The sequence below is a fragment of the Onychomys torridus genome, chromosome 12 (assembly GCF_903995425.1).
Source record: "Onychomys torridus chromosome 12, mOncTor1.1, whole genome shotgun sequence".
NCBI classification, from domain to species: domain Eukaryota; kingdom Metazoa; phylum Chordata; class Mammalia; order Rodentia; family Cricetidae; genus Onychomys; species Onychomys torridus.
The window spans coordinates 37,606,890-37,670,717 of record NC_050454.1 but is presented as its reverse complement, the minus strand read 5'-3'; the positions used below and the strand labels follow the sequence as shown (position 1 = coordinate 37,670,717).

Here is a 63,828-nt window from a genome sequence, read left to right as displayed (position 1 = left end):
TTTCCTCCTGATCCTTATCTTAGAATTCAATAACCACCCAAATGTATTAGATTTTAGTTTGTCAAGGATAACAATGAAATATTTAAATCCAGAAACAACATGTATTTTTACTGTTATAATCATTTTGTTCCCATAGAAATTGCTACAATTCTTTGTCTTTAATGGGGCCTAAAAGAATATTTTTTTAAGAACAGAGTACAACAGTTACTTAAATAGCATTGCTTTAAGACCACACTGTAATTACCGTTCCCTTGATTTTATTTGTTGTCTATACTGAACTTCATACACTGTCATTCCCATAACAAAGAAAGGCTTTCTGTTGTTGTGTCACTAATGGCTTATACATAAATGAATAAAATAAATTGCTGTATATAATTTAAATATATAACACCATAATATTTACAAATTATGTTATTTTGAAAAATAATTTTAGCACTATACAATATTGCTTTTGTCAACATATACTGGCAAATCAAACAGATATATTCATGTTATAAATGCATACAATGCAAATCTATTTTAAAATATTATATCAGAACACACTATGTGAAAACTCATTTTTCCCTCCCTAGTACCAAACATAATTGTTGGGAGCTGTGCAGCCTAATCTCAGATCAGCATATGACTACTTGTCCAATAGGTTTCCTCAGGGCAAGGCACCAGTGGAAACACTCTAACTTGGCAATGACCAGTAGTCCACAGTACAGCATAGGAATTTGCAAAACTCAAGCAGTTTGCAGGCTATTTTCTCTCTCATTATATTGGTGATTCTTTGGGTGGTTTTTAGTTTTACTTTGTCACACATGCAACAGCTGTAATTTTTCCTGGAAGCTCTGTTCCTTTTCAAATATTTTCCCCTAAGATTCAGCAGGGAGTTAATGCTTCCTAAATCTCTTAGCTGGAATTACTAACTACAACTCCTGACTCTGGGAACTTTTCTGGCTCAATGAAAGTAGTTAGGTACATATGAGAAATAACACTTGGAACATTCACCATGTCTCACATTTCTGGAGAGGAGAACAAGGCATGTATATAGAGATTAGAAAGAAAGCCTCAGGAATACAGGTGTAGTGCCAACTGTTGAGAGTAAGTTCTCTGGACAATAAGCATAGAATCAGTGCTAGGGTTTGGTATGCTCCAAGAGGAAAAAATACAGTGCAAAATGTGGGATGGATAGATCCATCTTTACCATACATAGGAGTTTATATTGGTGGGAGAAGAATGGTACAATGAGATGAGAAAAGAGGGCCTTATCAAGGTCTGTCTTTTACAGACATACTGAAACATTGGACCCTCTTTAGAAAAGGGAATTGTATAAAAATATATCTTGCAGACATGAACGAATTGTCTGGGTTTGAATATTGTCCTTAAAGCATTGTGCTTATGTCTATTACTTTTTAACTTTTAACCACAGTAGCTGCCAGCTGACATAAGTGCTGTGAGAGCAGGATGTGTCTGGCTCGATATTTAGTTAAGCCTACAAAAATGCTGAACTCTATTCTAGAATAAGGTTATGCAGGGCGTTGGAAGGTGTATTTGGAGAAGCATAAAGGGGAACAACGGAGGCTTTCATAATAATCACGATGTAATCTTTAAATTGTGGTGTTTTTCTTAAAGTCAAAAGTAGAAGCCAATAATAAACCCTGGTAAGAAAAACTCTGTTTAAGCAATAGATATAAATGGCCTGAGCTATTTGGGGCCACTTGTGTGCAATCCACTTGGTAGTCAGAAGTTTTCCTTGCACTGATCCCCTTCCCCACCTCAGGACCTGAACCTATGCTGAGGCTGGACCACTGCACAAAGTTATTCAACTAATATGAAATACTTTTACTACCCATCCCAGAATTGTTTTTCAGAGTTGCAGATAGCTTACCTGAGCTCGGAATGGGCAGAGTAACTACTTACTTCTTAATTCTGTCTTTTCAGTTTATCTTCAATTCAGAGACAAACTAAACCTAAGTGGATAAAGTGTAAAAATGAATGCTGCAGTATTTTAGATTTGCTTCTCCAAATTTAGAAATGAATCTGAAACCCATCTACATACTATAAGCTCACTACCCATCATGCTATATAACCAAATAGAGTCACCTGATGCTTACAGAGGCCTTAAAGCATTGGGGAATAATTTATGAGAATCTAGGACATACTCTCTCCACTCATAGGTCAGCGACAATTCTAAAGGGAGTTCCTTGGCATTGGCATTAGGTATTTCTGCAGAGACTCTAGTTGGAGAGGCTGGTTCCCAAAACACCATTAAACCAAACACCATAATTAAAGGTAAGAGAAATGAGATTTTGAGGTTAAATCTAATAGACAATAAAATTTGCCTTAACACCATCTTTACTGTTCACATATTTGGTTGCTTGTGCCTCATTGATCTTACTTACATGGAATTGATGTCGGGCAGAGCAACAATATGGATCACTTGGTAACAAACTTGAAAAGAAATGTGGATTTCTGGGTAAGACAACAAAACCTTGTGCAATCACCTGGCATCACATTATTTACTTTCACAACCTACAGTGAACATGACTGTATCCTATAGATCATTTTTGTAAGCACTTCTGACATTGTTTTCTTTGGTATCATTTATGTGTTGAGGAATAGAATTTTAAGTAAAGTCGGTGTGTGCAAGACTGTGTTCATGTTTTCAATTTCATGATAAATTTACATCTATGAAAGTATTACCATGATTATAAGCTAACACATTAGTGAACCTCCTACTCTACTCCTGCCTCAGATATAGATGTTATTTGTGCATAAGAAATGGTTTTCACTCTTTATTATTCTCCATACCACTAACCTTAGTCTACGTACGCATTACCTTGGTTTCCTGAGAGTTTCATGGACTGGAAATTTAACATCAATTATGACTTTATTTCTCATCATTCAATATTAAGTATCCACCTCTAGGGATATAGCCACCATTTCCCTTTCTGGTATTAGATTTCAAATGAGAACATTTAATCTTAAATGCCCTCTTAAATGTCTTTATATATCTAAATAATTTTAATCATCATATGAAGTCTGATTTCTACTTCTAATATATTATCATTTTCCTTCTTTTTTTCTTTTTTTTTTTTTGGTTTTGTTAAACAAGGTTTCTCTGTTTAACAGTCATGGATGTTCTGAAACTCACTTTTGTAAACCAGGCTGACAGCGAACTCACAGGGATCTACCTGTCTCAGCCTCCTTACTGCTGGGATTAAAGGTGTGCACCACTACCACCTAGTTTATTACCTGCTTTCTAACCTCAAACTGAATGAACTCTTTATGATATAAATATTCTTAATCAGATTTTATTTGTTTATTCATCCAGTTATTCTTCCTGGAAAAGTCTCATTTCATCTTAATTTCCTTCTTGCTTTAAAATAACAAGCCTCTTATAATTTCAGATACTCTAGGTACTTCATGACTGCTATTTAAATTCTTTTCCTTTTTTTAAATTTATTGTATTTGTGTTTTAATTTTACACATCAGCCATGGGTTCCCCTGTCCTCCCCCTCCCGCCCCAGCACGCACCTTCCCCCCAGCCCCTCCCCTCCATTCCATTCTTCTCCAGGGCCAAGACTTCCCTGGGGATTCATTTAAACCTGGTGAATTCAGTACAGGCAGGTCCTGTCCCCTCCTTCCAGGCTAAGCAAAGTGTCCCTGTGTAAGCCCAAGGTTCCAAACAGCCAGCTCACGCACTAAGGACAGGTCCTGGTCCCACTGCCTGGGTGCCTCCCAAACAGTTCAAGCTATTCAGTTGTCTCACTTATCAAGAGGGCCTGATCCAGCTGGGGGCTCCACAGCCTTTGGTTCATAATTCATGTGCTTCCATTTGTTTGGCTATTTGTCCCTGTGCTTTTCCAATCTTGGTCTCAAGTCTCAACAATTCATGCTCTTACAGTCCCTCCTCTTTCTTGACAATTGGAATCCTGGAGCGCCCCCTGGGGCCTGGCCAAGGATCTCTGCATCCACTTCCATCAGATATTGGATGAAAGTTCCAGTATAACCAATAGAATATCTGGCCATCTGATCTCCAAGCTAGGTCAAATCAGGGTTTCTCTGGACCATTGCCATCAGTCTAGAAAGGATGTATCATTGTGGATTTCTGGGGACCTCTCCAGCACTCTGCCTATTCCTGTTCTCATGTGGTCTTCATTTATCATGGTCTGTTATTCCTCGTTCTCCCTTTCTGTTATTGATCCAGCTGGGATCTCCTGCTCCCCTAAACTTTCTTTCCCTCAAACCTTTCCCTTCATTACTCCCACTGCCGTCCAGGTTGTTCATGTAGATCTCATCCATTTCTCTGTCATTGGGTGATCCCTGGTGTCTTTCTTAGGGTCCCATTTTCTAGGTACCCTCCCTGGAGTTGTGAGTAGCAGTCTAGTCATCTTTGTTTTACATCTAGTATCCTCCTATGAGTGAGTACATACCATGATTATCCTTCTGAGTCTGGGTTACCTCACTCAGGATGATTTTTTCTAGATCCATCCATTTGCCTGCAAACCTCATGATGTCATTGTTTTTCTCTGCTGAGTAGTACTCCATTGTAAATATGTACCATATTTTCTTTATCAATTCTTCAGTTGAAGGGCATCTAGGTTGTTTCCAGGTTCTGACTATTACAAACAATGCTGATATGAACATAGCTGAGCAAGTTCCCTTGTGGTATGATTGAGCATTCCTTGGGTATATGCCTAAGAGTGCTACAGCTGGGTTTTGAGGGAGATGGATTCCCAATTTTCTAACGAATCACCATATTGGTTTCCAAAGTGGCTGTACAAGCTTGCATTCCCACCAGCAGTGGAGGAGAAGATACTGTATTTACATTAAATTCTGTTGTGGGAATATTAATGCCATTGAGCCAATAAATAACACTCAAAGATTGACCTTGGACTATAAACTGCTAAGAACAATTTTAAGGCAGCTAGCTGAAATGGTCCACCATATTTCACCACTCCAGCCAGAACTTCTGGTAAGTTTTACCCATTACTCAGAGACTAGCTACAAATGTTACATCTAGTCCTCATGAGACTTAGCCATTGTTTTAGTCCTTTACAGGATACCATAGAGATATTCTCCCACCCAAGACAGCAGGAAGTAATCCTAAGAAACTGACAAGTCCCTCTCCCAACAAGTTTTTGGTGAATGGTTTTATGGGTGTGTAAGTGTGTGTAAGAGCATATACATGTAGAAGTTATGAGGACACATGCCTTAATCCTTTCAAACAAGTCTTGTCCTAAGTCTGTCCAGCAATCCCCAGTGGTCCTCACCTCCACTGTTCTAGGGTTACAGGTAGTGTGGCCAAATTGCAGTTTTTCACTTGGTTAATAGAGATGTAATGCAGGACCTTGATGAAGCCTTCTGATGGCACTTTCCATTAATCTTATATTTCATTGAGAATTTTTTATTGTATTTTTTCATTTTACAATTTAATTTAATTTTACATATCAGCCACAGATTCCCCTGTCCTCCCTCCTCCCGCCCCCCACTCTCTCCCCAGGATACCCCCATTCTCATCTTCTTCAGGGCAAGGACTCCCCTGGGAATTCAGCTCAACCTGGTAGATTCAGTCCAGGCAGGTCCAGTCTCCTTCTCCCAGGCTGAGTGAAATTTCCCTGCATAAGCCCTAGGATCCAAACAGCCAGCTCATGCAATAAGGACAGGGCCAGATCCCACTGCCTGGGTGCCTCCCAAACAGTTCAAGCTATTCAACTGTCTCACTTATCTAGAGGGCCTGATCCAGTTGGGGGGCTCCTGAGCTATTGGTTCATAGTTCATGTATTTCCTCTCTATTCTTGATCCAGGTGGTATCTCCTGCTCTCCTAAGCTCTCTTTCCCCCATCCTTGCCCTTAATTAACCCCCCCCATGTCCAGTTTACTCATGTAGATCTCATTCATTTCTCTGTCACTGGGGGAGCCATGTGTCTTTCTTAGGGTCCTGTTTTCTAGGTAGCCTCCCCGGAGTTGTGAGTAGCAGTCTAGTCATCTTTGTTTTACATCTAGTATCCTACTATGAGTGAGTACATACCATGTTTGTCCTTCTGAGTCTGGGTTACCTCACTCAGGATGATTTTTTCTAGATCCATCCATTTGCCTGCAAATCTCATGGTGTTCTTGTTTTTCTCTGCTAAGAAGTACTCCATTGTGTATATGTACCACATTTTCTTTATCCATTCTTCAGTAGAAGGACATCTAGGTTGTTTCCAGGTGCTGGGTATTACAAACAATGATGCTATGAATATAGCTGAGCATATACCCTTGAGGTATGATTGAGCATTCCTTGAGTATATGCCCAAGAGTGGTATAGCTGGGTCTTGGGGGAGATGGATTCTCAATTTTCTAAGAAAGCACCATATTGATTTCCAAAGTTACTGTACAAGCTTGCATTCCCACCAACAGGGAAGGAGAGTTCCCCTTGCTCCATATCCTCTCCAGCATAAGCTGTGTTCAGTGTTTTTGATGTTAACCATTCTGACAGGTGTAAGGTGGTATCTCAGAGTCATTTTGATTTGCATTTCCCTGATGATTAGGGATGTTGAGCAGTTTCTTAAATGTCTTTCTGCCATTTGTGCTTCCTCTGTTTAGAAGTCTCTGTTTAGCTCTATAGCCCATTTCTTAATTGGATTGTTGGGCATTTTGATGTCTAATTTCTTGAGTTCCTTATATATTCTGGATATCATCCCTCTGTCAGATGTGGGGTTTGTGAAGATCTTTTCCCATTCTGCAGAAAATGGAAAGATCTCCCATGCTCATGGATAGGCAGGATTAACATAGTAAAAATGGCAATCTTACCAAAAGCAATCTACAGATTCAATGCAATCCCCTTCAAAATACCAACACAATTCTCCACAGGCCTGGAAAGAATAATACTCAACTTCATATGGAAAAACAAAAAACCCAGGATAGCCAAAAGAATCCTGTAAAATGAAACAACCCCTGGATGCATTATAATCCCTGACCTCAAGCTCTATTATAGAGCTACAGTAATAAAAACAGCTTGGTACTGGCCAAAAAAATCGATATGTGGACCAATGGAATCAAATTGAAGACCCTGACATTAATCTGCACACTTATGAACATATAATTTTTGACAAAGAAGCCAGGACTGTACAATGGAAAAAACAAAGCATCTTCATCAAATGGTACTGCTATAATTGTATGTCAATGTGTAGAAGGCTGCAAATAGATCCATATCTGTCACCATGCACAAAACTTAAGTCCAAGTGGATCAAAGACCTCAACATAAATCCATTTACTCTGAACCTGATAGAAGAGAAAGTAGGAAGTAGTCTTGAATGCAGTCCATAGGAGATCACTTCCTAATATAACACCAGTAGGATAGACTGAGATAAACAATCAATCAATGGGACCTGTTGAAACTGAGAAGCTTTTGTAGAGCAAAGGACAAGGTCAACAAGACAAAGTGAGAGCCTACACAATGGGAAAAGATCTTCACCAACCCCACATCTCACAGAGATTTTTATTTTAAAGATTTCATGACTTTTTGGCATATTTTTCTCAAAGACTTGATGCTGCCTTGCCTTTTTGTATATCCTCTGACTGACATGATTTCTGAAGTTCGGTGCTGCTGCTTTGGCATGATTATCTTTTTAATAAGTACACTTCTTTCTCCAGAAGTTCTAACTATGACTCAGAATGGAGAAACTGGATAACAGTAAAGACTTACAACTAACCTGGGTATTCAAATATACCCAAAAAACTTCTGGAAATAGGAACTGTACACTCTGAAAGGACAAGGCCGTAGATAATGGAGCCCTTCTAAGTTAGGATTTCTATTGCTGTGAAGAGACACCATGACCAAGGCAATTCTTTTGTTGTTTTGTTGTTGTTGTTTTAAGACAGGATTTCTCTTGTAATTTTGGTACCTGTCTTGGATTTTGCTCTGTAGACCATGATGGCTCATACTCACAAAGATCCACCTGGCTCTGCCTCACAAGTTCTGGGATTAAAAGCATGTGCTACTGCCACCCAGGCCAAGGAAATTCTTATAAAGGAACACATTTCACTGGGGCTGGCTTAGAGTGTCAGAGGTTTAGTCCACTATCATTGCAGCAGCACACAGGCAGATATGGTGCTGGAGAAAGAGCTGAGAATTCTTCACCCGGATCCACATGCATCAGGAAGAGAATGCCACAGAGGATGTGTCTTCAGCTTTTCATACTTCAAAGCCCAACTTTAGTGGCACACCTCCTCCCACAAAAACTACAACTACCCCAACAAGGCCACACCTCCTAACAGTGCCACTCCCTATGGCCACGCATTCAAACATATGAATATATGGTGGTCATTCCTATTCAAACCACCACATTCCTCTCCCTGGTACTCACTGGCTTATAGCTGCAACATAATACAAACATGCATTTAGTCCAACTTCAAAAGTCCCCATAATCTATTTATAATAATCTCAGTATTGCATAAGAGTTAAAAGTTCAAAATCGCTTCCAAGACTCATGTAATCTAACTATAATGCCCTTTTAAAATCAAAATGGAAAAGCAGATCTCATAATTCCAACATAATGGCATAGGACATATATTACTCTTTCAAAAAGGAGGAAAAGGAACATAATGAGGAAATACTGGACCAAAGCAAAGCACAAACCATCTGGATGAATCCCAAACTCTGCATCTCCTTGTCTGATGTCAAAGCATTCTTCAGATCTTCAACTCCTTTCACCTTTGTTGACTACAACATACTTCTTTTCTCTTGGGCTGGTTCCACCACCTATTAGCAGCTTTCCTTAGCAGGTATCCAATGACTCTGGTGTAGTTAGAGTTTTCCTGCCTAGCCCAGTCAGGACAAATCTCTCTTACCCGCCAGTCCCACAGTCGCTCAGACCCAACCAAGAAAGCATACAGAAACTTATATTGTTTATAAACTGTATGGCCGTGGCAGGCTGCTTGTTATCTACCTTTTTTATCTTAAATTAACCCATTTCTGTTAGTCTATACTTTGCCACATGGCTTGTGGCTTACCAGTGTCTTCACATGTTGCTTTTCATGGCGGCGGTAGGCGGTGTCTCTCCAGCCTTCTACTTCCCAGAATTCTCTACTCTCTTGTCCCGCCTATACTTCCTGCCTGGCCACTGGCCAATCACAACTTTATTTACACAGAGCAATATCCACAGCACTTCCCCTTTTCTTTTTTTTTTTTTAAAGGAAGGTTTTAACTTTTACATAGTACAATTACATATAACAAAACAATCATCAAACAAGAATTACAGTTACAATATTAAAGAAGATATCCTATCTATCTTATATTTGTGAGTCTAAGGTTTTTATATCTAACTTGTCTTTTATCATAACTGAGGAAATTATAACTATCTAGTCTTCAACCACATCAAAGACCTCAGAAGGATATAACATTACCTGAGAACCGGGAGAAGGATGTAAGCATTTTTCAGGAGTCTTGCAAGAGTAGACAGAGACAGCTGGCAGCCTGGACAGTCACCTAATGTTCCTTTGTAAAGTTGGGGCATTTGTCTTCAGCTCACAGGGCTACAGTCTCTTGGTCACTTTTCTCAGTGTCCTGTAGAATGTCTGGCAGTTTCCTCTGTGAAGCAGGAACCTGAAGGACCATTTTGTCAAGCAAAGTTCAGTGGTCACCTTTTTATGGGTCTTGCATGTCCACTTAATCGAGCAGTCCAGGCAAGAACAGTTTCTTGCCCAAATGGCTTTTTTTTGCCAAGGTGAAGATAAACTCCATATGAAGTGTCTTCAATGCCCATCTTCCTCTCTGAAGTAAAACGGTGCTGCCAGGAGCAGACATGCCTCACTGTCCAGAAAGTCTAAATTTTAAAAATATTTTAAATGCCATATTCTGTAGGTCTTTGAAGTATTTGAAGATTACCTATCTATCTGAAATATCTCTATGTATATATAGAAGACTTAACTAACATGGCTATGAGTATGATTATCATAGATGACTAATTATTAATCTATTTTTAATTATCCATTACAATTTAAAATGAGCTATACAAACATAATACCTTAAACATGATTAGAAATATACACACAGTATAACAAAATTAACTTTAAGTTTGTATCAATAGACTAAAATCTATACCAATGTAAAACATTTTAAACAAGTTGTTGCTCTTTAGAAGTAAGTTCCCTAATCTACCCATTCATCCTATTATATCTATATCATATTCCCCTTTCTTCTTTAGAAAGAGATCTCATTTATAATCAACCTGCTTTAAAGAAAAATATTGGTTTTTCTCTGTCCCACACCAGAGGGCTCTTCTCATTTGGGACACAAGAATCTCTTAACCTTTTCTTTTAGCAATATGTCTGGGTTTAGAGAAGGAGTGAGCCAATTTCATCTCCAAAGCCAGCTTGATAATTTTGGGAAATTGGGCGTTGTTTCTCTTACTACTTCCTGCTGGAGGGGGGCGCTGTATCTTATGGGGATACAAAGAAAATTTTAGGATTATGGAGTAGTCCATCAGGGTAAACCTCTGAGCCAGTTGCCTTGAAACCATTCTGGATGTTGGATCATCTGGGCCATGGTGTCATCGGAGACCTTTCAGGTGGTCTTGGCTGATCAAACCTGATGTATCTTAATCTGGAACAAATCCACAGCCTCTGGCTTTCTGTGGAAACAAAAGCAGAGACTTCTTTCCAAAGCAACATATCCTTATATCCAAATTTTGAAGACAAGGTACCTTTAAAATTTACATTTTTGTTTAACTCAACAGCTTTTATGATCAAATCTTTTTCTGTAGTTAAAAGTCCCAAAGACAACATAAACCAGATTCTCTGTGTAATATCCATCTTTGTAAGACTGAAATGCCACTGTGGCTGCTGGCTCCGCCCACCTCAGCTTCCCAACATGGCAGTGGTACAGTTTACCGCCAGCTCTGTGTCTGGAGCCATGTGTACCATCAACTATCAGAAGCAGTTTTATTAAAGCAGCGCATAGCCCAGAAATCTTTTTTTTTTTTTTTTTTTAAACTAGCAAAGGCTAAATCTACCACGCAGCAGAGTAAAGTGCTGCTTGTAGACTCCTCATTCCCGCCACACTGCAGGTCAGACGCACATGCCAGGAACCCGCCATAGTAGCTCAAACCGGCAGGCTGCCGCTAACTTGAGGGAGACAACTAGGAAGCTGTTTTTAGCTCCGTCTTAGAATCTTTTTTGTCAGGTTTTAGGTGGAAACTCTTGCCCCACGTTGGGCGCCATTTGTAGTTAGAGTTTTCCTGCCTAGCCCAGTCAGGACAAATCTCTCTTACCCGCCAGTCCCACAGTCGCTCAGACCCAACCAAGAAAGCATACAGAAACTTATATTGTTTATAAACTGTATGGCCGTGGCAGGCTGCTTGTTATCTACCTTTTTTATCTTAAATTAACCCATTTCTGTTAGTCTATACTTTGCCACATGGCTTGTGGCTTACCAGTGTCTTCACATGTTGCTTTTCATGGCGGCGGTAGGCGGTGTCTCTCCAGCCTTCTACTTCCCAGAATTCTCTACTCTCTTGTCCCGCCTATACTTCCTGCCTGGCCACTGGCCAATCACAACTTTATTTACACAGAGCGATATCCACAACACTCTGGCCTCTCCAACATCTTGGGTTCTCCATGGCAACCCAGACTTCACCTTTATAGCTTCATCCATGGCCTCTCAAGGCCTCCATGAAGAGATGCCGTGACATGTGGCTGGCCTCACAGGCTGTGCTTAGTTGAGGAGGAAGTTTCCATAACTTTTACCTCTAAAGCCAGAGCCACATGGCAGAAACTGCCAAGTTCTGCTGCTTGATGGGGCTGGAACATGGCCCCCTCTCTCAAATATACCTTTACCCACTTTCCATTTTCAATGATTTCCTTCACTTCCTAAGTTTGGCCATCCTGGAATGCTCTACAAACAAGGTTGGCCTAAAACTCAAAGATCTGCCTGTCTCTACCTCCAGAGTGCTGGGATTAAAGGAGGCATGAGTTACCACATCCAGCCCTAAACTTTAATTCATTTTCACAAGTTGGAAGCTTAATTGCATGGGATATTTCCTTGAGGTCACCACTCCTTTTATTCCTCTAGCATCAGGCTTTAACCTGTTTATCTCATTAAACACACCATTTATCTCAAATCTACTTCCTGACGTACATCCTCAAATTGTACATTTGTAACTTTCCTTTCTCAGCTTGCCCATTTTCATTATAGGCCTTTGAAAAAAAATGAACATTCATGACTCCATGACAGAGTCAGTACTAGCCTGTTTTGAAATTTCTGCCAACACAATTATCCAAAACTCTTCAATTCAGCCTCAGGCAAACTTTTCAGACAAGGGCAAAAAGCAGCCACATTCTTCTCCAAAATATCATAAGAATGTTCTCTAGGCCTCAGGTTAATATTCTTATCCTCTGAAACCTCTTGAACCAGGCAGGCCCCTACTGTTAAGTCAACCTCAGCACCACTGTCTTCCATGCTCCTACAAGGATGGCCCATTAAGCCCCACTAGAGCATTCCATTGCTTTACTTATCCAAACTCCCAAAATCCACATTCCTCTAAACAAAAGTATAGTTTCTTATACTGTTTATTGTTCTCAAAGGGCTTTCTGCTCAATGCTATTGTTTCCATCCCAGCACCATCACACCTTTATTCCTCCATTCCATGGAGATGCCAGAATGTGTTGTGTGTCTCTAATGTGGCATTTTCTTTCTCTCAATCATCTTTCTTAATTACTGATTTGATATTAAAATATTTCCACATTTTATGATACTCCTCCCTCTATGGAATAAGTCATATAAATCCTTTCTCTTGAAATTCTATATAGATTTGATTTTTACTTTCTAATGAGTGGTATGGAAAGGAAATAGACAACTTCCATTAGTGAAACCAAGCATCCTTGCTTGTTATCAAACTAGCTAAGCTATGAACAACAGTAGTAAGTCATGTTGACACAAGTACCCTTAAGGGAATAAGCATACTTAAAATTCTGTGATATTCTATTCCAAAAAGATAAATCTAATGATGGAAAAAATATGAGAAAGACCCAAATAAGAATGATATAAGATGTATGGACAGAACTCTTTCTCAAGTGTCAAGATCATCTATGACAAGGACAGTCTAAAGCCCTGCCACATTGCATAGGAAATTAAGCAGAGCTGACAACTAAAAGGCAAGTTGACTTCTTAAACTGAATCATGGGTAGAAATATGACATTAATGGAAAATGCATTAAAATTCACAATGGAGTCTACAGATAGTAGTATTGTATTAATGTAAATATCTTAATAATAATAAAATATGATAACATAAAGATGCTCACTTTAGGGAGTTTGGGTGAAGTGTACGTCAAACTCTGTATTATCAGTTTGTTTCCTTCACAATCTAATGCTATTAATAACAATGTTAGCATGCATGGGGGAAAGGCTAGGAGGCTTCAGCCCTATACAAAGAAACCACAAGCAACTGTGAAGTGCTGAGAATGTGGGAAATAGTTTTACCCAGATAAGACCACAACATTTGGTTACCATTACATCATGGTTATTCCTAAAAACATACATGCAAGTAATGTTATACAGACTAAGAAGGTTGGGTTTATGTATTTAGGAATGCATATGTGTGTTGAATATGCATTTATATACCTATACAAATATGTGTACCTATGCATATAGATACATATATGCATAAAGACATGTGTGTGTGTGTAAAATAACAACTAAGGAAAAAAGAGGCCACAAATTTGAAGCTTAAAACTTCCAGTTTATGTATCTTCTAATCTAATATAAGCTGAGAAAGTGAGTAAAAAAATCTAAACATTTATATGATTTATATAATATTAATAATTTCATGATATTAATAAAAATATTCTGAAGGAAGGCAACTAACCTTATATAGTAGGTTTTCTCTTTTACTGTACTTGCTTTACACAAAGGGGAAAGAAGAGGAGGAAACATTTCTGAAAAAACATTAATGCCTAGAAAATTTAGATTTGAACATTCTGGAAAAATAACAGAATTTCTTCCATTAGCTAAATAAAATTAATTAAAGAAGAATATTGCACATTAAACCATTCGATTTGGGGATAATATTAGTTTACTGAACTTGAAATTACGGTACTAAAGAAAAATTTCATGAGCATAGTGAAAGGATAGAACAGTTCATTTTTTTTGTTATATAGTGCAGATGAATAGTTGACAAATCATTTTGGAACTGTATTTGTATGCTGTTTAATAAATACAGTCTAATGATTTGAAAATTAACACTTTACATAAGCCATATTTTCAGTTTAGTGTATTTCATATGAATAAAATTATTTTGATGTGTTAAAAATTAATGTGCTGTAGATGCTGAAGATTTTTTAAAAATATTATAAATTTTCATAACTTTCTTAACAGCATTTAAAACCTCCTTATTTCTCAGGCTGTAAATAAAAGGGTTTAACAAAGGAATTATTATTGTATAAAATACAGCCACTGGTATATCTTTATTACCATCTTCTGATGGCCCAATATACATGAGAAGGCAGATGTAGAATATTGACACAGAAAGAAAGTGGGATGCACATGTAGAAAATGCTTTTCCTCTCCCATCCTTTGATTTCATCTTGAAAATAGTGAGTAGAATGCAGAAATAAGAGACCAAGATAGTGGTAATGGTAAAGACTTGAATTGGCATTGAAAAAATATATATCATTAGTTCATTGATAAAAGGGTCTGTACAGGAGAGCCTATAGAGTGGAAGAATGTCACAGAAGAAGTGATCAATATGATTTGATTTGCAGAAATTTAATCTTAACAAACAGCCTGTCTGAATCATGGAATGCAAGTTGCTGGCTATGAAGATGGCTATACTCATCTGAATGGAGAGCTTCTTGGACATCATGGTGTGGTACTGCAGTGGGTTGCATATGGCCACATAGCGGTCATAGGCCATTGCTGCCAGAAGAAAGCAGTCTGCAGTTTCAGCAAAACAGAGAAAATAGAACTGTACCAAGCATTCACAGAGAGAAATCCTTCTGTCCAAAGAAAAGAAGTTCTCTAGCATTTTGGGAGTGATGGTGCAGGAGCAGCAGGAATCCATGAGAGCCAGGTTGCCCAGAAAGATGTACATGGGTGTGTGAAGACGGCGTTCCATGTAGATCAAGACAACCAGCCCTAGATTTCCCACCATGGTGACCAGATAGATGGCAGAGAACAGCAGGAACAGGAGGATCTTCAGGTCTGGGTGATCTGAGAATCCAAGCAGGATGAACTCTGTTGTCAAAGAGTGATTTCCCTTCATCATTACTGACCTATGCTGAGACAAAATTATAAAATAATTCAACGGCAATTACAAGCAGAATGCATCTAATTACCCAGCTCTAATTACAATATCAATGTAGAAGAACTTATCACACCATCCTCTCCTGTCTCCTGAAGATCAGAATGCCTAGCTTAGGTCATTGTGCAAAATAGTGCACAAGCAGCTGTCCTGAAATGTCTGTGGAACTCTTAGAGTAAAATCTTCTGCTGCACAAGCTAGCCTGTACCCAAGAACAGATTCGTGGTCTGTCAATTGTCATTTCCCATCTTGAAAGTTCTTTTAAGATTATTCTCCAGGCCAAATCATTCTAAATATTGTGTTATGGGATCCAAAAAAATGATGAAAAATGAATTATCTCTTGATTCAGGATGGTTTGGAATAAATGAATTTCTCCAGCTTGCATTTTCCCACATTAAGTAACATCTGGATATTTTCAAAAGAATTTCTTAATTCTTTAAGGTAGTGTAAGGATATATGGCATAATTGCATCATGTCTTTTACTTACAAATCACTTTTATACTCATTTTAACATAGTCTAGTTCCTGCTCATCTCATCTGTCAGGCTTTCAAAGGGGTTACTATTAATTATCTGAGTATCCTAACAGTTGGTCTAGTTTTAAGACTCTTAGAAGTATAGTTAACATGAGACTCTGTGGCAAAGTGTCTACTCACAGATAAATATCGCCCATTCTAAATACCCAATTCATATAACTCCATTCATTCAGAATAAACCAATATCTTCATTTTTTGTTAGATGTATTAGAGGGTTTCCACCTAGCGGATTATTTAAATCTATGAAGTCATTTGTTTCTAATCTACTGTATTTTAGATTTCAATAATCACTCTGATTTATTGTATACTGTCACAGTATGACCAGTATAACATTGCAGTGTTTCCAGTGCAGAAACAGAATAGGATTCAAAGAATGATGCAATTATCTTTTTCCATCAAAAAATAAATGTCTCTGGGCTTAGCACACTCTACATAGAACATTTTGGAGAAGATCATACTGTAGTTTTTCTGTATGCATCTTACTTATTTTATTTTTAAAGTTGCTTAATATTAATTAACTCACAAATAAAGCCATCACACAAATGGTTTAAGGACATTCAAACCCTTCCTGAGACCCAGACTCTATACATGTCATTGACCTATACACTTAAAATAATAACAGTGAAGCAATGGTGATTTACTTAGGATTTTAAACTTTCCCAACTGAATTTTTTTTTAAAAGGAACACATTGTAATTAGCATTTAAACGACCTTTCTTCTAAACTGAACTTAACATACTAATTTTGCTCCTCAATCACACAAAATATGATTAATTTTCTATCATTTTATACTAAAAGATATAATCAAATGAATAAATTAAGACATTTAAATTTCAGATCTATATCATTTTGTGATATCCCTTTGACTTAAAGGATTTTGAAAAGATATTTAAAGAACTGTGAAAGACCTATCTTTTATTCTTTTACCACAACACAACAGGGAAATCTACTGGAAATATTTAGGTGTAGTTTTCAAAAGTTATTTTTATTTAGAAGGTCTAATAGAATACAACAAGTGAAAACTCATTTTCCCTTCTCCAGTAAAAAATATAATTATTCCCCTGAATCAGAAATCTATTTTACTACACATCCTCAAATTATTTTACAGAGTCATTAATAACTTACCTGGATATTTGCTTATAATTTGTACTATGTTTGAAGTCAGATCAACTGGATAACACATTTAATGTCTCATAATATCTTGCCAGGATATGTTCAATTTAGACACATGAAAATTAAGTAGATAAACTCTAAAAACAATAAAAAACATTGAAGTGCTTTGGACATCTAGATTTCTCCATGTTTGTAAGTAAATTAAAATCCACCCTCATATTTTGAGTTTATGGACATACATTTTATATGAATGGCTTCCTATATAATGTTTCTTAGTTATAGGGTATTCAGAATAAATATATGGTCTTTAAAACATTGGGGGATAAATTTTGAACATCTAGGACACCTTCTCTCCACATGTGTCAGTGACATTAATTAGCTGGCTTCAGGGCAGGATAACGTTCTGTTGATTCTACAGGGATTTCATTGGCTTGAATTTGGGCATTTCTGTAGAGACTCCTTATTGGAGAGCCTGATTCCAAATCTCCAGTGAATCAAACAGCATTAATTGAAGATGGACTGAAGATAAATGCAGGAGCTCTTGAAGGTAAATCAAACACCTTATTACTAGAGTTAACCTATAAATGTTCATGGTTTGTTCTATGCTTGATTATAACATCCTCTCTTATTTTACCTAGTTGAGAATTGTAATGGATGCAAAATACTATCTGTATGAATCACATGAAATAACAAACAGATTTAGAGATATTGGGATGTGTGGATAAAATCTAGTTCAATCTACCAAAATCACATTTATTCTTCTCACTACCTACAATGAGTCTGACCACATCCTACAGATTATTTTCTGAAACATCTGTGACATGGTATTCTTTGGGACACTTGTGTCAGAAGATAACCAGAGTTCATTTTCAGGTAGTGAAAGAAAAGACCATGGTTCCTCTCAGTCTCTAGAGGGTAAAACTACATATCTAATTCTTTACAGACAAACCTATATTACATATTAAAAATGGAACTATATCACCTGTTGAGTGAAAGAGGCTAGACATAGAATGACAAGGACTGCTAAATCTCTTGTGGAAAATCCAAAGTTGACATCACAGAAGTGAGAACAGAATGGTAGTTCCCAGAAGCTGGTAGGATAGGAGTTTGGCATAGGTGGGGAAAGTTAGATCAATGGGTAATGAGTTACAATCAGATGAGATCAAGCAGCTCTATTGTGCTATTGCAGATTAGGGTAGGTCCATACAGATAACAAAAATGTACTCTAAGATTCAGAATGGGGAAGGGGATCTGAATTTTTTTATTATATTTGTGTTTTAATTTTACACATCAGCCATGGGTTCCCCTGTCCTCCTCCCTCCCCACCCCACTCCATCCCCTCCCCTCCATTCCCATCTCCTCCAGGGCCAAGACTCCCCTGGGGATCCTTTTTAACCTGGTGGATTCAATACAGGCAGGTCCAGTCCCCTCCTTCCAGGCTGAGCAAAGTGTCCCTGTGTAAGCCCAAGGTTCCAGACAGCCAGTTCATGCACTAAGGACAGGTCCAGGTCCCACTGCCAGGATGCCTCCCAAATAGTTCAAGCTATTTAATTGTCTCACTTATCCAGAGGGCCTGATCCAGCTGGGGGCTCCACAGCCTTTGGTTAATGATTCATATGCTTCCATTCATTTGATTATTTGTCTCTGTTCCTCTCCAATCTTGGTCTCAACAATTCACACTCTTACAGTCCCTCCTCTTTCTCGACAATTGGACTCCTGGAGCTCTACCTCGGCCTGGCTGAAGATCTCTGCATCCACTTCCATCAGTGATTGGATGAGAGTTCCAGCATGACCGTTAGGGTGTTTGGCCATCTGATCACCAGACTAGGTCAGATCAGGCTTCCTCTCGACCATTGCCAGCAGTCTACAGCGGATGTATCATTGTGGATTTCTGGGGACCTCTCCAGCACTCTGCGGATTCCTGTTCTCATGTGGTCTTCATTTATCATGGTCTGTTATTCCTCATTCTCCCTTTGTGTTCTTGATCCAGCTGGGATCTCCTGCTCACCTAAGCTTTCTTTCCCTCAAACCTTGCCCTTCATTCCTCCCACTCTCGTCTAGGTTGTTCATATAGATCTCATCCATTTCTCTGTCATTGGGTGATACCTGTGTCTTTCCTAGGGTCCTGTTTTCTAGGTACCCTCCCTGGAGTTGTGTAGCAGTTTAGTCATCTTTGTTTTACATCTAGTATCCTACTATGAGTGAGTACATACCATGTTTGTCCTTCTGGGTCTGTGTTACCTCACTCAGGATGATTTTTTCTAGATCCATCCATTTGCCTGCAAACCTCATGATGTCATTGTTTTTCTCCGCTGAGCAGTACTTCATTGTGTATATGTACCATATTTTCTTTATCCATTCTTCAGTTGAAGGGCATCTAGATTGTTTCCAGATTCTGGCAATTTGTAAACCTTGTAAATTTTTTTGAGACATGTTCTCACTATATTGCCCGGTCTAACCTCCACCATCACCTCCCTAAGCTCTTACATTGTAGATATATACCAGCAAGCCTAGTCCTCAGGCTGATATATTTACTGATTAAGAAAAAAAGGCTTTTGTCACTAATAAACTCTATGTTTTGATTAAATCCAATACCATTGCCTTCCCCACAATCTCTTTACTATCCACATACACTACCACTCTACCACTTTTCCCTCCGCAATTCATATTCATTCATTCATTTTCTATCTGTCTATCTATATCTATCTATCTATCTATCTATCTATCTATCTATCTATCTATCTATCTATCTATCTTGAACACTGAGTCCACTCACTATTGCCTATATGTGGACAAATGTTGTACCATGTGTTAGAGCATGGGTAGCTTTTACAATGGTGCATCTGTGGAGAAAACTTACCGTCCCTCCTCCATCAGCTATCAATTGCCAATACCTTCTCAGGTAAATAACCCCTCCACCATCCATGTTGGCCCCCTGGCTGGCATGATCTTCTGGAGGTCTTGAGATATGCAATCATAGTTACTATGAGGTCATGTGCAATGGTCCTGTCATGCCCAACAAATATTGTTTCATTGCAGAAGCCCATAACTCCTGGTTCTTAGAACCTTTTCACTTCTTCTTCCATGATGATCCTTGAGCCTTAGGGCTAAAGAGTGTGATATAGGTGTCCCATTAAAAATAAAGACTATTCTCTTATTCTTCTACATGTTGACCACTTGTGGATTTCGAGTGTTAATCACCATCTACTATTAAAAAAATGGACTCTGCTGAGGGTTGAGACATGCACTAATTTATAGGCATAGGTTTAACCTATAGGTTTAGACTTATTGCTGTGTATACTTAGTAGAATAATGGTATTGATTTCTTCCCCAGGGCCTATGACCTCGCCAGTTTGGGTACAGGTAACAGTATGAGGAATGAATTCTGTTTCACAGAAAGGGCTTTAAATTCCATCAGAAAGTAGTTATCCTCATAACAGTCATGCCATGATTACATGAGAGGGCAGATTTTGCCAGGTCCGTTGTTATTGTAGATTGTGGAGGTCACAGCTGGGTGAGATTATCATTTTTTTCCCTGGTAGCATAAGTAAAACCTTCCAGCAATATAAAGACAAGTCTGTAGGATTGAAGCTTCCAACTTGGTATCCACTTTATTTCTCCATCTCCAAGGACCCTAGTATATATCTTGATTATAGACACCACTATCCTGTCCTGAAAGATATCCAAGAGCAATGGCAAAAGCTTATAGTATTTAGGAGATTCTACGTGTCCTTACTGTCAAACAACTTGAAAAGAAATACACAATACATTTAATTTGATGGTGTCTGGTGTCCAAGAGGGGCTTTGGTTCCACACATGCATGACACACAACTATACAGTGTCAGAATATGCTTCAAGAATGGATTTACATGACAAGGATTCTTAGTGCCTATGAGAAAAGCCCAAGAAAACAAGACAAGAGTGTTGTGATCTCAGTTTGTTCAGAACATGGAATTGTTTTTGGAATGTGTTTTCATGATCCTTCCAGGTGTAGCATATAAAAGTAAGTTTACTTCATTACAACTCAGGTGGCTATTGTTATTTTTTTATATGCCTCTATGGAAAAACATGGTTCTTGCCATATTGTTTGCCCTTATGACTGTACACCTTGCTCATGTGACTCCCCTTAACCCTCAGAGTATCAATTGTCTGATGCTCTGAATAATGTTGGCTACTGCATGAGAGTTTAGTCTACTTTATTTATCGGCTCCATTCTCCCAGGTCCCACAGCCTCAAGAATGGTAAACAATACAGTAAATCCATTTAAGACCTTTTTACATTTGGATATATAAATATCTTCAGAAGCTTATTTATTAGTAGGTTTCCATATAGCATTTTCAAAAGTCTTTACTGTTAGTGATACACTCCTTCCTCTATCCTACTTCCTATCTTCCACCCCAACCACGCTTGTTCCGTATTTCCTCTTTCTACTTCATACAATCGAAACTCTATACCCCTTCCCTTTAAATACAATTCCCAGTCCTCCTTACTTGTTTGCTGACTTCTATGGGCACTCAAATTTAAATATATACTACCAAAGAGTAAAATCTAGAATCCACATATTGAGAGAACATATGACACATGGATTAATGGATATGGTTTGCCTCACTTGGTATGGTTATTTCTCGCTCCATCAGTTTACCTATAGTTTTCATAATTCATTTATAATTAATCAATATTCTATTGTGGTTAGGTATCTATTCTTAAGTAGATAGACATCTAGGTTGATTCAGTTTTCCTGGTTCTTGTGAATAAAGCTTCAATCTACATTAATGAGCAAGTGTCTATATAATAGGAACACTAAACACCAAGAAAAAAATAACTCAGTTAAAGATTGGTGCATAAAACTAAAAAGAAATTTCTCAAAAAACAGAAATACAATCTTGGTCTCAACAAAAAAGCACAGGGACAAATAACCAAACAAATGGAAGCACATGAATTATGAACCAAAGGCTGTGGAGCCCCCAGCTGGATCAGGCCCTCTGGATAAGTGAGACAATTAAATAGCTTGAACTATTTGGGAGGCACCCAGACAGTGGGACCAGGACCTGTCCTTAGTGCATGAGCTGGCTGTTTGGAACCTTGGGCTTACACAGGGACACTTTGCTCAGCCTGGAAGGAGGGGACTAGACCTGCCTGTACTGAATTCACCAGGTTTAAATGAATCCCCAGGGGAGTCTTGGCCCTGGAGGAGATGGGAATGGAGGGGAGGGGATGCAGGAAATGTGGGGCTGGGGGAGGGAGGGGAAAGGACAGGGAAACCCATGGCTGATGTGTAAAATTAAAACACAAATATAATAATAAAAAAATTAATACTACTTTGAGTTTCCTTTTACCCCTAGTCAAATGGCAAAGATCAAAACAACATATGGCAACTAATGCTAGCATGAATGTGGGGAAATAAACTTATTCACTGTTCTTAGGAGTGCAAACAGGTACAGCTACTAGGGAAGCCAATGTCTAGGTGCCCCGAGTGCCAGAAGTAAATCTATTATATGATCCATCTGTACCACTCCTGGTATAGTTCCAAGGGACTCTATATCTTACAAGTGATATACAACTTAAATTTTTATTTTTGATCAAATATAAATGTTAGCTTATTAAATTTTGTCATTTAGATAAATATATAAGATAATGAGATGAATATTGGATATGAAGTTGACATTTAATGTACTGTTCTGTTGATTTTGATCCATTTCAGGGACATGATTGTACTAATATATTTATATGTTGTCCTATAAAATTAATTGTATTTCACTTTCATAGGTGGGGAAGCTAAAACATGTACAAGTGAAATAACCATCTCAAATCTCACAGATAAGTCTGTTATTCTAGTTAGGATATTCCGCTATATGTAATAAATCTCTTACAACTTGCAGTATCTTGCCTGAGAAAGCTATTTGCAATCTACAATAAACAACGATTCAACCTCTTTTTAAGTTAGATGGATAACAAGCTGCCTTGCTCTCATTAGCAATAACTTTGTAAACTATACGACAACTTCTCTAACAACCACTTCAAAGTCACTAAAGCCTTGACTAATAGCTATCAGGTTACTGAGTTCTGTCCTTTCCAACCTGTGATCAGAGAGTGATAAATAAGCATGCCTAACCAATCATATTGGGTGTCTCACTTCAAGTTTGTTTATACTTCTCAAAGGCAATAGTCTCCACCTGGAGCATATCTGATCCTACCCTTGTCCCACTCTAAATCTTTAATCTCCCTGTCTATCTTTGATTTCTGCTGAATGCATCAAATTGTCATGGATTTCCTTGCTCTAGTACAACAGTAAACAAATTGTTCAGTCAGTAGGATGGCCCAATGGGCTAAGGTACTTGTTGCCAAAGCTGAAATCCCCCAAACACACAAAGCAGTAAATTATGATATTCTCTACTGCTTTATTCCAAATAAACTTTCCTTTCTACTTAAAAATATGTGAGAGCTTTTATATCAGTTTCTTGAAGAATAGGACAAGACCCTAAAAACAACTGCCCTAGAACTGTACAACCAATAGTACCTTTATTCCTGGAGGTTTTGCTGGTTGTAGTCCGTCCAGTTTTGAGACTCATTTTTCTACTAACTTAAGTGGGGTCTAATGGCCCTAATCTCCTCAGTTGCCAACATTCCTTTCATCATAGCTTCACTTCTGGGTCTTTTGTGGCTAAGTGATGCTGTTAAAACCTCCGGCCCTCTCTTTTGCTCCCAACTCTTGCTGTAAGTCTAATAGGAAGAAACCAGCTATATCCCTGTCACAGCCTGAATCGCAAGCTTTTTTCTCATTTCTTCAACTGTGGTAATTACTCTATCACCTTTAAACCAGCTTCTCACAGAATCTCAGTATTTGGACAAAATGTAGAGATGCTTGTATTAGTCACAGTTCGATGGCTATAACAACACTCGACAGAAGCAGGTTAAGGAAGGAATTGTTTTGGCTCACAGTTGGAAGGTGTGGTCTGTCATGGTAGGGAAGGCATGGTGACAGGAAAATGAGACAGCTCTTCACGTACAGGGAGTTCACAACTAAGAAGAGAGAGAGAAGAATGATGAACGTCCACTTACCTTTTCTCTTTTATCCAATCAAAGACCCAAGTCCATAGAGAGATCCACTTCTGAGTTGTTTAGATTTTTGCTTCAACATATAGATAGAATCATCTGAGAAGAGGGAGCTTTAGTTGAGAAAATGCCCCTATCACTTTGACCTGTAAGTAAGCTTGTGGGACATTTTCTTAGTTGTCTATTCTTGTGGGAGTGCCCATCCTGTTGTGGGTGGTGCCACCACTGGGCAGGTAGTCCTGGTTTAAACAAGAAAGAAAACTGTGCAAATCAGGAGATTAAATCAATAAGAAGCATTCATCCATGGCCTCTGTTGAACTCCTGTTGCCAGAATCCTGCCCTCACTTCCCACAGTGATGGATCAATATATGTAATGTTATATATAAACCCTTTTTACCACCTCCTGCTTTTGCTTATGGTGTTTTATCTTAGCAATGGCAACCTAACTAAAACAACATTGAAGATGGGTTTCCTGACCTCAATTACAAACCCTCTAGTAAAACACACCCATAGGTTTATATTAGATGACTCTAAATTCTGTTAAATATCTTAGCCTCACTGTTTGTCAATCTGACCTTCAAGCACAGAACTTGTGAATCACCACATTCCACCCCTAACCCATATAGGCTCACAATCTCTTAATGCAAAATTCAGTACTCCAACTTCAAATGTTCCCTTAGTCTTTAACAGTCCCAAGACTGTTTAAAAGTTCAAAGTTGAATACAGTCTCTTAACTGTAAACTTCTGTAAATCACACACACGCACACACACACACACACACACACACACACACACACACACACACACTAAGTTATATACTTTCAGTATACAATCGAATGGAATAAACATTTCCATTCCTGTAGTAAGGAAAGATCAGAACAAATACAGAAACACATTAGAGCAAACAGTAAATTCTTCAATTTTATGTCTTGAACCTAGAATTTATGATGGAATCATTTGAGCACCAGCCATAGGACAGACCCACCCATCCAGTTCTGCTGCCTATAGCACATGCACGTGATCTTTCTCTTTGTGTCTTGGTTAAAGGAATACCTCTTCTTCGGCCTTTTTATATAGTTTAGACTTTTAGGATACCATTAACATTGTGTATATTCAACTATACAATTAAGATGTTAAAAGTCCTGGTAGTAGGGTTTTAATTGGCTATCATGAATTATCTAATTGGGGTATTTTTCTATTGTATTTAGACTACATTAGCCTCTCTTTATATGTGTGTACGTACATTTTAAGAAGCTTTCTGTAGTAGTAGGTTTCCATATGACTTTTTCAACAGGCCATTTTTACTTATCCTTTCCTATATTCTCTTCTTCACCCTGCTCTCCTATCTCACACCCCATTTCCACCCTTTCTACTGATTTCCCTTAGACCCTTTGTCTTAGTCACTGTTCTATTTCTGTGAAGAGACACTATGACCAAGGCAATTATTAAGTGAAAATATTTAACCAGGGCCTTGACTACAATTTCAGAGGTTTTATACACTTACTATATAAAGAAACTTTAGTATCTCCATTGCAAGACTGACAAACACTTGAAGAGAAAATTCATGAAAAAAGTATGAGTATATCAAACAACAGCACAAATACATGGAACACATGGTAGGCATAATTAGTCATCAGGTATATGCAAATTAAATCTCAACAAGATCCCAGAGCTCATTTATTAAATGAATATATTTGGAAAGATTATTTCTACCAGAAGTAATGGTAAAGAACTCTTATAGTTGAAAGTTACTATTAAAGAAAATTAGGAGATAATTATGCAAAATTTAAGGGATCAGTAACATTTTTGGTTTGGTTAAGAACTACCTGCCTCCATCAGTTTGTTATTTGATTTTTCTGCAGTCTTCACAGTGACTCCCTGCTTTGTATATTCTATTTTTAACTCAATATTTCTTTATCATTTATAAAATTGTAAAAATACCAGGCAAACTATTGAGTCATCCAAAAAGTAATGCCCTTTGATTTCCCCCTTTCTGGTCAGTAGAATAAGGAAACAATGACAAAAACAAAATGAGGGCTGGATGGTGGTGGCGCACGCCTTTAGTCCCAGCACTCCGGAGGCAGAGCCAGGTGGATCTCTGTGAGTTTGAGGTCAGCCTGGTCTCTAAAGTGAGTTCCAGGAAAGGCACAAAGCTACACAGAGAAACCCTGTCTCCAAGAAACAACATCATCATCATCAACAACAACAACAACAACAACAAAATAAAACAATGCTGTTATGATGTGAGGATACATTCTATTATCCAAATATCAATTCTAAATGACAGAAAAGAAAGTTTAAGTACTTGTTCTCAATGGGCGTTTACTTATTTTTAATTTAATGTGTATGAGTGTTTTGCCTGCGTGTATTACTGTTCACCACATACATGCCTGATAGCCTCAGAGACCAAAAGAGGGCCTCAGGAACTATTGGGAGGCAATTGGGAGCCACCATGTGGATGTAGGGGACTGACCTGAGTACTCTAGAGCAGCAGGAAGTGCTCGTCACCACTAAATCATCTCTCCAGTCCCAAGAATGAGTACTCATAGACAAGTTCTCAGGTTAATTGATCAAAAGGAAAATCTGAACATGCGCCTGTTGTTTTTAGCCTTCTAGAGCCTTCCTTTGAGTTTGGAGAGTAAATAGTCTCTGACCACCCCTCTAACTCATGTGTAGTCTCAAATATGTATATGCTACCTCCTCGGCCACACATGCCTCCTCTCTGCTTCTCTCTCTACAGACAATTCACATTTCAATTTTTTGGTTTCTCCAGTGCTCATGGGTCTTTCATAACTTTTGTCTTTTGGTGATGAAAGACTTGTGGGCAACTGTTCAAAAGTGTTACTCTACTGTAAAGAACACTCCTGAGCCCACCTACAACTACTGAAGACAGGAGCTCAGGAAATTCAGAGGGTAGGCTTTCATGCTGGGGAACCATGGATGGAATCCACTGTAGCAGGAAGCTTAACGAGTCTTGTTAATAAAATCAAACCTGAGGCCAGTTATTGGGGTGAATGCTGGAAAATCAGAGAAGCAGAACAAGCCACAGCTACCTCATCTGGCCAACTTCTCAGCTGATCCTGTTTCCTCAGCCTGGAGGTGTCCTTATCTGAATGGGTCTCAGCTGAACTGCTGCTCTAAAGCCTAAATGCTTAACCAGCCAAATGCTTCTAGTTTCTGGCCTTCATGCTTTATATATCTTTCTACTTTCTGCTATCACTCCCTGGGATTAAAGGCTCACTTTCTGGGATTAAAGGCTCACTTTCTGGGATTAAAGGCGAGAGTCATCATGCCTGGCTGTTTCCAATGTGGCCTTGAACTCACAGAGATCCAGATGGATTTCTGTCTCTGTAAGGCTAGGATTAAAGGCATGAGTGCCACCATTTTCTAACCTCTGTATTTAGTGGCTGTCTGTTCTCTGACCCCACATAAATTTATTAGGGTGCACAATATTTTGGGGAACATGATACCACCACAGTCCATGTGCTAGTTTTTCTTTCTCCTTATTTACTCCCAGAATTTCTGATCAGATTTCAGCTTAGATTAAGGGAGGTTGACTTGTCTGTAGTTTGTATGATGAGAAGAACAGCTATGCTTTGGCTTGAACTTTAAGTAATTTAGAGATGTTGGCTCTCCTTAAGTCATGTTGGTTACCTCAAAAAACTATGAAACAGAAGTTTTCAGAGCAAGATATTATATCCATAAAGTTTCCCCATAATTAATTAGCATAAAACCAAATCATCCAGTCAACATATGATCTACAGAGATAGTTTTCCAAAGAATACTTACCATTCTTTTTGTTTGTTGTTTTTTGTTTGTTTTTTGAGACAGTGTTACTCTGTGAAGCTTTGCACCTTCCCTGGAACTCTCTCTGTAGCCCAGGCTGGCCTTGAACTCATGGAGATCTGCCTGCCTCTGACTCCCGAGTGCTGGGATTAAAGGCGTGTGCCACCACTGCCTGGCTAATACTTACCACTCTTAGCTAACACTATGGTGAGACTCCATCTTACTGTAGCTATAACAGTTATCACCAAGAAACCAAATGACCACCAAAGCTCATGAAGACATGGCAAAAAAGGAAAGCACTGGCTGGTGGTAATGCGCACCTGTGAAGCCACTGTAAAAATATACAGAGTTCCTCAAACAACTGAGAAAAACTGTGATTCAGCTGTACTGTGGTTGGGAGTATACACTAAGGAATTTGAATCACTGTGCCACAGAGATACTTGTACATATTTGTTTGTTGCTATACTTTTCACAATAGCCAGAAAATTATTCCAACCTATGTGTTAATCAACAAACAAATATGTGATGCTTATACACAATGAAATGTTTTTAGTCACAAAGAAAAATAAAACAGTGATAGTTGAATGAAAATGTGTAGAACTCGAAATCATTATGTCAAGTGAAATAAGACAGATCAGAAAGAAAAAATACTGTATTTATCTCTTATATACAGAACTTGACTTTAAATTTATCTATATACATATATGTGTGTATGTTTGTTTATGTGTCTTTGTAGGTCGTGAAAATAAATAGAGGTTATTACAAAGGAAGAAGAGATCTAAGGCAAGGTGGGAAGTAAGGGAAATAGAGCACATGTCACAAGAAGACTAAAGAAGAGAGGAACTAGAAGAAGGAATACCAGCTGGAAGAAAGAAAAGGAATTCTGGGGGCAGTGGGCAAGAGAATGCATATGAATAAAGTGAAATAACATCTTCATATGAGGACACCATGATGAAACATTGTAGGCAAACCTTAAAAATTTATTTAAATAAAAGTTTGCCTAACCTGTCAGAAATGTCAGGTGGGATGAAATGGGATGAAAAAATGGTTGCATACAATGCAGTTTCTATATCCAATGCTATATTTGGACATTATGAGTAGATATTCATAGTGTAAAAGTCTGAAGAGCCCAAATAGGATCATTTGGACTCCTCACGTGTCCGGTCCACAGTGCCCAGCACAGCAGCTGCGCTCTTGCCCTGGGGAATGCTTGAGCTCCCCATGGGAACTTTGGCTCTTCAATTCTCCTCCTTTTGGCAAAAGCAGAGGGTTACATCTGCTTGACTCATGTGTTAAAAGAAAAATTATATAAACATTTTCTGTTTATAGAACGAACACTCCACTATGAGCCACTGTGATAAGAACGGCTTCCTATGTTACTGCCTTCCTATAGGACTGTGTTTTTCTATGCTTTAGAAAGACCAACTTGGTCAAGATCTCTGAAACATCTTCCAGGATGTAGGTAAGAGAGAAATGATTTCTGTAATATTCATGCCTCCAAGAAGAGCTAAAAATGCTGTTAAATATATAGTAATTTTATATTTACCCTTTCAGATTATAGATCAGTGTAGAAAAAAGAGCAATAAAGGAGTGTATATTTTATTTTGTGATTAAATATTAATAAGTAAAATAGTTTAACCTGAATTCTTATGGTTTGAGATTTTTTATCAACTACTTAATCAACTATAACATTTAGTTATGATGAGATAAAATATTAAGTTGATCTTACATAGCAAACTGTTATGGCAATTCCAGTTTTTAAAAAGTGACTATTTTATTCATTTAGGAACATTTTCTAACTCCCCTATATTATCATCTTCATCTAATAATTTATTTGAAGAGTATATATACATATACAGAAAGAGAAAGAACAGTTCACATGTATCTATATACATGGAGATACATACATATATATTACATGTTTCATGAAGTTTCATACACTGATATATCTGTGTTTGTGTTTACTTTATACAAACATACACACCATATATAAATAGATGGGAAACATGTAGAGAACTTCATTCTGTGTCACTATTACCCTTTCCCATACTTAGGATTTAAATGCAAATTTATTTGAGAATTTCTAATTATTTTATTTGGCATTGCATGGACTAAAACATGAAGTTTTACCTTGAAAGGAAAAACAATGAAAATAAAATCAGAAATATTTCTAGATAAATTTAATGGTAATTAATGACATAAAAAATAAAGATGAAAATATGTAGAGAAATGTCCGGCAGAGATGAGATGCACATCGTCAACATGAAACTCGTAAAATCAATGCTTTACGCAAACAGATTCTCCAGCAAGTTGTATTTTGACTTGCAGGAAAAGGAAAATAAAAAATACTCAGGGTGGGCTAAGGAAGAACAGCAGTGAGAATCCAGATGTTCTGCTGGACCTCTGATGTCTGCCTCCCTTTCTTTCCCCCTCTCCCTCTGGCTGCTGTCTTCCCTAGTTTATGATGGGTCTCTCCTGTCCCCTTTCTCTTCCTCACCTTTGTTCTCATTTTACCCTCCAAAATATCCCTTTGCTGTCCTTCTCGATCTCTTGATACATTCCTCTTATCTCCTTGAGGAATTTGTCCTTTTACTTAAAACATGCATAAACATTCTACAGGTAAAATTTGCGATAACTTAGAAGCAGTAAACACATGGGGACTGTCTGCATTCTTCAACCACCCCCAAGTATCTTGCTTCACCTTGGGGTTCCTGCTGTCTTCTGTTCCTTTTATTCTCTGACACCCCATCTGTCACATATGAGGAACTGTTCTCAGGGAAGTTCCTAAGAGTTTCTTAATTCCAGCTCTCCAGTTCCCTTCACTTGTCCTACCACCATTTTAATTAACTATTGATGTTTTGCTTGATGTTGTCATTACTAGTGTCTGTCCCATTTTAAGCACCACAGCTCTCAGCTATAGAGTTGAACTCTTTTTTTTTTTTTTGCTGTTGTTTTATTTATTTTGATGCAGGTTCTTGCTCTGTGACCAAAGAATGAATCCCCTGCCTCAGACTCTTAAGCATTAGGGCTTACAAGAATGTGCTACCCTTTTGATCCTCATTGGTGCTAACTGCTTTTCGTGACCAAGAAAAAAAATGCATTATTAGGTGGAAATTTGGCACTGATGGAAATAAATGTAGGGGTATTTAAATATTATTAAGAAAAATCATCAATAACAGCAAGTAGCCAGATAGTCAGTAAATAGCTAGAATCAGAAGCCAGCATGCAGCTCACTGGTGCTGTAAGTGTAGCAGGTCCTAGTGAACTGTGTGTCAAAACAAGAGATGCACTGTGTGGCTGGAGTCAAGGTGGTGTTGCCTTTGATACTGAAACTACTCTTCATATCTGGGTGTCTCTCCCCCTTCCTAATCTAAACTGAATCTAGGAGGGTGAATTCACATTTAGGCCTAGTTCTGCTGTATGTTCTGTCAGAATGCAAAAGCCATTTTCAAACGCAATGGCTTCTACAGTGGTGGACAGCCTCTCTGCCTAGGTGGCAGGAAAGGGCTCAGATGCTTAGCAAAAACTGGAATCTACCTCTGTGATAACGTCTCTAACATCAGCATCTTGCATTGATTCCCTTGTCTCCATTTCCTTCTCTTGGTGTACTCTGCCACGCCAAGTCACACTTATGCTGTGGATATCGCTCTGTGTAAATAAAGTTCTGATTGGCTAGTGGTCAGGCAGGAAGTATAGGCGGGACAAGAGAGAAGAGAATTCTGGGATGTACCAGCCGCTGCCATGAAAAGCAACATGTAAAGACACTGGTAAGCCACAAGCCATGTGGCAAAGTATAGATTAATAGAAATGGGTTAATTTAAGATAGAAGAAGTAGATAACAAGTAGCCTGCCACGGCCATACAGTTTGTAAACAATGTTAGTTTCTGTGTGCTTTCTTGGTTGGGTCTGAGCGACTGTGGGACTGGCGGGTAAGAGAGATTTGTCCTGGCTCTGGGCCAGGCAGGAAAACTCCAACTACACACTTAACTCAGCGTTCGCTCCTTCCATTACTGTTATCACGATTCACCACTGCTCACTCCTCCTCAGTACTCGTCACCGGCATGCTCAGAAGATGTACTTCTCACAGCTTGGCTACCTCGTCCAGTCACCATTCTCAGTTTTAGATGGCCACGTGCACAGTCACCACATGATAACCCTGCTCATGACACAGGTGTCATGTGTCACTGTACACTCTAATTTACTCATTTTTAAAAGTTGATCTTGTCACTACTTTGTCATCCTCAAGGTCATATCACCTCACACACATCTGTATCACCTAAAGATGATTAGAATACAGACTTTAAACATCATTTTAAAATACTATGTCAGTTTCTGTGGAAATAAATCCCAAATTTCATGTAATGTTCCCAAGTAATTCAGATATATGATGTGGTTTACAAACCTCAGAACAACAACAATGGTTTTCTAACTAATATTTCCCTCTAGTTTCCCTTCCCAGGAACATATTTTCTCCACCACCACATATTTAATTTAAAAAATATTTTTAAATTTTTCTAATGCTATTCCCTATGGAAACATTTGAGTGAGTTAAAAAAGGTCAGTGTGTTCCAATTGTTTAACATCCTTGACATCCAGTGCCTGTAAGATGGACCAGAGGTTAAGAGCAGTACTGCTATTTTAGAAGACAGGAGATCAATTCATCTTGTGCAGCTTACAAGCTTATGAATGACTATAACTCCAGCTCCAAGGGATACTGCACTTCCTTCTGACCCCTTTGAGTACCTACATTCATACACACACACACACACACACACGCACACACACACACACACACACACACACACACACACACACACACATAACATAACTAAAAATATTTTATAGTCTTTAAAATTCCTTACCATAGTATTCAACTCATGCTTTTAAAAATTAAATTAATTTTGTTACATTAATCTAAATAATTTGTTTATTATATAATGGTAAATAAAACTTAAAGGGCCTTCTGATAAATGTTTGCCTTCCCTTCAAGTCCCCATCTCCAGTTTTCAATTTAAAAATTTCAGCAGATACTCTTTTACATTCACTACCTTTCATTTCAGAGCCATCCAGTGAGGAAATGGAGAAGGGGAACACAACACTCTTGACTGAGTTTGTCCTCACAGGACTCATTCACCAGCCATTGTGGAAAATCCCTCTGTTCCTGGTCTTCTTGGTGATCTATCTCATCACCATCATGGGCAATGTTGGTTTGATCACTCTCATTTGGAATGACCCTCATCTTCACATCCCCATGTACCTGTTCCTTGGAAGTTTAGCTTTGGTAGATGCATCTATATCTTCCATAGTGGTTCCAAAGATGCTGCTTAACATCTTTGCTAAGAGCAAGCTGATCTCTCTATCTGAGTGTATGCTACAATTTTTTTTGTTTAATATCAGTGCAACCACAGAATGTTTCCTCTTGGCAGCAATGGCCTATGATCGCTATGTAGCCATTTGCAAACCTTTACTTTATCCAGTAGTTATGACTAATGGTCTGTGTGTATGTCTGATTGTCTTGTCTTTTGTAGGAGGAATTATTCATGCTTTAATTCATGAAGGTTTTTTATTGAGATTAACCTTCTGTAATTCCAACATGATACATCACTTTTATTGTGACATTATATCACTGTTAAAGATTTCCTGTACTGACACATCTCTTAATTATTTAATTGTTTTTATTTTCTCTGGCTCAATTCAAGTTTTCACTATTTCAACTATCCTTGTCTCTTACACTATTATTCTATTTACAATCTTAAAAAAGAAATCTGATAAAGGCATAAAGAAAGCCTTCTCTACCTGTGGAGCCCATCTCTTATCTGTGTCTTTATACTACGGCCCTCTTCTCTTTATGTATGTGCACCCCGCATCTCCACAAGTAGATGATAAAGATATGATAGACTCTCTATTTTACACTGTCATAATCCCTGTGTTAAATCCAATTATTTACAGTTTCAGAAATAAGCAAGTCATAGATTCATTGGCAAAATTATTACAGAGAAATGTTTAGATTTCTTACAATCTGTTCTGTTTGGGTAAATAATCACAAAATAGTCAAGGTTCAATGTGACTATGTGTTCACTGTCCAAAGATTTTTGCTATTGTAATTCATCTAAAACTTTAATTAACAAAAGTATAAGTGCCTATAAAGTTCTTAAAATATATATGTGTGTGTGTGTGTGTATCCCTATATCAAGACCATAAGAGTACTTTCTAACATTGTTATTACATATGATAATAACTACAACAGAAAACAAATTAACCCAATGTTGAACTTTTTTTTCAGTGTGGCTATGTAAGTGTATTAACTTAAAAATAATATCATTTCTACAAAGCATAACTGAATGCTATTTCCTTGATACCAATACTACTGTGTAGTTTGGAGAAATATTACTTCCACCTGTTTGAAGGAAAAGGTTTTTATTTCACTGAACACGAACTTATCTACGGTATATGGCTAGCCATCAACATATCTTTATTTCACTTCTTAGAGAAGCTCGACTTAAAAATTACAAGAGAAATCATCAGAAAAGAGAGTACAATGAGATACTTATTATTTAGTGGGAACAACTGTTAAGGTGGTCCTTTGAGCTCAGATGTTTGCATGAATGAATGGAGGCTACTACTTCTGTAGTCCAGGGTGCCTTCAAAGGCCTTTTCCAGTGCTGCCTTATATTGTCTGATGGTCTTGATCTCGAGACCTTATGTAGTTCAAAAGCCAACAGTAGACTGGACAAGTTGAGAGAAACGTGCAGCAGAGAGTGTAGAATGGGGGTGGGGTGAAGAGTGTCCATTGTATTTACTTTAGGTAAAATGGAACTATTAAGCTGAAGCATCCAGTAACACACAATTACTGGAATATCTATTTGAAAGAAGGCAGCTTCAAGTGCATATTATCAATGATTAAATAATGGTTACACATTATGGTCCCATAGAACAAAGTGGATTTGGGGGTGGGGGAGATGTGAAAATGAGAACACACATAAGTGAGTGTACAGGTGTGTGTGTGTGTGTGTGTGTGTGTGTGTGTGTGTGTGTGTATTTGTAACAATTTTCCTGTTTGCCTTCACACATTCTATGTCTTCATGCATCTTGAGGTAGCCATCCATCTACAGTTCCACCTTGCCTTTCTTCTATCATCCCTGAAAGGTCATACATATTTCTATTGATGCAGCAGAGGCACTCACTCTAAAAATCACACCCCTTTTCAGGTAAAACTGTTGTGTTTTATATCCTTCAGCCTGCATATTCTCTCTTCTTTCACAAATGATGCTGCTAGGTAATTATTCATGACCCAAACTGATTAAATCAAACCCCTTTTAATATTTTAAATTAATTTCATAACTATTAGACTGTATACACATACCTTAGTAATAGTCAACAGTATTTATTTTCATGTATAGCTTATATAGATCTGGTTTATATGCTGATGTAGGCATGTTTATATTTTTCCTTTACTATGAATTTCTCACACCCATGTGATTTGAGGTCCTTTCTAGTGAAACCTCCTCTAACTCTTGTCTCTTTCTTCTTTCACAATTTTCCAAATGAAAAAAAATATATATATATATATATATATATCCAAAATGCATCTCTGAGAGACTTCTGGACTGTCTTACATATTTGCTTTCACTTAGAAGCCCTCTACAAAGTTTTCTTCATAGAGAACCCCTGCCATTATTACTCCATCTTAGTTTACTATTGAAACAGTATGTTTTTTTCAAAGTCTGACAAAACTATGACCATATGCCTACTTTCCTATGAGGCTTTCACATAACCTCAACTAGGACAGGAAATTTCACTCAATAGAAGAATTTAATATCTTAATGCTTCTTGGGCCAAACTTGACCTTATATGACACGTAGCTTTGGCTTATAGATTGCAATCTAAATTTCTACCACTCTGTGACTTTTGTTGTTTATATCACAGTAACTTACACATGCAAGAGCTTACATAAATGTTTGTGAAGATGAAGTGAATTGGTATAACAAATACACAAAATGCATTGAGCATGTCACTCACTCTTTTTAATGAAAACTCAGCCCATGGTTGGTGAAGTGACTCTGCTTGTTAAGCTTGTTGCCAAGCTTTAAGATGTGGGACTTGGATTAAATTACCCCAAAATTCACATGGAAGAAAGAGAAAATTGACTCTCATAGGTTGTCTTCTAGCCTCCACAGATGCTATGTGGCATGCACACACATACACAGACACACACACACACACACACACACACACACACACACACACACACACTACATGAACAAACAAACAAATGTAAAGAATGAGACCAAATATATTACTTTGCTTAGAATTATTGCTGCATACAAACTCAAACTGTTGTCACTGCTGTTTTTCTTGGTAGACATAGATATCATACAATTAAACTGACAGTTTCATTAGCTTGGATTATTGGTAGACTGTGACTAAATACTATAGAGAAGCAATTGCAAATATCAAAGGATCTGATCACAACATGTAAGTATTTAAAACAGACATTACTATATTGTATAATTCCAGAGATCCACATCCCAATATGTTTTAAGATCATTATGTGCTCAGAAGTTCCCCTGAGGGGACACACCAGAAGCTCCAGAAACATGGAAAGGTTATCAGTACAACGTGCTACCCTTTCTTCCTAGACACCCCATGCTATTGATTATTTGTTGCTGTTATGTTCTCTTATGTTGATTTATTCTAAATTATCTATTGCTTTATCCTGCCATTATTATTAATAAAGAGTAGACTGAAGAGAGCATAGGGGAGCAGCAGATCCCAGCTGGATCAAGAACAGAGAAGGAGAACAAGGAAAGAGAGACCATGATAAATGAAGACCCAATGGGAATAGAGAGAAGCAAAGTGCTAGAGAGGTCCCCAGAAATCCACAAAGATACCTCCTCTATAGACTATCAGAAATGTTCAAGAGAAAGCCCGAACTGATCCAGTCTGGTGATTGGATGGCCAAACACCCTAACTGTCATGATACAACTCTCATCCAATGACTGATGGAAGCAGATGCAGACATCCACGGCCAGGCCCCAGGTGGAGCTTTGGGAGTCCAATTGGTGAGAGAGAGGAAGGATTGTGTGAGTGAAAGATGTGGAGACCATGATTAGAAAAAACACAGGGACAAAAAACCAACTAGTGAAAACATATGAACAATGAACCAATAGCTGAGGAGCCCCCATGGAACTGGATCAGGCCCTCTGGATAAGTGAGACAGTTGTTTAGCTTGAACTGTTTGGTAGGCCACCAGGCAGTGGGACTGGGACCTGTCCTTAGTGCATGAGCTGGCTGTTTGGAGTCTTGGGCCTATGCAGGGACACTTTGCTCAGCCTGGGTGAAGGGAGGAGGGGACTGGACTTGTGCTGACTGAATCTACCAGGCTGAGCTGAATCCCCAGGGGAGTGCTTGCCCTGGAGGAGTTGGGAGTGGGGGTTGGATTGGGAGAGGGGGCAGGAGGGTGGGAGGAGGGAAGACAGGGGAATCTGTGGCTGATACATAAAATTAAAATAATTATAAAATTTTAAAAAAAAATTTAAAAGGATGTGAAATTTGAGTCTACTTTCTTTTCCATAATGCCATGTTATTCCCCATTATACATTATATAATGGATATTAATTCAAATGTAAAGGATGTAGTAAAGGACAAATTATCATGTAAAGGATGGTATCATATCAGACTTCTCACCAATTTGTATAAAAAATAATTTATGTTTTAAAACTACCATATGAATATGCTAATAATAGTTGACATACACTATATTATAAGGACACATTATTTCCTTACTTGGTGATTTAAAAATTCCATATCTCTCATTCATCTCCATCTACATAATATATGTATAATATAAATAGTATATGTAATATATACACATACTTTTACAGTATTTTGTAAAATATTTTAAAGAAATTTCTGATAAATTATCTTAGACTAGAACTTATGAGAAATTCAAAGTTTTGGCTGGGAAAGTAGTCTCTTCAGTCTGAGATTTGGCTGTGAGAAAATGTTGAGCATATGTCCATGTGTCTTAAGCGCCCCTTGAGAGATCTTTCCTTCCTCTGACCCTTTCAGACAGTGGTTCTAAAAGTTTAGTGGGCATCAGAAGCACCAAGGAAGATAGGAAAATATAATTAATTCCTTTCACTGGATTTTGTTATTCAGTAATATTATTGCTGCTGGTATAGGAAGAGTTCCTCAATGCCTATGGGTGATCAGGTATCCTTACAGTGGGATGCAGAGTCCTTTGGGTATGACCAAGAAAAGTATAGCGAGATCACACTACATGCTGAATTTAAAGCTTTTTAGAGAGCCTCCACACTGATTTCCATGTGGACACACTGGTTTGCACACTCACCAGTAGTGACTGAGTATCCCCTTCCTCACATCCATACTCACTTTTGTCTTCTTGTGTGGTTTTGAACTTAGCCCTTCTTACTGTGATAAGATGAAGTCTCAAAGTTGTTTTCATTTGTATTTCTGTGTTGGCTGAAGATGTTGAATATTTTGAAGTGTTTCTCATCTGATTGCATGCCTTCCTTTGAGAGCTCTCTGTTTAGATTCATGCCCCATTTTTAATTGTCTTCTTCATTTTCTTGATGATTAGATTTGTTTAGATCTTTGTATATTCTAGATAATGGCCATTTGTCAGATGTTTAGCTGGTAAAGACTTTTTCCCATTTGTAGGCTGCCCCTTCACTAAAATGATGATGTCCTTGGCTATACAGAAGCTTTTGAATTTCTTAAGGTCCCATTTATTAATTGCTGGTTTGAATGCTTGCTCTATCAGAGTTCTCTTGAGAAATCCTTCTTATACCAGTGAGATCAAGTGTATCCCCTACTTGTTCCACTATCAGATTCAGGGTGTCAGATCTTCTGCTGAAGTCCTTGATCCATTTGGAGGTGAGTTTTATGTGGAGTGAGAGATAAGAATTTCATTTTTCTACACATATCTACCAAGTTTGACCAGTCACATTTGCTGATTCTGTCTTTTCTCCAATGTTGCTTTGTAAAACTTCATATGGCTTTTGAAATGTGTTTATGTGAGAGTCCTAAATTCTAGTCCATTGATCAATGGGTCTGTTTTATATGCAAATATCATGATGTCTTATTGTAGCTTTATGTATAACTTGAAATCTTGGATGGTGATATCTCCTACAGGTTTTTTTTAAAAAATCTTTCTTCCTTTTTCATTTTTTTGTGATAGCCTAGGTATTTTGTAATTCTGCATGAAATTCAAGATTATTTTTCAATTTCTGTGAAGAATTGCATTTCAGTTTTGATGGGAATTGTGTTGACTATGGATATTCCTTTTGGTATGATGGCCATTTTCACAATATAAACTCTATAGATCCAGGAGATTTTAAGTTGTTTTTCATATTCTGAAACAGGAAGGGTTAATCAGAGTAGAAGGAAGGAAAGTAGGGCAGAGGATGGAGCATAAACAGGGATAAATAAAATAAATTTCTTTCTGAAAAAGTCATATGGAAACCTACCTACCACTGTAGAATACAGGTTTTGACTATATGATCAGTTAAAGCAATAAAGGTATTACTGTCAGGAGATATCCCCTATTGTTAAAAAAAATTGTATGTACATAAATATATGTGTGCACACACATCTAAACACCAACACTCACACATTATTATGTTTAAACATACAATGTCTACTAAAGGGCTAATTTATTGAAATAAATTTTCTCAGGATGGTGGGTGGGATCACTTAGAAGTGATTGGCTGGTCCTCAAATCTTAAAACTCATGGACACAGCTGTTTGGACAGCATAGCTATTGGCCTCTATCCTACAACATCTGTTTTTGGTTTTCCTCTACCCTTCCCCCATGACGTATACCTTCTTACTATAACTTTTATCATATTTATGACTAAACTAAGAGAGTTTAGTAATGTTCAAGCATACAGTGTTATTTGCATTATCAGGACAATATTATTTTTGGATTTTCTCTTGTAGGAAATATAGGCAGCCAATTTATTAAAATTAAGTTTTGATTTGTATAGACATCATGACACCAAAGCACTCATTGCGTTCAATTTCATATCTAAAGCAAAGTTGACATAAAGACACCAGGCATGTCACTTATGATGAAATATAATGACATTAAGTGTAATTTTAACTTATGAAGCTAGACTTGCTCACAGTGATTTGATGTTTTGCAATCCTTTGGGAATATCTGAATTTTGCACACACTTCCATCAGCAATGCCCAGTTGACGATCTTCACTTTATCCCACAGGGAATCCTAAGACATTCTGAGGGGAATTTCGGTTCTGCACTTACTCTTCCCTAGGAAAAAATTGCACAAGTGTGCAATTGGTTGACACTATGTTCAAGGAACAATTATATAAGCAACATTTCCCTTAGTTTTGTAAGTGAAGCCATCCAAGTGAATCTGTGAACTACATGGTCTTCACAACAGTGCTGTCATGTGTTATTTCTGCTTTTGAAGGATCTCTACAATTCCTTAGAAGATATTGGTAACATTGAAAGTATTTCCTAATATTAATTTTTGTAAAAAAGATTTAAAACTGACAATATTTAAAGTCTATGAACTTACAGTAATTTCAGAATTTGCGTACAAAATGCAAAAATAGCCAGTAGATATTTTTTAAAAGTAAAGACTGAAAAATCTTCATGTTTTATTTTCATGACTAAAATTGGAGCAAGGAACACAGCTATAAATTTAACTATTCCCTATAAAAAGAGTTACTGTCATTCTACCCTACTCATAAGGACTTTATAAGTTATATTGAGATAAAATATGAGTGCTTCAAAACTCAGTTCTCAGATTAATGACATTATTCTTGGATAAGAAATAATTAGACAATTCTAATATAAAGACCCATCCAAGGAAATTACATTTTTGATTAAAACTGAAGGTTTGACAAATTAAATAGTAATTCCTTTATGCCTTCCCATGTGACAACAATTTCATTGAATAACTCATCTATATGTGGTATAGGTATAAAATATGTACAAATGAATATTTACCATTATAACTATATGTATATGTACACTGGTACAGTTTTGCATAAATACATATAAATGTAATTGGGTACTTTATATATAATAATATTGATTATACATTTGTAGGAGAATATATCTAAATGTATGTGTGTATATTTGTGTATGTATGTATATATATATATATATTTGTTATTTGAAAGATACCTACATACACTTTATTTGAGGATTTTCAATGATTTTGTGATTTGGGGTAAAATGTAGGCAAACTCATTCAAAATAAAATCTTACTTTATCTATACTATTATTGGCATTGGTTTTTCATATAGTCTGTATCTGGTCAATATTTGGCTTCTGTTATTTACTAAAAATTAGATAAATTGTCACTTTTGTGTGGAATGAACCTTCAGACAATGTCACTATACTTATAAAAATACAAATTTTAAAGCTGAAGTCTTCTCCTAGTCATATATATAGATTCTATAATAGTATAAACTTGAATTCTTTAATAAAATGAATAATTCAGCTATCAAGAACACTGGAGTTAGGACAAATATTCCCTCCAACCTCTGGGCTTTCCTCATTATTTCGCGTTGGACATCTCTCATGCTCCCTCTTGTCTCCGTGGCTTACCTTTATTATACTTATCAACTTATGACTGTTACTTTTGCCTATTTTTATGACCTTTTCTTCCATATGAGTTTAATTTTTTATCTCTACTCTCCTTTCCTCTCTGATTAACTCCATTTCTTCTCAATTGCCTACTCTTTCTTTTGAGAACTGCTTAAAATATTTTACAGAAGAAGCAAGTCAGATGGATCTATGAAACAGACAATTGTCATCTGTCCTCTGTGCTTGATGAAGGGTGCTGTATCATTCACGTTATTCATTTTCTTGGCACGCCTTTCACATTAACATCTTGCTACTTCATGATTTTAATTCCATTCAAAAAAGGAAACTACTCTTGTTGAAGCTACTAACCATCTCTGCAATTCGGCGATTTCTCCTCCCTCCCTCTCCCTCCCTAGAGTGTTTGTTTTTGCACTTGGCACTGTGTTCCTGTGCTACCCTTATTTCATTTCTTTTCCTAGTGTCCACAATACTGTCTTCTGGTTCACTCCTGCTCCTTTCCTTGCTCACTCTGCTTAATATGCCTTCCTTGTCTCTCTCTTCTCTCCCCCTTTGGATATCTAGGCCTTTGGTTTAACATAGGAAATGAGTTTATTGAATGGGAGCTGATACTGAGAGAGAAAAAGGAACTGTGGATAGGCAGATGGTTTGGCAATTAGAAGCACTTATTGCACCTGCAGAGAGGTCCCAGGTTAAGTTCCTAGATCCCATATCGTGGCTCACAACTGCCTATAACCCTATATCCAGACGATCTGAAAAATTAAAAGACTTCTGGTAAAGATGTAATTTCATACCAAATACTGTTCCCATAAATGACCTTAAAATATTAGTGAATATTCCATTATATTTATTTTATTTCATTTCAGGCAATGTCCAGTGAGCAACACATGGAAAAAGAGAATGCAACGTTGTTGACTGAGTTTGTCCTCACAGGACTCACAGATCACCCAGGGGTACAGGTGCCCCTGTTCCTGCTATTCTTGGCGATATATCTCATCACTGTTGTGGGGAATCTAGGTCTGATTGCTCTTATCTGGAGTGACCCTCACCTCCATATCCCTATGTACTTTTTCCTTGGGAGTTTGGCTTTTGTAGATGCTTGGATATCATCCACAGTGACTCCTAATATGTTGGTTGACTTGTTATCCAAGAACAAGATGATATCACTTTCTGAATGCATGATACAGTTTTTTGCCTTTGCCTTTGGTGGAACCACAGAATGCTTTCTTCTGGGTACAATGGCCTATGATCGCTATGTAGCCATATGCAAGCCATTACTTTACCCAGTTATTATGACCAATAGACTATGTATCCGACTACTAGTGTCAGTATTTGTAGGTGGCTTTCTTCATTCCTTGTTTCATGTATTGTTTTTGCTTAGATTAACCTTCTGTAATTCTAATATAATCCATCACTTTTATTGTGATATCATACCATTATATAGTATTTCCTGTACTGATCCTACTCTTAATCTCCTATTAGTATTTATTTTGTCTGGTTCAATACAGGTATTCACCATTATGACTGTCCTGGTTTCATATACACTAGTTCTGTTTACAATTTTAAAAAGGAAGTCTGTCCAAGGCATAAGGAAGGCTTTCTCCACCTGTGGTGCCCATCTCTTATCTGTATCTTTATACTATGGGCCTCTTCTTTTCATGTATGTGCTCCCTGCATCTCAACAAACAGATGATCAAGGTATGATGGACTCTCTGTTTTACACGGTCATAATTCCTGTGCTAAATCCAATTATCTACAGCCTGAGAAACAAGCAAGTCACAGATTCACTGAAAAAAAGATTAGAGAGGTATGTTTAGCTCTCTGGAGTCTCTTGTTCATTCACTATAAAACAGCCATGGACATTTCCAGTTTGGTATATTGTTGTTTTAGAAAATGTTCAAAGATTTTCGCAATTGTAATTATCACATTTCTTTTATACTCTGATTAAATCAATCCTTCAAGTATTTTGACAATGATAAGGCCACATATCTAAAATCCTTAAAATGTTAGTATTTCTAACCTGAAAATTTTGAAGAATCTCATTAAGTTTTCATTTCATGCTAAATAAAATAGAACGAAAACATTCCACTGGTGTTCTTACATGTGGCTTTACTATTTCAGTAGACTTTGTTGTTGCTGTTGTTGTTGTTGTTGTTGTTGTTGTTGTTGTTGTTTGAGACAGGGTTTCTCTGTGCAGCTTTGTGCCTTTCCTAGAACTCTGTAGCCCAGGCTGGCCTGACTCATGAAGATCCGCCTGCCTCCCGAGTGCTGGGATTAAAGGTGTGCATCACCACCACCTGGCACTATTTCTGTAGTTTTAAAAAGCAATGCTGGTTCCTTCCAGGTGACTTAATGAGATACGTGCCACAGCAGACAGGGCCATCTAGGGTGAACTCTTTAAGTGTGCTTTAACCATTGTATGTTTAGTTTCCGGATTGTTTAAGCACACGAAAAACAAAACAAAACAAACAAACAACAAAAACAAAAAGAACAGGAAATATACCAGTTCTTCTGACTTCTTTTTTCCAAAGTTATTTCTTTAGAACTTCACACCACAAGTCATGGGAAAAATCACCAGATAATGGAACATAATCATGAAGAAAAGACAGTAAAGGCAAGGCCACACTGTGAGCATTCTCTTAACTTCCCCTGTTTCTACCCACAAGGAAAGATGCCTACCTGTTCTTTGTTTATGATATCTTGAAAGGCCTCTTTTTGGAGGGAGGATTATCTTACATTGTTTTGTTACAGTTTATTGGTGTATACCTCTATTTTAATGATTTTGCATATTTTTATTTATTTAATTTTTTCATTATTCTCAAGAAAGTTTATACTAGAATACAATGCTATATGATCATATCTACCTCCAATTTCTCCCTCCAATTCCCCCATATTTATCATACATAATCCTAGGTTTCATACAGAGTTTTTTTTTCAATTTTATCATATATTTTTCTTGACTAGATCATTGTATGCTATTAGGCAGTCAGTTCATATAACTCCATAAGTCAGAAAGCTAAAGGATAAAATGGGAGACTTAAGTTTGTATGGATTTAACTGAACAAAAGAGGCACATTACAAAGGAAATGGTCTTGATTTGGCAATTAAAAAATTAGTCTTTAAAAAAATAAGTCTTTAAAAAAATAAAACACCATTTGGTTTTTTACTTGCTTTAAATTAAAGTACTTTACTTACTTTACATTAAACAAACAAAAATATTTTACTGTGTCAGGAGTTACAGATGACTATGTAAATTTCAAATGTAAATAAATGCAGCAATAAGTAAATTGAGCTGTTTGTTTTCATTGAATATTTATGGAAAATTCTGCTGATACCCAAGGGAAATTCTGCACTTTTTTACCGTCATATGAAATTTTGACAGACTTTTCCCTACACTGGAGCCACACAGTTACTGACCTACCCTGAAAATATCGTGCAGCTGCCCACATATCTCTTCCTAAGAAGTGCAACTGGTTTACATTTGTATTTGCAACTGGTTTAATGAATGTTCAGGGCTTTCTAGTTTGAATGTGCTTGGCCAGTGTCCACAGGATCACCATATCACAAAGGAAGGTTTCTGAGCCCAACCCTACTCCTAAAACAGAATCTGCATTTTTTCAGTAGGCTGCCTTAGAAGCTTGGTGCTAATCATGTTTGGAAGGCAGAGTTCTAGACACTTCTCATTGAGCTACTTTGTCTTTTTTCTTGACCTTCTCCTTCCCCTTGACATTCATTAGTACAATTTCCCATTAGATGTCAGCTTGACCTGGTGGAGTCGGATCCATCTGGGCTTGATACCAGAAGGATATCTAGATGTTTGGCCTTACTGAAATCATGCTTAGACTAGCTGAAAGCTACACAAGTCAAAGCATAAAGAAAATACATTTTATATATAAGTGAAAATTTCTCAAGTCTTCTAAATTCTACCCTGAGGTAGAAAGCCAGAAAAATGTAAAATAATATGCATATTAAAACACATGATGTGCAGTCAGGTCATGTTTATGATTTCAAAGGCTGCAAAAACCCAGTGGAACTGTTTGGAGCTTCTCTGTGGATGGTCCAACTCTACAATGCCTAGGAGAGTAGTCACTGTCCTAAAGGGACTTGCAAATAGAGTCTCTGGGGGAATTGATTTCTTCATGCCTCTGTCTTTTGGTAAGAGCACACCATTGTCCAGTTGAGGAGGTCTTGCTTTGAAGGTATATTTATACATGAAATACCTCCTCAGCTGGGGAAATGTAGCCTCTAAATGAATCAGTACACAAGCCCTGCTGCCTATACTTTTGGGGCTTACAGTGTTAGAGGGCTAGAGTCCATAAACATCTACTGGGGCAGCTGGCCTCCAGTGACACAATTCCTACACCAAGATCACACCTCCTAGTCCTTCCCAAACAATTCTACCAACTGGGGACCGAGTGTTCAAAAATATAAACCTATGGAGGCCATTCTCATTCAAACTATCACACAAGTGTTCAGAAAAAAAAAAAAAAAAACCGAAAGCTGCAAGAGACATGTGTGAAGTCTGTTTTCAGGCAAATCCACAAGAATGCCGGCATAGTTTTTCAGTATGAACTCTAAAGGTCACAATGGTATGGCATGATGAATTTCCAGTCATGAAAAATGGATTAAAGGAGAGGAAGCAACCATTTCCTTCAACTGTGCAGCTTCTGGTGAGTCTATAAGGCTCCAGTGAATAGCTCTAATCCTATGCTCACAGAGATGGTCCTGGTTACACTAAACGGGTCCCAAAAGCAAACCAAAAGGAAAACAATAAGCGGGGCTGGGAGTAAAGGAGGATGTGGGAGAGGAGGTGGTCAGAACACATTATATACATGCATCAAATTGTGAAAGAATAAGAATCAATCAAGAAAATAACAGAAATAAAGTAACTACCAACCCAGATAAACATATCCAAAATATTTGTTGTAAGGATTAGAGAAATGAAATCTTACTCCTACAATCATATATTAGATTCATGACCATGAAACCAGCAATCCAGAAGATAATTAAACCAAGTCTACACAGGGATAAGGAAGCATTACAGATTTGATAACAAGAACACAGGAAAGAAACAAAAATCTTACTAAGAACAGAGATAAAGAAAATTAGGAGTCAACCATGATTAATCCGCACACACTAGTACAATTATGAGATGAGTGAGGAGAAGGAGGTGGTGTGGGAAAAAATAAAAATGCAAATGACTGAAAACCAAGAGAAGGAAAACAATACAAAAGAAATTAGTCTATTCCTTCTGAATAAAGAAAATGGTCATGGCCCGCACTTCTAAGACAGGAACTGGCTGATTGAATGATCAACAGGCCCAACAAATTGCTCTCAGTAGCACATGAAAAGACATACACAGAATGGAAATAAAATGAAAGAAAACTATACTCCAAGAAAGTAGAACCCAAACCAAGTGGAACTATCTATCTATACTAAGTAAAACAAAAACTACTGACAGGAAGTAATAAATGGGCCCAATAAAGGCATGCACACACAAATGGGGGCAGAGTTAAATTATACTCCACATTTACATCTTGTAGTTTTAGCAGTGTTCAAAGCTATCTAATTATGACTGTGTTTGGCTAACGTACACAGGATCACCGTACCACAAAAGAAGATTCCTGAGCTCCAAACCTAGTTACTGAAGGAAATTTGGCATTTTATCAGGCTATCACAGAAGCTCAGAGGCATTTATATTGGGAGATAGAGTTCTAGCCACCTCCTATGGAGGCCTTTTGTTTTTGTTTTTGCTTTTCTCCTTCTCTATGACAGTTACCTCATTTAATTTCCCATTAGATTTCAGTTAACACTGGTGGAACTACGTGGAGGCCTATAGTTTGAGCCACAATTATCATGACCAATTCAGTTATAATTGGCTCCTGAAAAGTCCAGATCTTTGGTCTTACTAAAATCATGTCTTGATTAGCTCAGACATAGCAATTGAACTTGAAGTACAGAGAGCATATTTTATATATAAACCAAAGTTTGCCTAAACATATCGGAAGTATCACCTGAATTAAAAGATAGAGTGGTTTAGGACAATATCAATTTTTTTTTTATATAAAACTACCTGCAGTGACCTGAAGTCTGTGATTCCAGAGGCTATAAAACCCAACGGAACTGTCTGAGCTTCTCTGTGGATGGTTCAACTCTGCAACACCCAGGAGAGCAGTGTCCTAAAGGGACTTCCCCTGATCCCTTGGATAATTTACTTTTCTATGCTTTTGTCTTTGGACAAGGGCATGTTCTTGTCCAATTGGTGAGCTCTTGTTTTGAAAACATTTTATATACCCAACATTTCCTCAGTTTGAGACACGCAGCCTCCAAGATGGATAAAGATGGAAACATTGCTGCATATACTTTTCTCACTTCTGTGTTAGCACTGGATTTTTCTACTTTATGCAACCTAAGAAAGACCTTTAATCTTCTCTTTGAGTTCTTTCAAGATATATGAGTAAGAAAAATGATTTCTATATTATTCACATTGTTTATAAAGAAAGTAAAATGTTTGTTTAATTCATAGCTTAAAATTTTGCTGAAAAGATGTCGAAATAAGTAAGTGGGAATGGGAAGCTATTCAAGAATTTTCTGTGTGCCTCCAGAAAAGCAAAATACATCGCTAGAAGATTCAAATTCCTTAAATGATTTTTAATTAATTGTGAACCTACCAGTAAAGACCTTATGAAATAATGTATAAGTAACAAAAATATTAATTTAAAACTCATTTTAAAATACACTCATAATTTTCTTATAGAATATACTTCTTGTTTGGTTCTGATTAAAAGATCAGAATCAGAAAAAGATTTTCTTTCAATTAAATGTTCAAATAAAAAATTTAACTTGCAAGTCAAAGTTAGTTCTTAAATTTTCATCTATTTCAGATAATAATTATGTCACACAAACACACACGTGTGCCTATGTATCAGAAAATACACAGAAAAAGTCTGTCACTGTTTCTACCATTTTTGATCAAAAATAAAATTTAGAACTTTAAATTATGTTGTGATTTGTTATTGCATAGAACAAAGCCCAGCCCAACTAACACTTACTTAATCACTGTAATTACTGGTTATTTATGTAGCTTGTTTTCTTGGCTTCACAAAGTTACTCAGTAATTTTCTAAAAGGAAACTATTGGAGAAAAAAAATGAAATTACCTCAGCTCAGTGAATGTTTAGAAACAGACCGAAGAAGGAAAATCATTACTGGTATGTGCAAGATTTATGGAAACTTTTGAGGATACTTACAAAACATTTTGTCTAATGCATAGAGACAGGGTATTCACTCAACTCTCCCTAATTTCCATAAATTGTCATATGATGAATAGAGAGGGTAGTCATATAAATGCATAGTTTTATTTCAAGGCTCCTCCAACAATGTTCACTCATAAGTAAGGAATCCTCTTTTATATCCATTTCAGGAGACATCCCTGAAGAACATGGACATGGAGAATGTAACACTGCTGACAGAATTTGTCCTAGAAGGACTCACACACCAACCACAGTGGAAAGTCCCCCTCTTCCTGGCATTTTTGGTGATCTACCTTGTCACCATTGTGGGGAACTTCAGTCTGATCACCCTCATCTGGTGTGATCCTCACCTTCACATCCCCATGTACTTATTCCTCAGCAATTTAGCCTTTGTGGATAGTTGGTTATCATCTACAGTGACACCTAAGTTATTGATCACCTTGTCATTTGAAATCACAAAGATCTCTCTCCCTGAATGCCTGTTACAATTTTTCTCCTTTGCCTTCAGTGCAAGTGTAGAGTGCTTCCTCTTGACTTCAATGGCTTATGATCGCTATGTAGCTATATGCAAACCTTTAATTTATCCAATGATTATGACCAATAGACTATGTTTCCAACTAGTAATTTTGTCATTTGTAGGCGGTTTTCTTCATGCCTTAATTCATGAAGTCTTTTTAGTCAGACTAACTTTCTGTAATTCCAATGTAATACATCACTTTTACTGTGATGTTATGCCTTTTTTAAAGATTTCCTGTTCGGATCCTTCCATTAGCTTTCTGTTGGTGTTTGCTTTGGCTGGTACTGTTCAGGTTTCCACCATGGTAACTGTCTTAGTCTCTTACACATGTATTCTCTTTGTAATCTTACAGAATAAATCTTTCAAAGGTGTAAAGAAAGCCTTCTCCACCTGTGGAGCTCATCTCCTATCTGTGTCTTTGTATTATGGTCCCCTTCTCTTCATGTATGTGCGTCCTGCCTCTAGACAAGCAGATGATGAGAATATGATCGACTCCCTATTTTACACAGTCATAATTCCTGTGTTGAACCCAATTATCTACAGTCTAAGAAATAAGCAAGTTATGGATTCTGTTAGAAAGAAATTAAGGAGAAATGTTTAGATCTCATCAAATACTTTCTTTTTAACACAATGGACACATTTAGGGAGGTTAAATTTGGATATTTCCTGATATAGGCTGAAACTTTTTTTTGCAAAAAAAAATCCTCACTTTTAAGGCTCATCATTAGTAACTAGCTAATTATTTTATTTCTATATACCCTGCAAAATTTATAATGAAATTTAATTAACTATCCACTGCATACCATGATGATTAAATGGGAAACTAAGTGAGGATATTTTATATGTTTGCCTGATCTTTGATTTGGTATTCTGAATATATTAAATGCAAAATAATGTACATTCTCTGGTCTGCACTTAAGTGTTAAATATTATGTCTTTTCATTGATACAATTTCATAGCCTGAGACTAAGGAATATCTCATTCACTGCACAGTAGCAGTAAGGCTCTGTAGCTGAACACAGGTGATTGCATGAATGAACTTTTTTTTTTAGTTAAAAGGGAGGTTTATTTTGTGGGGTAACTTACAAATGAAGAGAGAGGTTGTAGGGTCTGGCAAAGGTATCACGCAGTCCAGTGGTGTTCTCTGGAGAACTCTGCTTGGTCTAACTCCTGCGTCAGCGTCCCAGAACCAAGAGGGAAACCTCCTCTCGATCCTGGGTCTTCTGCTTTCTCCTCTGCCCTGCCTTGTGGGCATGACCATTACTGAAGCCTCAATGGGGGTTGGAACTTCCAGGCCAATGCTGGGATGGCTATCCACTATATCTCCCCTTTTGTCTATATAAGAAAGTTCTAACCTAATACAAGACTATATACAAGGAGTTGGTTATCAAATATTGTCCAGGAGTAATGAGGGATAATGACTTAGATAAGTTGGAATTACAATAAATGCAAACAATATCAAGCAAAAAACACATACTAAAATCCAGGGAAGTCTAGAGCATGGGTAGGTGGCATGTTACAAAGATCATTCCAAAAGGTGTCCTATCCTAAAGAACATGAGTCTAATATTTAATATAATGAATGAACTTATTAATAAAGCATATCTTGTATCACTTGATTAGGCAATTAGTAAAGTTTGCATAGGGACTGGGCTCACGTATCACTCAGGGAAAGAGACAGAAAATGTGGAAAAAGTCTGACAGAACTAAAGAGTGAAAGCAGCATGAACTAGCAGAATATGTTGTTATTGAAGGCATTCCTGAGGAGGTAGCAGAATATGTTGTTATTGAAGGCATTCCTGAGGAGGGAGAAGCCAATGCCTTCCTTTCACAGATGCCAGCACCTTCTGCAAGTCTGTCCAGATTTGCTTCTTTTTTTCTTGGGCAATCTGATGATCTCTATTAATTTGAAGACATCAGGTTACTCTAAATGACCCAGAGGGTGTGAGTCAGTAATGAAGAGTCTGGCACAACTGGAAGGGGGGCTATCTTGATTCTCCAGAATCCAAAAGAAAAGCACGAACCTATAAAGAGCCATGACGTTATAAAGGTGAAGAAATCAGTGATATTTAAAGGTTGGTGAAATGTGTCATTTACAATGATGTATTTTAGACTCATTTTACAACATTTCAAACAATGCTATGATGAAATGATGTCATAGTGTGTAACGGTCATTTGGAGAATACAAGAAAATAAGCAAAGTTCTAGATGTTATGTTCTTGAGAGGCCAGGAAAAGCACTGAGTCCTCCAAGTAATCCAGAGCCCTCTAAAACCTGGCCTTACACATTCCTGATCTAGACATTTCTCTGTTTGGATTCATCCTCTGAACAACCCAGCTCTTGTACTCTCTTGAAATTCACCATTAGCATGGTTTAATTCTTATGCTTGCTATAAAAGTTTCATGAAATATTTGGAAATATAAAGTGTGTACTCTATATAGCTGATATTTGAAAATGATGTTTTCAGTTTAAAAAATAATCAAATGTATATGTATTACCTAATGGATATTTAATTGCAAAGTTTGGAATATGATTTTCAAATAAATTCTACACAAAATATTTATTTACTGTAATAATAAAGAGAGAAGGTACCTGGCATAAGACCTGTATTTAAAAGGAACAGATAATAGTGACAGTAAATTTCCCTCTATTTTATTTATATATAACATAATTCTTCATTGATTCTTTGGGAATTTCACATCATGCACCCCAATCCTGCTCACCTCCCAGTCCCTCCATATCTGCCCCTCACCCCTGCAACATCTCCCCAGAAGAACTCCCCCCAGAGATAAACTAAAAGCAAACAAAAAGCCCACCTCACTCCTCTGTCTTTCCTGCCTCTCCAACACCTCTTCATTCAAAGTTGCAGGGTGTCACACAGTATACCCTTTTGTCCTATCAGCCCCACCTGCAAATGTTCATTTCAATGAGTTGTTGGTCTGGTTTAAGGCCTATGGCCTCTAGCACACCATCATCTCAGATATCCTGCTGTTGCCCCAAGTCATGGGGATCCTGTGGTTACCATTCCGAGTCTACCTGACCCTTCACACTCTCTAGTAGGTCATATATAGAGCAGATGTTATGGTGAGGCAAGACAAGGCCCAGGATATGGGTCTGGGTGGTAGCAGAGCTGGTCAGTCCAGGCCACTGGATCCACCCTCTCAGGTGAGGGTCAGAGTCAGCTCTCCTAGACCCATGCCCTCAAGACAAGTTATCCCACTCCCATGGTGAGGGGTGGGACCATCCCTTCCAAGTGCAGAGGCCAGCTCTCCAATGAGGGGCAGAGCCAGCTCTCCTGCTGCAATGCCTAGCAAGGGGCAGGGCCAGCTATCCTAAGACTATTGAAGGTGGGGCTGGTTCACCAAAGCCCTCTGCTTTCAACACACATGGTTCCTATGTCCACCTTAGATAACAAGAGCCATGAACATCAACACAGGCCACAGCTGCAGCAGAACCATGGACCCAGACATGGCCCTACGCAACAGCTTGGGCCCAGATGTCACCATTACCCTGGTGGTAGTACAGGTCACCCAGATTGCTTTGGCCCTAATGGCTGCATGGCCCTCAGACATCAATATGGACACAGGTGGCTGCCCAGACCCTGAGCATCCTTGTGGGCTTTAGTGGCAACATCAGTCACAGATGTCAACATAAACCCTCACTGAAATAGGAGCATGACTCAAGACATGGTCCTTGACAGCAGCCTGGGCCCAGACATCACTCTGGCCACCCACATTAGCCTTTCCTTACATCCTTCAGTTCTTCCATTCTACCTCTCTCCACCATTCTGCTTCATCCTCTCTCCCATTTCTCCACCATATATTTGCTCATCATAAAGACACCTACCTACATAGCATTGGATGGATTTGTGGATGTATTCAACCAGCCCATCCTGTGAGGACATAGGCTGGCTTGTGGGTGTCCTTCACTTGTCTGTGCCAAGTGGCTCAAAACTGGCCGATGGATGCCTTTGGCCAGCCAGGACTGTGAGGACCCAGGCTGGCCCATGAGTATCCTTCAATTACCTGAGCTGAGTGCTTCTCTCTATTTTTAAGAGAATGAAAGAAATCTACCCAATTTGCAGTGAGAAATTATAATTTCAAAGATTTTCAGAGAACAGAAGGAATACAATTTATTATATAGTATAATAAATATACATATGTGGTTATACCTCCATCGATCCACTCATCGTTCCTTCCATTGTGCTTTTTATGCTATTTATGCATCTATCTACATCTAGCTGCCTACCTACCTAAAATGGTATTATGTTAGTTCACATGATTATGAAACTTGTGAAGTTCTATGATACGCAGTGTACATATAACCTGCTAGTCTGAGAAAACCTGCAGTGTGCTTCAATGTCTGACATTTACAGAGTCAACAATATATATTACAGTCAAAGTTCAAAGGTCTGAGAATCATAAATGCTAAAAGAAATAGAAGATATTCAATAATGAAGAAAAGTATAAACATGATTCACATGTTGGGAGAAAGCCAATTCTCAAAAGATGTCCTCTGATCTCCACTAGGATGCTATGGTCAATGAATCCACAGAAACTTCCAAAACAATAGTGGAAGCTGTTCTTGACAACTCACCAAAACCAAAGGGTAAGAATCTGTTAATGACAACATAATAAACCTTGGAGATGTGACACACAGAAATCATGCTGGAAATGATCTAGAATCTTTCTTCCTGCTGACTAGCATTCACTGTGTTAGAACATAGCTATGTAAGCTGCTGTCAAAGAAAATTCCATCAGTTATGAACACATAGCATCTGCAGGTACTTTCACAAGAAATATGCCCCCCCCACAGAGACGTACAATAGAGAGAGAGACATATACATATGATAGACAGAGACAGAAAGAGAATGTACAAAACCAACTGGAAAAGGCAACATTAAATCCCAAGGTTAAAAATTACCCTTTTGCAATTTTGGTATTCTCTTATATGTGGATGTTAGCTTTTCAGATTTTTACATGCATGCTACAGTCTAAATAACCAAAGAGATCAGGTACCAAGAAAGGGAAAATAGAATATAACATTATAGAGAGCAAAAAGGTAAACAATAGGATGATTAAATAAGGACATGAAACAGAGGGTTAAAACACAGAATACGAGCAAAGACAACTAATATTAGAAGTCATTTGAAAAACCATATGGAAAGCTACTGCTGTGGGAGCATCTAATAATAGAGATATATATGAAAGGAAAACCTCCAGTGTTAGGAATGTGTCACATATTGTTGAATTGTTGATAAAGGAGCCCCGTGGAAATGTCTAAACATTACAAGCTATTGTCAAGGCTACTGGTTACTCCCCACAACCAGAAGATAAAGCCCTATCGCTGAACATAGCACTTACTTATGTTATGGAACACAGAGACGTTGAGCTGGTGCCTAACTAGCTTCACTCCTACTGACTAGCACTCAAAGTGCTGGACCGTACTTTGCATGCTACTGGATGAGAAAAGTAATAATCAGTATTACACAGTCAGAACCCCTGTGACCTACTACAGCAACCTGCCTACAAAACATACGTGTAATATGTCTTACAATATTGTAAGACATAACAGCACAGGCTTTATTGGCTAGCCAACCATTCTTTGGTGTGATACCAGGCTCACTCCCAGAGATGGAATCCATACCAGACACTGCTAAAGTGGTCAGAGGCCTAGGGGAAAACCTAGTACTATTAACTACAACAAGCAAAAGACCAATAGGAGGAAAATGCCTAAACAAAGCAAAATGAAACAAAATATTTACAAAAATATCATTGAGTTCCATTTGTGTTGAACAACTACTCTTGGACATGGAGCCTTTCCTGGAATGTGACTGATATATGCAGGGAGACACCATGGGAGAAGACAGATTTTCCCTTTAGCAATGGCTATCAGGTGCAGAGAGCCTCATGACTAGAAGTGGAATCCTGTGTCGAATTCCTTTTCTCAGTGCCAGGACCCCATCTGGCCTGAACCTGTGCAGGACATGTGCATGCTGCCACAGTCCCTGTGAGTTCATATGTGCATTGGTATCTTGTATGCTGAAGACACTGTTTCCTTGGAGTCACCCATCACCTCTGGCTCTTACAGCCCTGATTCCCCTTCTACATAGATTTCTGAGCCTTGAGCAGAGGGGTTTGAGGAAGAAATCTCACTGAGGACTTAGTGCTCCAAATTCTCTTATTTTTTGCACAATATCCACTATTGATTCCCATCTACTGAAACTAAAAGCTTCTCTAACGTGGGTTGAGTGCCATGCGATGTTCAAGTATGTCAAATGTGTTGCTCTGATTGGTTAAAATAAAACACTGATTGTCCAGTAGCTAGGCAGGAAGTATAGGTGGGACAAACAGAGAAGTCTGGGAAGTGGAAGGCAGAGGCAGAGAGAGAGAGCTGCCAGCCACTGCCATGACAAGGGAGATGTAAGGTACAGGTAAGCCATGAGCCACGCGGCAAGTTATAGATGAATAGAAATGGGTTAATTTAAGATAGAAGAAGTAGATAACAAGAAGCCTGCCATGGCCATACAGTTTATAAGTAATATAAATGTCTGAGTGATTATTTTATACATGGGTTGTGGGACCGCAGGGGCTTGGTGACACCTGGAGAGAAGCTCTCTCGCTATAGTTGAGCAAGGCATTGATCTGTGGATATAACAACATGCCATTAGGCATCATTGTGGTGCTGTGCTACTTCAGTGGTTTTCTTCATTGGAGTCTCACTAGGCATATGAAGCATATCCCAGGAGAGGCCTCAAGCTTGGGGGTAGCTGGCCAACACAAAGAAACTCGGTGGAATTTTTGTGGACATTTTGTTTCCTTTCTGCTTTGTTTGGGCTTTTTTTTTTTTTTTTTTTGACATTGTGTTCGCTTGTTTGTTTGTTTGATTGATTGATTTTGTGTTTTTGCATGAGGGGGATTGTGTTATCTGGTTTTTGGTTGCTTGTTTAGTTTTTGTTTCTTTTTTATTTTTTTTTTTTGAGAGACAGAGAGGAGGAGAGACAAAGAACTTAAGGTTGTGTTAGTAGGGATGTAGAGAGGATCTGGAAAGAATATGAGAAAAGAGAAACATGATCAAAATATATCACATGAAAAATTTTTGAATAAAAGTGTCTTAAAAACTACTCCTTTTATACAGCATGTCTTGCATCTTGACACACTGTTACAGAGGTTAAGCAGGTGTTTCTGGATTCCTACAATTACTGATCATAACTATCAGCACTTGTATTCAGGTATGAAGACCCCAAGAGGTGTAAATCATATACCACCTAGTCTAACATTTGTGGATGTCAATTGTTGCTTCATCACCATAACAACACTGCTGGGCATTTATCTAGTACTGAAATTCCTTCAGTAGCCCTGCCATATGGCATTTTATTCTTGAATGAGGACTTTCTATAGTAGCCTTGCTCCCACTAATTAAGAATTTTCTACAGTGGTCTGACCTGTTGTTGCAGGATATTTAATCACACTGTGTGAAAGGCACCTTGTGATTGGTTTAATAAAAAGCTTTCATAATTAAAAAGTCTCCATGTCATTATTTGTAGGATGGTAGCCTCAACAAAACAGACTGATTGCACCCTGTGGCAGTATTTTGCTTGTATTATATAGCAACAATTACATATGTAGTTATTTAATCAGTAACAAGGATTCATGGGGCAAAATTAAGAAATAGAAAGCAAAATACACACATTAACAAAAATTCTTTCCTTTTAATGGAAACTTTTGCAATGTTTGCCTAGATAACTTAACTTCTGAAGAATAAATGTTTCCTGTAGGCCAGCTGTTCTTAACTTGTGTGTAGAGACCCCTTTAGAGGTCAAATGACCCTTTCATAAGGGTTATATATCAGATATCAAGCATATCAGATATTTACATTATGATTCAGAACAATAGCAAAATTACAGTTATCAAGTAGTAACAAAATTGATTTTATGATTGAGGGGTCACCACACCATGAGGAACTGTACTAAAGTGTCACAACATTAGGAAGGTTGAGAATCACTGCTTTAGACAGTACAATGATTCAACTGATCTTGTCCCTTATGTCTTATTTTTCTTCTGAACCACATATAAGGGAAGGAGGGATTGTGTTGACTAGAGTGCTTATTCCTTTTCCAAAAGTAATATGAATACTATTTCACAGGAAAGACATTGTTAAGAGATTGTTTTTGGTTCAAGATATCCCTTGGAGTGTTCATAATATTTCCATGGCAAAACACCAATAGAAAGTCTCAACAACCTAATGAAAACTTTTCAAAGGTTTATGTGTATTATGTCAAAAATAAGTTTAGCAAAAATTCATTTTTATAATTTATTTTTTAAAAATTTACTTTTTATGTTCATTGCTGTATTTCATGAATGTATAGCTATGTGGTGGTGTCAAATCTCCTGGAGCTATAGACAGTTGTGAGCTGCCATGTAAATGCTAGGAACTGTAACCAGGTCATCTAGAAGAGCAGCCAGTGCTCTTAAGCATTGAGCTATCTCTCCAGCCCCAACAAAAATGCATTTTAACATTACTCTTATTTCTCACTTGAAATAATGAAATGTATATACATAAAGGAATAAGGGAAGGGAAGAAAGGCTTGTAACTGAGGATGAGTGGTTTGGATGAGTGATAGGCATAAAGTAATGAAATTGAGCCAATGAAAAATCAGAATACTGAAATCTATAAAATTGATACATTCACGACAATGATACAGAGGACATATTCGTTTCTGAATGGGCCCCAACCTCTACTTTTGTATACATCCAAAGTAAAGAAACTGCTTGCAGATTATATATAGTGTTTATATACTTACATTTAGTGTTTACCATCTCAAGTAAAGGAAAATCAGATGCATAGACCTTAATAGCAGGAGAAATAGATTCTAGTTGGTTATATTATCAGTTTTGTCCTTATGTTATAGCAATGAACTGACAAGCAGAAATTGTCAGAAAACCATCAATACAATGTGAACATTATACACCAGTAGAAATGAATAAACAATACACAAGTAATAAAAACTGAAAAAGGAATGTGGATACTTTCTGGACCTGATACACTGTCATTAAGATCATTTGAACCGGACGGTGGTGGTGCACGCCTGTAATCCCAGCACTCAGGAGGCAGAGGCAGGTGGATCTCTGTGAGTTCGAGGCCAGCCTGGTCTCCAAAGCAAGTTCCAGGAAAGGCGCAAAGCTACACAGAGAAACCCTGTCTTGAAAAAGATCATTTGGGTGTAACATAGTTCACAAATTTTTATTTAAGGTCTGACAGATACAAACCATGATGTTATATATACATATGTCTATAAGGTGGTGTGTGTGTGTGTGTGTGTGTGTGTGTGTGTGTGTGTGTGTGTGTAAAGAGAGAATAGATGCAAAGAACAGTAATATATCTCAGTTATAATATAAAAGGTCTTTTGTAATTCCAATGATTTTATCTAAGATTGAGTTTGGCTAAAGGAGGATATTTTCCTCCAATATAAATTGCTAAATGTTATGAATTACTGAACATCCTTATCCTCTTTGGGGAAATCTGAAAATACATCATGGAAGATGTAATACTGGAGACAAATCTCAAAGAAAACAGACCATTAGTGCTGTATATGAAGATAGGGGCAGATGGAGAAGGTGGGATTTGATGTTGACAAACAAGTCATAGAAGCAAAAGCATTTCTTAGACATAAGGAAATTATGTCCCCCAAAGCATTTCTTATCATATCTATAAAATAGGTTTCAGTAAGAAAAGTGTAGGGGAAGAAATTGAAACATTAAATCAAATATTTCTTGGTAAGAAATCCAAATAATGATACATGAACAAGTTAAGAAAAATGATTGTATATATTTGCATCTGTGTTTCTATATGCATATATATACATATATAATCATCTGTATATATTCCTGAACAAGTGGCTTATACAGGTCAGAGTAACCTGTATGATGTGAGCATATAATCTGGTAGCAATGGCAATACATTGAAAGTTACTGAAAAGGAATATGATTTCACATGAGAGCTATTTGAAGAATCGCCTGGTAGTGATGTTTAGGAATGAAGACAGGGAGAACATGATGGAAGAAATGAACAATTAAACTATTACAGATACACAGGCAAATGGTCTTGAGTATGAAAATATCAGTTTCAGTGTGAAAATGTATGTGATGCCATTTTTGAGAGATGGATAGTAAGGTTTGATCTGTAGATGGATCGTATCTTATGTTTAAAAAGTATGGATAAAGTACCTCTAATATCAAGGAATTTTTATTCCTAGCCACCTAGTATGTGCTTTGTTATCAGATCCTCTCACCACAACTTGAATTTAAGTCATTTTTGTTCAAAGCTCCCTGTGTGTACAAGTCATATCACTAAATTTGGATGTTACTTAAAAATATAGTGTGTTCTTTGTGAACTCAGGGTTTGTGTTATTGCAGGAAGAATGAAAGTATTTCCTTCCCCTTATGCCACTTCTCTTTCTTTTTTCCCCTAGGTGTATATTATTTGGTTCTTCAATCTACCTACATTCGTAATGAGTCAACCTGTGGATTGTTCAGAGAAATAAATCACTTCTTGTCTTATTTCAAGAAGTGCAACAATCTAAGAACATCTTCAAATTGGCTTCCTTTACCCTCATGGCTTTGACTGCATTTTCATTAGTGTGTTTGCCTATGTTCAAATATTTGTTTATTCATATGTAATGTATACATGAATTTCTTCATCAAGTGAAATTCACCATTTCACATCAAATATGTCAGGAAAGACATTGGATGGCTCTGAGTATTCCAGAGATTTTCTTCAATGAAATCACACACAAAACTGCCAACAACGTAGAATAAATGTCTCATGATTTTCAGGTGTGATAACAGAATTTTCTCTCTATCATACTCAAGTGTTTTGGGCAGAAATAAAATGATTATGATACTTAGTATATGCATAACATAATAAAATGAAACAAAAGCATTTCCTTTCTTCCTGCTTTATTCCGATATAAGAACAACTTACTAAAGTTTTCATATATGTTTATCAATAAGTACAGGTGTATTTACCACTGTATTAAGAAGATAATAAAATATACAAATTCAATTCAATAATCTATTATATCATTTATAATTTCAAAATCCACATTTACTTATGCAATATTATGAATTTTAATAATATTAACAGATATTAATGATATTTAAACTGTTATTTTCAACATTTTTTTCAGAGAATCTATGACTTGCTTATTTCTGAGGCTATAGATAATTGGATTTAATACAGGGATTATAACTGTGTAAAACAGAGAAAGGATCATGTCTTGATCATCTACTTCTGAAGATGCCGGGTGCACATACATGAAGAGAAGAGGTCCAAAGTACAAGCACACAGATAGAAGGTGGGCTCCACAGGTGGAGAAGGCTTTCCTTACACCCTTGTCAGACTTCTTTTTTAAAATAGTAACAAGAACAAATGTGTAAGAGATAAAAACTGTCATAATGGTAAACACTTGTATTGAACCAGAGAAAATGAAAATTATCAGATAATTCAAAGAAGGGTCAGTACAGGAAATTTTCAACAGTGGTATAACATCACAGTAGAAGTGATATAGTATGTTGGAATTACAGAAGGTTAGTCTGAATAGAAAGCTCTCATGAATAACAGCATGAAGAAAGCCACCAACAAATGATAAAACTAATAGACGAATGCATAGTCTATTGGTCATAATTACTGGGTAAAGCAAAGGATTGCATATAGCTGCATAGCGGTCATAAGCCATTGCTGCCAAGAGAAAACATTCTGTGGTCACACTTATTGCAAAGGAAAAGAATTGTACCATGCATTCAGAGACAGAAATCACCTTGCCCTTGTCCAAAAGATTGAATAGCATCTTTGGTGTCACTGTGGATGATAACCAAGTATCTACTAAAGCTAAGTTACTAAGGAATAAGTACATGGGGATGTGAAGTCGAGGGTCATTCCAGATAAGAGTGATAAGACCAAGGTTCCCCATAATGGTCATGAGGTATATTACCAAGAACACTAGGAACAGAAGGATTTTCCACTGCGGTTGGCATGTGAGACCTGTGAGAATAAATTCTGTCCATACTGTTTCATTCTCCTTTTCCATGTCGTCATTGAATGTCTCCTGAAATTAGATTTAATGAGTGTAAGACAGTAGTCACTGGGAGGGATTCATGTAAATATTTGAAGGAGCATCTACAGACGAGATAATGTATAACAGTTTTCTCATAATCTGAGTAATACTACAACAGAAAGAATACTCTGGAAATTAAGAATGACAATGTTTTTTGTTTTTTTTCGAGAGAGGGTTTCTCTGTATCATTTTGATACCTGTCCTGGAAATCACTCTGTAGATCAGGCTGGCCTCAAACTCACAGAGATCCACCTGGCTGTGCTTCCTGAGTACTGGGAATAATGGCATGAGCCACCACCGCCTGGTGAAGAATGACAATTTTTTAATTGATTCTATGTGATAATCAGCAGGTAGTAACAGATTAACAGTAAAAGAAAGTCCTTCTAAGCCTGTGATACAGTAAGTGCTAAACATACTTTATACTGGAAATTTTGTGTCTTGGATGTGATACATGAAAATAAGAAAACCTTTTGTTGTTGTTTTGTTTTGTTTTCCAAGACAGGGTTTCTCTGTGTAGCTTTGAGCCTTTCCTGGAATTTACTCTGTAGCCCAGGCTGGCCTCGAACTCACAGATCTGCCTGCCTCTGCCTATCAAGTGCTGGGATTAAGGCATGTGCCACCACCGCCCGGCAAGAAAACCTTTTGAATGTACTGGATTTTAAACAATATTGACTGCCTTGTAAAGGAATTTGTATTTATCCCTTAGGAAGAGGCTTCTAATAAAATTCACAAGATGTCTCCCACTGTCGTCCAGGTTGTTCATGTAGATCTCATAGATCCTCGGCCAGGCCCCAGGTGGAGCTCCAGGAGTCCAATTGTTGAGAAAGAGGAGGGACTCTAAGAGTGTGAATTGTTGAGACCAAGATTGGAAAAGCATAGGGACAAATAGCCAAATGAAAGGAAGCACATGAATTATGAACCAAAGGCTGAGGAGCCCACAGCTGGAACAGGCCCTCTGGATAAGTGAGACAATTGAATAGCTTGAACTGTTTGGGGGGCACCCAGGCAATGGGACCTGGACCTGTCCTTAGTGCATGAGCTGGCTGTTTGTAACCTTGGGCTTACACAGGGACACTTTGCTCAGCCTGGAAGGAGGGGACTGGACCTACCTGTACTGAATCCACCAGGTTTAAATGAATCCCCAGGGGAGTCTTGTCCCTGGAGGAGATGGGAATGGAGGGGAAGGGATGGGGGGAAGGTGGGGGTGGGGCAGGAGGGGGGAGGATAGGGGAACCCATGGCTGATGTGTAAAATTAAAACACAAATATAATATATAAAAAAATTCACAAGATGTTGAATGATATTTACAGATACACTTTTAAATAAATATTTGCAAGACACAAAAAAATCTATTAAGAAAAAATGTTGGACTGACAGATACTAACCAAGACACAACTAAAATTGTAAGATTCCCAAATAAATTTACCTTATTGGTAGGCCAGAAAGATGTTTTATATCAAATGAAGGTCATTAAGCACTACTGTACCAATAGATTCAGTATACAAAAATGCATTAGGAATATATACTCTATAAATATTCCTTTGCAGAAGCCAATGTAATTATTGCCTAATCTATATTGCCATTAAAGGCAATTGCCCTGATGGGTTGATGATTACACAGGCTCAAAAGCATTTAGCATATATGATAACTAAGGTTTGGTTACATAATAAAAATGAAAGACTGGTAGAGAAGGGGAGGTAAATCACTTGATGGCTGGATCAGTGGCCCTCAAAAGAAAATGAGAACTGCCTGGAACATTCAACTCTAAATGGGATGTCGACATTCAATTCTTCCCCTTAGAGATCAGGAAATCCTTGGAAAAGGAGACAGAAAGAGCCATAGGGGTTGGAGGATCCCTAGAAAGGGGCTTTCTAAATCAACATGAGAAAAGTTCTAATGAACTCACAGAAACTGAACACAGCATGCAAAGGGCCTGCACTGTGTGCACCAGGTCTGCCCACGTGTTATGGCTTCCAGTTTAATGTTTTTATGGTATTCCTGAGTGTGAGAAGGAGTGGATCTTTGATTCTAATGTCCCATCTTACATTATTTTCCTTCTGGTGGTTTGCCTTTTACAACTTTGATGTGATGGTTTTTGTTTTATCTTAATATATTTTATAATGTTATGTTTTGTAGTTATCTCTTAGAAGCCTCTTCTTGTCCAATGAGAGACAGAAGCAAGAAACCGAATGGGAAGGGAAGTCGGGGGAAATCTGAGGAGTAGAGGGAGGGGAAATCATAATCAGAATGTATTATATGAGAAAAAAATATTTTCAATACGAGGAAAAAATAACAAATGAAAAAAATTCCAGGAAGGACCATCTGCTCAGCATCCAAGTGGAATATACTTTGGTCCATATCTCTATTAAACCCTAAAGCAAGCAATGACTTGGTGCAATTAGGGCAGTTGGAAGCAGAGTTATGGGTAACTGTTCCTTAGAGACTATAAGGAAAGAAGTGTGAAGAAAAAGACAGGATACTGAGGAGGTAATATTAAAGAGACTGTACTGTGGCTAGATTTCATTTATTAGATAGACATATATGAATCACTTTCTAAATCATGAATATTTGCTAATCAGAGGTTT

At 37.6% G+C, this 63,828-nt stretch overlaps 5 protein-coding genes across 5 annotated transcripts; 3 read left to right on the top strand and 2 right to left on the bottom strand.

Moving 5' to 3' along the window:
• Positions 1–14,281: 14,281 nt before the first annotated feature.
• LOC118594288 (olfactory receptor 181) lies at positions 14,282–15,235 on the bottom strand. The gene has a single exon (XM_036204133.1). The coding sequence runs from the start codon at positions 15,233–15,235 to the stop codon at positions 14,282–14,284; it is 954 nt and encodes a 317-aa protein (XP_036060026.1).
• A 17,592-nt stretch (positions 15,236–32,827) lies between these two features.
• Positions 32,828–33,783, top strand: LOC118594098 (olfactory receptor 187). Its single transcript, XM_036203896.1, has one exon. It carries the CDS (start codon positions 32,834–32,836, stop codon positions 33,761–33,763), a length of 930 nt encoding a protein of 309 aa, XP_036059789.1. The 5' UTR covers positions 32,828–32,833; the 3' UTR covers positions 33,764–33,783.
• An 8,448-nt stretch (positions 33,784–42,231) lies between these two features.
• LOC118594078 (olfactory receptor 186) lies at positions 42,232–43,223 on the top strand. The gene has a single exon (XM_036203868.1). The coding sequence runs from the start codon at positions 42,248–42,250 to the stop codon at positions 43,175–43,177; it is 930 nt and encodes a 309-aa protein (XP_036059761.1). The 5' UTR covers positions 42,232–42,247; the 3' UTR covers positions 43,178–43,223.
• A 5,577-nt stretch (positions 43,224–48,800) lies between these two features.
• Positions 48,801–49,730, top strand: LOC118594187 (olfactory receptor 5H2-like). The gene has a single exon (XM_036204033.1). It carries the CDS (start codon positions 48,801–48,803, stop codon positions 49,728–49,730), a length of 930 nt encoding a protein of 309 aa, XP_036059926.1.
• A 10,556-nt stretch (positions 49,731–60,286) lies between these two features.
• Positions 60,287–61,219, bottom strand: LOC118594123 (olfactory receptor 183). Its single transcript, XM_036203939.1, has one exon. It carries the CDS (start codon positions 61,214–61,216, stop codon positions 60,287–60,289), a length of 930 nt encoding a protein of 309 aa, XP_036059832.1. The 5' UTR covers positions 61,217–61,219.
• Between the last annotated feature and the right edge of the window lie 2,609 nt (positions 61,220–63,828).

Coding starts and splice junctions, on each gene's coding strand:
- LOC118594288 (XM_036204133.1), bottom strand. CDS start 15,235: ATGATGAAGGGAAATCACTCTTTGACAACAGAGTTCATCCTGCTTGGA.
- LOC118594098 (XM_036203896.1), top strand. CDS start 32,834: ATGGAGAAGGGGAACACAACACTCTTGACTGAGTTTGTCCTCACAGGA.
- LOC118594078 (XM_036203868.1), top strand. CDS start 42,248: ATGGAAAAAGAGAATGCAACGTTGTTGACTGAGTTTGTCCTCACAGGA.
- LOC118594187 (XM_036204033.1), top strand. CDS start 48,801: ATGGACATGGAGAATGTAACACTGCTGACAGAATTTGTCCTAGAAGGA.
- LOC118594123 (XM_036203939.1), bottom strand. CDS start 61,216: ATGGAAAAGGAGAATGAAACAGTATGGACAGAATTTATTCTCACAGGT.